Raw genomic sequence first — 71,113 nt, forward strand, 5'->3', positions numbered from 1 at the left:
GACAACGAGGTATGCATTTAATTTTGTCCTTCAAATTTTGAATTTTTTTTGGTGCTTGGTTGGTGGTGGTCTGGATGGAGTTAGGTTTGCTAAGGGTGGGTGGGGTTGCAGATGAGAGAAGGGAGAGTGAGGGTGAAGAAGAGAAAAGGCTCGGGGAAGGTGAGGGTTTGCTGGGTTTCTTGATGGGAGGGGAGGTGAAGAGAGTGGAGGAAAGGGAGGTGGATCAGGGGGGAAGGGTTAAAGGTTTTTGGGTTTGTTTTCGGGGGTGGGGGGTTGCAGAGAGCTAGGTTTCAGCTTTTTTTTTTTTTTAAATTTTTTATTTTTTTTTTAAGATTCAGGTGGTTTTTTTAATTAAAAAATTATTATTTTTGCCACATGGTGTGCCACGTTGGCAGCCACGTCATCATTTAACGGATCAATGGATGGAAAATGTAACAGATATATTATTTAGATATAAAATAGTACTTAAGGTATGAAATTGAAATGTTTTGAAGATGTTGTAAGGAATTGAAATAGACCCCAAACCTGAGGTATGAAAGTGTAATTTGCCCAAAAAAAAAGAAACCCACTACCCCTCCCCCCCCCCCCCCCAGCGACCCACATCCCTATCCCTAACCCAAAACCCAAAAAACATGTTGCAGTAGCAAGAAGAAGAAGAAGAGGGAGGAAGAAGAAGAAGAAAAAAAAAAAACCCCAAACCCAGTTTGTCACCCCCCCCCCCAACACGGCGCCGTGCGACCTTCCCCCTTCCCTGCCCCCCTCGAGTCAGGATCTCGTGATTTTTAGTATGAGTGGGTTTTGAAAATACTTTGAGTTTGAGATGATTTGTGGACTAGTTTTGTGGTAGATCTACCTAATCTCGAGTGGAATTTTTGTGGGTGATGGAGGATTTTTGGGAGGGGTGATGGGGGATGGGAGAAAGGGGTGGCTTGGGTGGGACAAACTGGGGTTTTTTTTTATTTTTTATTTTTTATTTCTCCCTCTTCTTCTTCTTGCAGGTTTTTGGGTTCTGGGTTGGGTCGCTTGGGGGTGGGGCGGGGGAAGGCACTGGTTTCATTTTTTTTTCTTTTTTTGAGAAAATTCAGGTTTTTTAAAAAAAAAATTAATTTTTTTTTATTTGCCATGTGGCAGACATTTTGCAACCACGTGACATATATGTGGCAGTCACGTCAGCATTTAACTGATCAATGGATGGAAAATGTAACGAAGGTATTATTTTGAAATAAAATAGTATTTAAGGTATGAAAGTGAAATGTTTTAAAGATGTTGTGAGGAATTGAAATAGAGCCCAAACCTGAGGTATGAAAGTGTAATTTACCCAAACTAAATTTGAGATGAAGAAGATGAAAGTATTTATGTGGATGCTGAGTTGTAGAGGCGTCATTTTGTTATCTAAAGATTGACGCGAGGAAAAAGAATGATATATTTCTTGAACAAAAAGATGAAATTGTTAATTTCTAAAAAGTTCTGATATGTTGAAAGCTTCCGATATTTCTGAATCCAAACAGACTAAAAATTTCGAAATTTTGAAATGGGTAATGTGAAATAAGTGAATGAACTAGCTACAATAGTCTTTCTATAATTTTTCGAGATCAAGACAAGCAAGTTACAACTACTGGCAAAGTTGACAATTTATTTATTTTAACTGCAAGGTCTTTTTGGTAATTTACATCTTAGCGTTGTGTTATTAGTAGTTCCCTCCCTATCAAAGAGAAGCTGCCGGCAAGAAGTGGGGAGAGTGGGATAGCCAACTCTTCCCGAACAGTTATCCTGAATTCAAATTTTGGGTCTTCTAATTTTTCCACAACCCCATTTATTTATTATTTAATGCCACATGATAAAGTGCCCAACTCACACGAAATGAATGATACTTAGGTACTCATGAATGATAGTGTTAGAGATATCAAATCACTTGATTTACAAAATTGAACTTAGAAATTTGATCTCTCTAACATTACCCGCTCACGAAATAGATAAAATGGTCAATTCACACGTTTCATCTTTTGATTTGGTCAAATGAAAAAGTGAATATAAAATGTGTATTGACAGTTCTCCAAGACCTCGGCCCTTTTGGATCAAAAGACGGCATTGTATTTCATTAAAGGCCAAAAGGATAGCTAGTACAAGGATTGGAACGCTCATCCTCAAGGAGATCCCAAATAACAATAGGAGGTTCATCGAGCCAAGTACATGAACCCCGTGGAGGGCAAAACGAGCAAGCCCATGAGCTATTTTGTTGGCTTGGCTGCGGATGTGGGTAGCAAAGACTTCAGAGATCGGATGCAGCAACGTTTTATCATCTTCTACAATTGGCCGCCAAGTGAGACAAATCCATAGACGGCTCTTTCAATGCTGAAATGGTTTGAAGCGAACCACTCTCAAAAATAACATTTTAGAAAACCCTTTCAACCGCCAGCTCAAGCCTAGCACGGATAGCCAACGCCACAACATGAGCTGGTGAGAAGACATCTGCAAATATTCTTGACGCTACCACAAGATAGCACCCATCCGAATCCCTGATCACGATCCCAGCAACCCCCCCTCTTGGAATTTTGGGTCCACGCACCACCCACACGTTAGTTTTAAGTCTCCCAAATGGAGGTCTAATCCATATAGGCGTGACGATCAGATCATTTGGCACGGAAGGATTAAAAGCAATGCTCAGGTATTCCTGCCCACCGGTGAAAAGTTCGACCTAGATGACAACCCAAAAGATGAGCCAAACCCATAGGATGACCTCGATCCACATGAAGACTCAAGAAGATGACCCCGACCTAGAAGATGACACCGCGACCATATCGGTAGTTCTCCAACTCCTACTATATTTGCTTCCCACAAGGAGAAGAATTATATCAGAAAATTTTCACAAGCATTTGTTTTAACACAAACTATACGTGCCTACTTTGGGATCTTGAGCAACCGAATGTCGGCGGCCGGATTATTTCACTAGGTGATATTCATTTTTACTTTATCAGAAGAGGGATTTCAAGTTCAAATCTCATAAACTGAATTTTGGTGCATGTCCGTATAGATAGCGTTGCCATCAATCGAAGTTGTAATCTTTGAATTAAAGAACATATAACCTCAACTGAGATACTTTCGTTTTCGGTTGGAAAATCCAATGCAAGTGATGTGATTGTTCAGTTTGGAAATATCATTACCGTAAGGCTACTATCAATTGGTTTCAGCAGGTAGATATATATGCACATGTATAATTAATTTAAAGATTTGATGGATTCTATTAGCAACCAACATATCAAGTTACTCTCATTCACCCGAAAAAAGACTGTTGAAACTTGATATCAAGTTTACAAAATATATATATATATATACAAATTCACGAATATTTTTATTTAAAATGTTGGAATTTGAAAACTACCATGCAGAATCACCAAAGGTCAAGATATTCTGCCTATCCTTTGCTACAAATGAACACATACAGTTGAGTGAATAATAAGTTAGGAAAAAAATATTGATATAGATGCAACGAATTATAATGCTATTAAAAGAACAAAGGATGCCCTAGTTATCACGTAGGACCATATATATTTCAGTATTGATGAGAGACTCGGACAAGGTCCAAATCATAGAGTACAATTGAGTCTATGGTATTGAAGATGTTGAAGGCTACATTGCCCTAGAGGGGAAGGACTCTTTGCATCACTGGTTTTTAAGGTGTAGCTCAGTGTATCGTCGACATCCTACCTGCTGCAGGATAGAGGAATGAATGAAACAACCTTCATGGCCAATGCAATCCCATTTTTTTTATTTGTATAAACATCGCGCAGGCAATCAAAGTTATGGACGCAACTAGTCGTCATTAATAAGGTGAATCTTTATCTGATCCTTCATTTGGATATATATAGCCGTTATGGGCGTAGTGCCCTACGAGATAGGTAAATACTGCATGAAAGTTTCAAACATGGTCGTCAAATACATTAACGTTTTTCTTTCTTTCTTTTTATATTTTTTGGCAAAATTATGTCATATATGTTGAGAATGAGTCTCACATTGGTAGGATGAGAGATCTTGCATGAGCTTATAAGAAGTTGGGCTACTCCCTATATTGCTAATTGGTTTTATGATAGAACCTCAACTTTCTTTATGATATCAGAGTAGGTTGTCCCACGTGTGAAGCCCAATGACCACACGCGCTCTACGTCATCCCGTTGTGTTGTCCACGTGTTAGGCTTGAAAATTTTGCCACATGCGAGGGGATGTGTTGAGAATGAGTTACACATTGATGGGAGAAATATAACCTTGCATGGGCTTATATGAGGTTGGACTACTTCTTATATTATCAATTAGTTTTAAGGAAAACTAATGAAAAGGGTTTGAAAACTTTAAGTTTTAACGATAAGGACAAAATAAAGGATAAAGTGAATAGTATTAGGTTTTACTTTTTAGTGTAAAAATGTGAGTTTTCGTTAAATAAACAGTACCGAAAGTTTTTCGTTAAAGTTTCCTTAATTTTATAATGGAACCTCTTTCTTCAATATATATAATGTTGTTTCTTCAACTAGCAGCATCAAATTGCAGTTAGTTTGTCATGGTTGTACGTACGTTTGCTTTCGGTCTAAATGGCAGGTAATGGATAAGATAATCCGAACCTCGTGCTCATGTGCATCCCCTTTCGTATAATCGGGTTGAGAAGTACTCAGAACTCGGAACCTTTCAACATGTGTGCACAGGGCACATCCGCTCTAGCTACTTTTTATGGTCAGACATCTGCTCTACTTAATTTTCTCTTTTTAAGAAATTTCAACTTCTATCATTATATATGGAAAAGGATCCTTGCCGGATCTTTTTTCTGGAAATCCTAAGTATCCTGTGATCACGATCTTCATCGTATATCGTACGATCAGAAATCATTTTAAAATTTAAAATTTAAAATTAAATATAAATAGTACCTAACGAAAATTGACCGCATGATGTACGATGAACGGTCACGATCCGGATCCTTTTCCATTATATATTACTAGCATCGTGCCACACGCATACACGGGTGGCTATTGGTCTTTTATATTATTTTTATTTGAATGACTAATTTATATTTTTAATAAAAAAATTATTAAAAAAAAATGAAGCAAAAACATGAAACCACCCACTAACATGTGTTGAGAGTTGATGATGCGTGGACAATTTGTATCACATCGGTGAGGGATTGGCTTAGCTATGGGCTTTTATATATGGTCTTAAGTTACTCCTCATATTATCAATTGGTCTTATGATGGAATTTCAATTTTATCATGGACATAATAACTACAATGGGCAGAGTGACTCTATTTTCAGGATTAATTCTCAAATTCCTCATTGGCAACAAGCCATGTAAGAGGAGTATGATGCTTTGCATTCTCAAGGTACTTGGACCCTTGTTCCCTTACCTCCAGATAAAAATATTGTTGGTTGTAAATGGGTCTATACACTAAAGAGGAATCCTGATGGCTCTCTCTCTAGACATAAAGCTAGGTTAGTTGCACAGGATTTTAGTCAAGAAAAAGGGTTTGATTACGCAGAGACATTCAGTCCCATAGTACGACATACCATTGTTCGAGTTATTTTAGATTTGGCAACTACAAATAAGTGGTCTCTTAGACAACTTGATGTTACGAATGCATTTTTGCATGGAGAATTACATGAAGAGGTATATACGAAGCAACCTCAAATATTTATCAGTTCTCAATGTCCTAATCATGTTTGTAAACTTGTCAAGTCCTTGTATGGTCTTAAACAAGCACCATGGGCTTGGAATGACAAGTTTACAAGGTTATTTGGCTATGCTTGGATTCAAGACTTCTCTTTCAGACTCTAGCTTGTTTGTCAACACAATTCAAATAGAGGTGGTCATTCTTTTACTCTATGTTGATGATATCATCATCACAGGATCTAATACCATCTATGTTCAATACGTAATTGATGATCTTGCTGTTGTGTTTGATCTAAGGACATGGGGCAATTAACTTACTTCTTAGGTTTACAAATTCATTATAAGCCATCTGAAGGAATTTTTGCAAACCAAGAAAAGTACATCAAAGATGTGATTCATAAGGCAGGGATGGATAATTGTAAGCCTTGTTCTAGAACTTGTGTGCCACATCAATCAATTCTTACTCATGAAGGTGAATTGCTACCTGATGCCACTATATATAGGAGTCTAATTAGAGATGTGCAACATTTGATCTTTACACAACCTGATATTGTATATGATGTCAATAATATGTGCCGGTTTATGAGTTCTCCAACTGATATACATTTCCGTTTGGTTAAAAGAATTATCAGGTTTCTTCATGGCATTATGCAATGTGGTTTGAATTTTTCTCCTGGTATTGGGGTAGAAGTTAGAGCCTATAGTGACTCAGACTGGGCAGTTGATGTCAATACCCGAAGATCCGTTACTGGTTATGTGATTTATCTTGGTGATAATCCTGTTTCCTAGCAATCTAAAAAGCAGAACTCTGTTTCTTGGAGTTCTACTGAGGTTGAATACAAAACTTAGCTAATGCAGCAGTTGATATTTGTTGGATTCGGTTGATATTGAAGGATATGGGTGTGGTTTTACATCAGCCTCCTCTTTTATATTGTGATAATCAGTCTGCTATTGCCTTAAGTCTCAATCCAGTTCAACATTCTAGGATTAAACACTTAGAAACCAACTTTTATTTATTTAGAGAAAGAGTTCAGAGAGGGGATTTTCAAGTCCAGTACATTTTTCACAAAAAAAACCAAGTGGCAGATGTGTTAACTAAAGATTACATGATCCTGACTTCATCAAACATTGTACCAATCTTAAACTAGGAAGTCCTAGTTATGATTGATCGAAGATATTGGCTATAGATGACATGTACACTTGTGCCATATCATTATGTGCCACGTCATTAGAAGCTTACAAGTTAAGTTAAGCGGTTGTAAACAGAATGTATAAAAAGGGATTTTCCCTCTCTTGTAAAGTACTGTTGCTTTTTCTGAGAAATACAAGTTGTCTTCTTCTCTAAGTTTCTTCTTTCCGATCATCTTCATTTCTTCTTTCTACAATATTGATCTTAGTGTTAATAACGTGGAAATACTGGCATAAGCTAAAACCTAAGCTTTTTTTTCCTTCACTTCATAAATACCATATGCTACACATTTTGTGTATATGAACACTTTTTATTTTTGTTTTTAAAATGGGAAGCAAGAGGGAGAAAGAGTGGGAGTGGGAATGAGAGATTTTTGTTTTATTTTTTTCGTTTTTTTTTTAATATTAGATATATCTAACCGCACCTGTAGGTGAGACTTTAAATAACAACCAGTAAAGTTTGGATATGTAAAATTACATTATTGCCCATCATTTTTTTGGTATGATATAAGACTATATAGTCACCCTTTTTTAATTGACAAAAAAGATTCTATTATAGGTAGTTCTATACACACACATGGTTATTTGTTTCTTTATATTTCGCCAGGATGAACTCTCGTAAGGGAAGCAAATTCTTCATTTTTGGCTAATTTCACGAATTCACGCAGTATTGAAATTAATTGAATTATTGGATTTGCTTGATAAACAACGTAGTATTATGTACGTAAATTTGTGTTAGAATACGACCTTATGCAAGTTACGTACGTAGTTTATCATCAATCTGCTTCAAGTCAAAACTTGTTTTTTATTGGTCTCTAATAGTTTTATTATGGTGGTCTTTTTCGCACACTCATTTTACTTCTCACATACGATGTTAATTTCTATCATTTGATATTTTTCAATTCATTTTATCCCATAGCTGGAAAATTAAGAAAAGTGTGGAGAAGGTAGAGACAATTTTATTCACGAAATAATACGAAAATAACTAGTTTCAAGTCAAGGTTTGTTAAATCACATGTTATTGACTCAATCCGTTAAGCACCCATTAAACAACAAGTTAATATAAGTCAACATGCGAGTAACCAGTTTCAACCTATTTATAAATCACAATTGATTCTTTATAATATTTTTGGAATTTTGGTGTGAGATGAAAACAAAAACATGGATAGGAAAAGATTTATGGCAAAGTGGAAACAAAGTTCGAATCACAAACCATGCCACAAATCCCATACGAAAATCCCCACTACCCTCCTCAAAACAACCAAAACCAAATCCCCTCAAATCCAAAGTACCCCAAACAAATCCATGATTTCTGCACAACAAAGCAAAAACCAAATCCTACAAATTGGTCTCTTAAATTCTAAGGAATCACCTCTCTCAACTCTCAAGGATCACCCACGGAGGCGCTTCTCGTGTACACCCGAATTCGTCAAGGCCGTGCTTCTCTTCCGTGCATAGATCATGGGAAGGAATTGCACGCTGAGTCTATCAAGTCTGGAATGAATTCTGATGTCTTGGTTGGCACGTCACTGGTTGACATGTATGCGAAATGCGGGCAAGTTTTCAAGTCCTGAGAAGCATTTGAAAAAAAAAAAATGCAAGCTGAAGGCTTTAAGCCAGATGAATTTACTTTTGTCAGCGTTTTATCTGCCTGTGCTTAGTCTGGGCTGTTGGACCTTGGCAAGGATATACATTCAATGTTAGGCCATAGAAGTATAAAGCTTAGTCAGATAGTTCTGAATGCACTTGTAGACATGTAAGCAATATGTGGTGATTTGATGTAAGCAATAGAAGTAAAAAGGTATTCTGCACATTCAACACAATTTGCCAATGTTCGTAACAACGAACTCATCTATGCTGCAGACACTTTCGTTCTTTTCCCTTTGTGTATATTACCCGTATGAAAACCAAAATGAAGAATTTCATCTGATGCTACCTCATGAGTCGTGTTACAAAAAAAGATCACTTAGACGACACGAAAGGAGTCGGCTATTTTTTTCAAGTCCTTGTAATGCCTCTTCCACTGAAGACCTACAAAACCCAAAGCAAGTGAACGGTTACTTTGTCTTCAGGTATGGCTACTGAATCATTTATTTTTTTCATAAAAAGCAGCAGGTCAAAGTGGAGTAAGTATCCTTACCACTTCCAGTTACGTTAAACAAGTACAGGCGGTTCCCAGCTGCAGTTGCTGTTATCAGAGCATGTGGTGGCTCCAACTCATACTGGTAATATGTTCTTCCAGAGTCTTGTGCAACATTTATGCTCATAACCTTTCCTTCAACATTTTCGCCAATAACTTCCGGTCCAAATGCGTTGATCACCGTCTCTGGACGTCCAATTTTTTCAATTGTGGCATCTCCATCAAGATCTGCGCAACAACCAAAGTTTAGATTTCATGTTTAAGATTGATTCAACTAATAGAACTGCACTTGCGTCTAAGTTTTTAGGTCCTGTTGCTGAAAGAAACTGAGAAATGTTGATTGTTTCAAGACTCACTATCTGCAAATCTCAGAACGGGAGCAACAATGACAGAAATGCGTCCCTCCTTGGGGCTACCAAATCTCAAATCGATCTCTGTACCGCCTAGATCCGCTATTGATACTGGAACCTGATGCATGGAATAGAAGACAAATACGTAAAATTGAGGCAGTTCTCAGACAGAAGGTAAGGGGAGAAGATACAAGACAAGAAAGCTTAAGCTTGAATCTTTCAGTGTTCTTTAGCAACACAAATATCATGTACAACGTAAGCTCTTGGCTTTAACGGATTGGATTATTACCTCTTCCCAGTCTTGAGGAACTGAAAAGAGATAAGGGATGATAGGGCTCCAACCAACGCCGTGCCCTCCGGACTTCTCATCCGGTCTCCGGTATGTCCTCCAACCTGTCTAAGCATATACTTCACAGTGAATGAGACTGCAGGATTTTGTTGCTAACTTGCTATGAGCAGTGTAAGATGAAGGAAAGGATACCAACCTTGCTCATCCGGTTCGGACAGACCGGGAATCCGCCCGGCCAGAAGACCTTGTTTCACCACTGCCAATCCCTCTCTCGGAAAACCAAACACTTGAGAAGAAAGCAAAGAAACTCCTGCGGACAGCAACACTGATCGTCTCTTCAAAATCCCGGAGAATTTATCAGCTTCTCCCTCAACGAAACCATTTTCTGTTGAACTTGAGGCAGCTTTTGTCCTGCAAGTTCCACGTTCAAATGCAGACTGCACAACCAAACTGTGCGAAAATCTGCAACTGGTAAGCAAGGCTGTTGTCATTTCCTCTACCACTTTACTAGCACAAGAAACAAGCGAGAATTTCAGTAAATTTTTCAGCTTGCGACCAGATAAATTTAAGACCAATAGAACCGTGTGGAAGTTGAGGTTCTCGGTGCTTCTGATTTTTTTAGTATTTGTGGTGCACAAATCTTGGATTTTTCCAAAGAATACACGTGGAACTTTATATCATTTGTGATAAATTAATCTTTTTTTTTTTTTTTTTTTTTTAACGAAGAATAGCATTAATATGTCAAATTGTTAGTTATGAGCTGAGAAAGAGATCGATTAAAATTGAACTGACACTAAAATGCATAGACATGATTGTTTTCCGCAACTGCAGTAAAATATCATCTGCAATAAATAAAGCCCATTGGCGATTACATTTTTTTTTATACAAGGAGGGAAATTGAAAAGTATAAACACTTTTAACTATCAATACACAAAATACAATAAATTTAGATATGAAAAAAATGATTTGAATTTTAGAACGACAGAGAAACTATAGAAAGAAGTTGTACAGATGATTCCATGCCATAGTCAAGGCAAAGGCATCGGCGGTCTCCAATCAGAAAATTCTACCAAGTTTCTATTTACAACAGATCCATTGTGCAACCAGAATGTTTCCGTCGACTGGTGAAACAGCCTCACTTTCCTCTGAAGCTCCCAAAGAATCCCATGCATTGCCGAACACGAAGCTGATTCTGAAGCATACGCCCATAAACATCGTACTTGTCTTCCCCGGCTTATCATCCCCTCTATATTTTTATCTGCAGGAGAGGTATAACGAAGAAGCAAAACGTTAAAACAGAAAGAAGAAAGCTTCGATATGCTGAAACAAAATTTAACCCGGTGTAAGATGTGATGGAGTGCTGCATTTGACCTGGTAGTGACTCTAGGTACTGCAAAAGCTCGGGACCTATTAAAGTAGATGGCCATTTAATTGATATCTGGGTGTAGTCTACAACATTTTGGAAGGGCAGTTCCACTTGATCTGATAATATCACAGGGACACACTCCTGCAGCAGCAAGAAAAGCATTAAATCTATGACCAAAAGACTTATAAGTAAAAAGCAGAGAGCAAGAGAGAGATAGAGGGAGAGACCACAAAAAAAGCCTCGTAAAATCGAAGAGTCCATGATGACTCCCCGCGTGGGGCAAGACAGAACTTGGCATTGCGCAGGTGTTCAAAGTAATCTATCCTTCCCAATTTTTCAGGGCCACTGAACTTCAACTCCGGACATTCCAACTGTTTATAATATCAACAAGCATATTTGAATATCTCTCCTTAATAACAGAGTAAAAGCTAAAGTACTAATTTACCAATTAAAGATAATGATGTCCAATGATACAAATCAGGCATTTGAATCAAAAACAAACACAAATTCCACCAAACCAAACAAAACAAATGCCTAAACTAAAGGAGAAGGTCTAGGTCTTTAACATAGCGAAAGTCTAGCGAATCAATTACAGCTCAAAGCCAATGTCCAGAGTCAAATGTTCAGTAAGGTTGGTGAAACATGAAGTTGGTACCTTTTTTGTGCCTTCACAATTTCTTCAATCCACATAAAAATATTTCAAAGATTATACACAAGCTATTTGTATTTAGTGTTCACAAGTTCCAACTAGTTATGTGCTTATCAAGTAAATGCACCAAATGTGCTTTCGTTTGCTAGTTCCACAAACTTTATAAGTGGATAACCAATTAACAGAATCAACAAATATCTGGAGGGTAAGTAGAATCCTACAAATATTTAAACTTCATATTTAAAATGAACACCGCATCAAAGCTGGAAGAACATCACATGCATAAAATTCCACAATTCATGTCATACAAGGAAATACACCTTATCTGGAAATTTCTTTGAAAGCTCTATCAACTTAAGACGGCCAGCCTTTCCTTGCGCACGGCCTAAATAGTTTGCTAGATACTTCCGCTTTGATATAGGCAAGGGGTGGACCAAGGTGGGCCCATTTGTAGTCATTCCATCCTCAACATTTCCAGGAATTATGATATCTTTCCACGTATTAAAGGCACTTGTATCTTTCTTATCAGTCCGATCACCCTGCACAAACATTATATATAACTATCTTTAATGCAATCAAACAAATTACAACTAGCGTAGCAATGCCAATACCAAACTCTTGAAATGTGGAAACAACAGATACCAAAGAAACTTGTACATCCTATATATGAAACATGTTACATGTATGATCTATATATGAAAAACAAAGAAAAAAAAGAGTGACAATGAGACAAGTTGAACTTTATTTTCTTAACGATAACTTATTTTAGGCGGAATCTTCTAATATACAGTCAAATATTGGATATGTAATACCACCGTATATTAAAACCCTCTCAACTTATTCTAAGATAAACAATTCAAACCTGCCCTCTTTTTCACTTAACTTTCATTGGAAATAGCAACAGTAGATTGTGACATTCCAAACACATCTAGCACTAAATTTAATTTTGTTTTGTGCAATAGAACCTATTTATTCATACAAGGTAATGTTTAATATCAAATAGTGATAATACAAAAAGGCATGAGGTTTGACAATCAATGGTTGATAACACCACCACTGTGCCTCTGACATGTACAGATTCCTAACGTGGAAATTGATAACATCACAACTGTGTTTGAGGTCAACTTGATTGATACTAAATAGTTATGTCCATAATGATAATTTTGGCCAATCAGTAGCACTGCAAAATTTGTAGAATACCTTAAGCATAAAAGATAAGCTGGAATACGGAAATACCTCAGGGGTTAGAATAATGGAACGATTTATAAATGTTGCCCAAGATCTAAATAAGTGAGCTCCAGCACCACTGCAGTTGAGAAAGCAAGAAAGTGAGCATCATTGACAGAACAACTTGACAAAGTTTGATATATTATTTTCAGAAGAACAAAATTTTCATAAGCAGTAACTTTTGACAAGTCCATCGCATTGTTATGATAAACTTTAAACAATTTTCTCAAAATTAAATATAGGGAAATATAATAAACTTATCACATTTTCCATGGAATCTTCATGCAATTGAAAGTCCGAAATCTTCATTTCCATAAAAATGACAACAAAAATATAATGTTTAAGATCTGATTTCTTCCTTCTATCCTAGGTCAGATAAAAGGATCTGCAGGATTTAAGCGTCTTACATCCCAAATCACACAAATAGGGCAATACCAGAACCACTCAGTTAATTCATTGTACTGACTGAGCTAAAGACTCATATTAGTTGTTTCTTTTTAGCCTTCTTCCAACATGTGTGCTCAAAATTATGTCCCAAATATTGCTCTGATACATATATACAATAAAAAACAACTACTTGTCTAGTTATGCTTATCCCCCAAATAAAAGATTTAACGCCGGCACAAGGTATGATTTCAGGCCAAAACCAAAACGAAAAATCATTAATGACCATTAGGAAACAAGTTCTCTACCTTGGAAATACAAATATGTGGTCACGGCCACCAGATCGCCTGAAATATGGCATTTGACTTAACACCTGCAAGGAAAATTTTGACGGAATGAGCATCACATAACAGGATTTAAGCTTACGCAAAGATACAAGAAACACGTAGGCTAAAAGTTTTCAAAGGAAATGAAAAAGAATTTACCTTCACATATGTCTGGTTAATCTCCTTATCATTAAGACCCCCCATCATCCGAATGCATTTAGTATACTGTAGGCACAAAAAATAAGGTCTGCTTCATCTTTCTTCCTTGTCCGGAATCTCGAATTTAGCAGTAGCCTGTGTATTTTAACCTACATTTCATAACTAACCACATTCAAGGCCACATTTCTGATCACATACTTGCAATAAGAATTTCAAAAAGTTTCCTTTTTTCATCAATTAGCAAGTTTTTAAGTGACAAAACACAAAATCCGTGACCAATAATTCAACAGAAATTAAATTCTCTTAGAAATTTAAGTTCATTAAACGACTAAAAAATTGAAGAAATTTAAATTTCAAGCAAAGCAAAAAACAGTGGGAAAAAAAGGAAATTACTTGAGTAGCCCCACTGGCCTTTCAAGCAAGCCTTGGGGTCGATGACACCATCGCGACCGCGCATCAATGCCTTGAGGCCGTCGATCTCGCGGTCATCGTAGACGTAGATCTTGAGGTCGAGTTGGGGGCCGTACCCTCGTTGGGGCCACAAGAGATCTCGGCCGCGGTGACATGGACGGAGCTCCAGTGAATTGGGGAGGAGATCTACGGCGGGGAAGTGAGAGGCGCAGGGGCGGAAGGAGCGGTTTAAGAGACTGGTGAAGAAGAAGGTGGCGGCGACCAAGAGGAGGGCTCCGATCTGATGAGTGCGGGTGCAGAGAGGCTGCTGGTGGTGCTGCGCGCTGAATGGTCGGGCTTTGTTGTTTACGCTTCCCATTTTCGGAGTGGGGAAACGATTATCATCAGTGTTGGTCCTGCTGGATGGCAGTGGGGTTCTTCTGCTCATAGGCAAGAACGGAACGAGTTGAACTCTTCTGTCACAGTTTTATCTGTCCCTCCCTGTCCCTGTCCTATTTGGCTGACACCTGTACACATTTTACAAACCGCTTAACCCCGCGAAAAAACTTGCAGTAAGACGTCAGCTGCTGTTAAGCATAAAGACGCATCACCTTCAACGATATTGTTATGCTTGTTAATCGCCATTCAAATTCAACTTTGATAACGACTTGCCAAATTTTAAATTGTATGGATGAAAAATGTATCAAATAATCAATTTTGGAATGCGATCAATAAAATACCATTTTTTATCTCATACCTCTGCATTGTACTTATAAGACAAATTCAAGTATACACTGACAACGTTTTTCTTTTCACGAATGTCATTTTATTAAGGGACCGTTTGGATTATCACTTCCATAGCACCAGTTCAGAAACCAGCAGGAAACCCACCTTTTTCTTGAATCACTCACTGCCACAATCTCCCGAGTGCCTTCATTTTCCCTCAAATTCTTCATGCGTTGAACTATAAACTGGCAAATAGCTTCAGAAGGAAAAGGCTTAGGACATGGCCCTTGTTTCGTAGGGCTTTACTGATTTGAACAGGAACTTCAAAGTGATTGTCAGTCACAATAATGAACCACATTAGGTAGTAGCTGCTTAGACAGAAATGCTTCGGATTAGTAGGATTAACTAATAACTAGCACAGAAAGCTCAATGCAAGAAAAAGCTGAAGTGGGACTGTGGCAATAAGTTGCATATCAAGGATAACTACTATCTTGACCAATCACACTGAAATAAATAGAAAATAAAAAAGACAGCCCTCAAGTCCTAGTAATCAGCTGCTCTCCAAGACACTGTTGCCTATAAACATTGGTCGTAGTTTTGAGTAGCATTATATGGTATGGTCGAGGTCATAAATCAACGAATTCTATGACGTTGCAGTCCTGCAAGGGACGTGCTATTTATTGAACACAGACGACATAAACTAACTAAGAAAAAGATGATTTAAACTTCGTAGTCAGAACGTTTAGAAACTTGACAGTACTCAAGAACTTTCGGTTTAAAGTCAAATAACATATCTCAAAACCAATGTGGTGCCTTCGGTTTAAAATGTCACTTCTCTACAACTCATTTCCTGATGGACCTTCAGTTTAACTAGAGGAAAGTTCAGGTGTAATTGACAAATCTGACCTAGTAATGTGGAACACTTTCTTTTAAGCATTCTCGACCATTGATTCGCTAGCACATGATCAGTCTAATTGTATGCCTAAAAACAAATTTTTTCATTGATATTTTCCATTGCCTTCATATATATAGTTCTTGTATCTTCCCGTCTCTCTCCCATCTACTATTTACATCGGTAATGCATTACCTTTAGGACTATAGCAGGTGTCATGGACGATAATGGCCTTTTTCCTGGCCTGATAAAATTGGTTGGTGCTGGTGGTTGTCTTGTAGAATCATTTCTAGGTATAGAGAAATCCATTTCATTGTTTAAGACTATTCCAGTACTTGACGACAGTACATGTGCACCGAAGTATATCCATTCACGATACTAGTCATGGAGATGGCATTTTCCTGAGGATCTATGACAGACAAATGACTAGCGTCGTGATCATCGATCTGACTCCACCTAGTGTCTCAGCAGATACAGGCTTCCTCAGCTTAACTCTAATTTTACAAATCCTTCATTGTTAGTATTCCTCCAGGCTTCTGAATATCACTAACCAATCTCAACCTAATCGATCAATTATACAAGGCTATGGGACCAAACTTTGAAATTTGACCGAGTGTCTCTGCCAGTTTCATGTTACGGCATGTCTCACCTGTTTTCAAAAGAGTCCCATTTAATGTAAATATATGACGAAGTCCCTCGTCTGCAAAGGTTCCTGATTTCGTCTTAACCATTTGCATGTGGAGGTATGGTGAAATCATAAATCCTAAACGAGCAGACGAGCAGCAGGTTTTACAAGTCTTTCCCACGGAACCCTTCCATCCACGTTTAATGTAAAACACAAACCTCAGAAACAAGCAGGGGGCAGTTTCTCTTATATCAAAGGCTTGTGCTTCACCGCTGGCTAGCCTTACAAGCATGAAAGCTCCGCTCCAAGCCCACTTGATGCTGGCAAAACCTCTAAGCACAGAGCAGCAACTACTGATGCATCAACGGCGTTGCCACCTTCATGAAGCATCCATCCCAATTCTAGAACATTGGCGATCATCAGTGGCGAGGTGCACTGAAATGACCCTCTCGCCTACTTTTGGTGAAACCGCTCGTGGCATCAAAGCTTGAGAGGAACACAAGTAAAATGGTAAGCAACAACAATGGCATCAGATCTGCAAGTAAAGAATCAACAAGAGAAACATAATCTGATCAACAACTTTTGAGTCTCAAGTCTCAACCAAATGAAAATAAATTGGCAACAGGAGCCACATAAACACATTGTCGTGAATTCATGGTAATTAAAGATTCACTTCTCACATTTGACTCCTATTAGGGTAAGGCTTTGATTGTTACTCAAGCTATGATCCATTTATATATCATAGAAAGTCTGGTATTTTTTTTGGCGGTGCTATTCACGTACTTTTTTTTACCTTTTGCACACCCCTTCTTAATTTTCACCCGTTAGATCGAATGAATTGAAAAGAATCAAATAACAGAAATGAAGAGAGATGGGTGTAAGATAAAAAGGGTGTGTGGCCACATTATCCTTTACCAGAGTTTTCCCAATGTAGTTTGTACACAAATGAAACAGTTAAATGATGAAATAGAAAACACATGTACTAGATTGGCTGGCTTTGATGCTTTCTCTTCTTGTATTTTTTTTTTATAGAAAAATGTTGGCAACCTTTGCACTAAATTTTATATTTGGACATTTTCACCTTTTCAAATGATACGCGTAATTTTTTACATAAAAAAGGACCTTTAATGCTTTTCAAATTATATTTTCTATTTTTCATCATTAATTTCTAGTAAAAAACTTTTTGTGGAATAAAATGACATGTGTCATTAGAAAATGTAAAAAGTTAGTACAAAAATTGCTAACACTCTTTTTATACGCTCTTCTTATGTTTAGGTCATAACCATTGCTAAGTTAGCAACCGTTCTCATTCTCACAACGCTTATCATGTATAGAGTATGTGTAGTCGTTAGATTTCATACGTAGACTAACATGTCATGATACCACGAACAAAATTGTAGTTCCACGCTAAAATCAATTGCCATAACTTTATGAGCAAATACAAAATGCTCAAAAACGTAACAAATAAATGCTTCCGACTAGTGAGTGGGCGTAATTCAATCCATAAGCAATTAAGCATCCATTTATTTATCGTAGGACCAAGGACCCGGGATTGATGTCAGTGTATAATCATTGCAGAAGAGGAACACTTATCTCTTGTTCTCCCCATTAATTGGAGGCTACTGCTCTCTCTGCCAAGCCGATGAACCTGATATGAATATGCACACCGAAAACAAGGTGCTCTTAAAAAATTATGTATAATTTTGGATAGAACCGTCAATCAGTATAAATTGGATTGGAATCAGTGTGAATCAAATCGTATGATTTTAATAATAAATTTAAGTAAAATCGTATCGAACCAAACCGTTGATATTTTTCGATTTCAATTCAAAAGTAAAACCAGGCTAAACTGAACTGTGCCCACTCTTAATCGTAAGAGAAGAAAACAAATGATGCAATAATTCATCAATCAACACCCAAATGTCCACGTTTGAATGAAACAAATCATGGAAACATATTTTAAATTACAAAAACTACCTACATGACATTTTTCTTTGATATATTTGATGAAATGTTGAAAATATGTGGAATAGGATGGTTTCTTAGTTGAATTTGGATTTAGTTTTGAGTACTAATGGAAGGGAAAGTCAAACAAATTGAAAAATTTGAAGCGGATACTTATAGATACTATGGTTAGAAGATATAATTATGAAACAGAGGTTCATGACAAAATAAGTACGAAAATATCTAATAAGACTTAGAAAAAAAACTTTAAAGAAAATATATAGAGTACTTTGAGTTAATAAAAAATTTAACGCAAAACTGTGCGCAATAACGTTTTATGATCCATACCACCCACCTCCCATAATAAGATTGGTTTTGTTGTTGGCGGTGTTATAAAATTAATTAGAAGCAAATTAGCCAATGTTCATGTAATTAGATTACTATTTGATTTTGGATGTGGGTTTGGATTTAATGAATTTGATATGAAAGGGATGGTAATATAAACACATTTCTGGTATTCGCGCGATTGGCAACGCCACTCTCTCCTACCAAAACCCTAGACCCCCAAATTTGATCCGAATCCATCACAGCCATGGCTCGTCACAGAGACGAATATGACGACGAGATGGAGGAAGAGGAAGAATACGACCCGGACCAAGCTATAGACGAGGACGACGAGGAGGAAGAGGAGGAACGACGAGGAGGAGGACGGCGGCCCAGTCAGAAGCGGAGGAGATCGGATTTCATAGACGATGTAGCAGAGGAGGACGATGACGAGGAGGAAGAGGAGTACGATGAGGATGACGAGGCTTATGGTGGTGGTGGTGGTGCGAGTCGTAAGAGGAAGAACAAGAGGCCCTCTGGGTCGCAGTTTCTCGACATTGAGGCCGAGGTCGATACCGACGAAGAAGAAGAAGACGAGGAGGGGGATGATGGTACGCTCTACTGTTCCTTTTTCTACTCTTGTTTTGTTTAGTTATTAACCTTTTTGTTGGTATTTTACAGAAATTTTATTGCTTTTTTTTTTGAGATTTAGGGTTATGAATTTGGACTGGGTTGGAATTTAGGTTATAAGCTATTTTGGCATGAATGAATGTTATAGAAATTTTAGTCGACAAATGCTGGTAATGAATTGTAAGTGATTCGGGAACGGTAGTGTATTAGTATTGTGGGAATCCTTTGATTATGGTTGTACTTAGGTTCTTACAAGTTTCAGACTGATCAATGTCTTCTTTTTGTTCTCTTGATATTTCTTATATAAGTTTGAACTACGGTTGTTCCATACGAAAGTGAATTTTGGTGTTAATCACGTCTATTGATAGATTTGTTTTACTGGGATTTGTTTTTCATTCATAGTTCTAGTTTCTTCTTTTTCTTTTGGTTAAGCTTTAAATGTTATATGGGTGTATGTGAAGTCTTTGGGCCTTATAAATAATCATCTGATTTTCCTTGTTCGTTGGATATCCAAGTAAAGGTGCAAAATGGTATCATTATGAGGAGAAATGAGTTTAGTACTATTCATGCCTCCTTTGCTGGAGTTATTTTTCGTGGTCCCTGTAATTGCGGACTTATATCCACTGAATAATCTTTGCGAGTTTTTATGAGTTATGTCTTGTAATATGGTTCTTTTTATAATTAATTGCCATATCGTTTGGGATGCTAAGAGATTTGACCCTCTAGAAGACTGGCTTGTAATGTCACTATCAAAATTATGAAAGATTAGGAATTATGATAAAAGAGGTCTACGAGAAGGACTATGGGAAGAACTCAATTCGTAGGAGGCATGTGAATTCTTCGTCCAATTTCCCTTCCTCTACACCGGGAGCTGAAGTATACACCAGTGGCTCTTAATCTGTTTAGAAACTCGTGTTCTCGATAGAATTAGGTTATAGGCCTTCATTTCAAAAATGTCTAGAGATTAAGTATGGCTAAAGGTCAACTTTGGCCGTTTCTTTAGTTTTTTGTTTTGGGGGGTTTGTTAACTTGGCAAGAAACCATGAGAAAACAAGCTTGTCCTTTTGCTAGGAAGTTCTTAAATAAGCTGTGTGGGGTGGTGACTTTCACTTGAGTAATGGAGGGACAAGTGTCTCATCACAATGAATAATGCTATGTATGTTCCTGTTAGAATTAGAGATAAAATAAGAAAGTGCTGTTGAATTCAACCATTTTTTCTTGTTTTTTTCTTTCAGTTTTAAGTAATTTTCCATGGAATTCTTGTCTTCCGAACAGTTTATGTAGATATCTGTTCAAATTTAAATAATTAAATTATTTTATTAAATTGATTTCAATTGATTCTGTGTATGTTTTTTTTCCCCTTCTAAGTAAGGTTTATAGAACGGCTGTAATTATCTCTTCATGCGTGTGTGCATGATGATTAATTTCCACTTGAGTTTGATGGGGATGTGGAGTAAATAAGAAATCATGATGATTTTCTTTCCATTCCCATGTATTGGTGATGATTGTTAAATTGTCTTTGTGCAGACTTTATTGCTGACAATGCACCTGATCTACCTGAAGAAGAGGATGGTAGAAGGATGCGTCATCGGCCGTTGATGCAAGAAGATGAGCAAGAAGATCTTGAAGAGATTGAGAGAAATCTTCAAGAGCGGTATGGGAAGTCAAGTCATAGGGAGTATGATGAAGACACCACAGATGTGGATCAGCAAGCTCTTTTACCTTCTGTTAGGGACCCAAAGTTGTGGATGGTGAAATGTGCGGTATGATTATTTCTCTTGCATCATAAGGTCATAGTTCCAATTTTTGAGGGAACGCTAATGATTTATTTGCTAATGCTTACCAGATCGGTCGTGAGCGGGAGGTAGCTGTTTGCTTAATGCAAAAGTATATCGATAAACCTGAACTGCAGATCAGATCTGTTATTGCTCTTGACCACCTTAAAAACTATGTATACATTGAAGCGGACAAAGAAGCCCATGTGAGGGAGGTATGCTTTTGTTGGCATATGCATAAATTTGTGATGGTTTATGTATCCACATAAGGCTAAATTTGACATTTGCACCATATGGAAATTCTTATGTCTTTGATTATTGTATTTGTTTTGGTTTCAGGCTTGCAAAGGTCTGCGCAATATATTTGGCCAGAAAATAATGCTTGTTCCAATTAGAGAAATGACTGATGTTCTTTCGGTTGAAAGCAAGGCTATTGATCTTTCTAGGGATACGTGGGTCAGAATGAAGAGTGGGACATATAAAGGAGACCTTGCACAGGTAGGGATGGTATTTTTCTTACAGTGTCCTGTGATACTTTGTCTAACTGCTACACTTATTTTCTATAGGTTGCGGATGTGGACAATGTGCGGCAGAGAGTTACAGTTAAATTAATTCCAAGGATTGATTTACAAGCTCTTGCAAATAAAATGGTAAAGTTCGTCTTATATTTTTTGTTGTGTCTGTCCAAGTCTTCTCTGTGTACATGTGTAATCTGTTTATTTTCATTCCTATTTTATCCATTTATTGAAGTATGCTTTCATCAAATTGATTCTTGGAATTATCATTTTTTGTAATATTTCCGCCTCCCCATAAGCATGTATTATCCAATCACATTGATCAGGGTAATTTGAGATGACTTGTTTATGACACAGGATGGCAGAGAAGTTGTGAGAACAAAAGCATTTGTTCCTCCTCCACGTTTATTAAATATTGAGGAAGCAAGGTAATACTGTAAAACTTTCTTACAATGGTGTCTCCTGTCAATGTATTGTTAGATTAACTTCTTACACTGTCCCTTGTAAACTTTTTTCAGGGAACTGCATATTCTTGGAGATCGTAAACAAGATCGGATGACTGGTGATTATTATCAGACGATTAATGGCATGATGTTTAAAGATGGTTTCCTGTATAAAGCAGTATCAATCAAATCAATTAGTACTCAGAACATACATCCCACGTTTGACGAACTTGAAAAATTTCGGAAGCCCAGCGAGAATGGTGATGGAGATGTTGCAAGTCTGTCAACTTTATTTTCAAACAGAAAGAAGGGACACTTTCTGAAGGGCGATGCAGTTATTGTTGTCAAGGGAGATCTAAAAAATTTGAAAGGATGGGTTGAGAAAGTTGAGGAGGAGACTGTTCATATCAGACCCGAAATGAAAGAACTCCCAGTAAGAAGTACTTATTGTGGTGTTTTTTGATGTGATATCTGAATTAATTTTCAATATTCCTATTGATCTATTGATTTAGTGGTGTGGCTACTTGTTCTTACTGGGATTTGATTTTCCAGAAAACACTTGCCATCAATGAAAAAGAGCTTTGCAAATACTTTGAACCTGGGAATCATGTGAAAGTTGTATCTGGCACTCAGGAAGGTGCAACTGGTATGGTTGTTAAGGTTGAGCAGCATGTTCTCATCATCTTGTCTGATGTAACGAAAGAACATGTGAGTATTGTTTTCCTCTGTCCTTTTAGGAGCAAAGTCATGGACTTCAGGAATAGTTTTCTTGTAAAATAGTAAAGTGGAATTTAAATGATTTTTTTCTTGTTTGAAGATCCGTGTGTTTGCTGATGATGTTGTGGAGAGCTCTGAGGTGACATCTGGTATTACCAGAATTGGGGCATATGAGCTTCATGATCTCGTGCTACTGGAGTGAGTTGCTATTCCATGGTGACCAGTCATCTGTATCATGCTTAATTATTTAACTTTAATTTGTCTTTGATGTGATGCAGTAATAATAGCTTTGGTGTAATCATACGCGTAGAAAGTGAAGCATTCCAGGTATGCACTCAGTTTATTTTTTATTTTTGACAAACATTTCAGGTATTTAATCTCAATATACAGTCTATCTCGTGCTCTTTTGTGCGTTTCATTATTATTACCTGTTTCCAGGTTCTTAAGGGAGTTCCTGATAGACCTGAGGTTGCCCTTGTCAAGTTAAGAGAGGTCAAATGCAAGATTGAGAAGAGTTTTCCTGTGGAAGTTAAGTATAAACACAAGGTATCTGTGAAGGATGTTGTGAGGGTCATTGATGGCCCTTGTGAGGTGAGATGAGATCTATATTGCTTGTTTGGTTTACCTCATTTTTACATTTTGTTCATCTCAGGCTATATATAACCACCACTTTTGGCATGATAGGGGAAACAGGGTCCTGTGCAACACATATACAGAGGAGTCTTGTTCATCTTTGATCGCCATCACCTGGAGCATGCAGGCTTTATCTGTGTTAAGTCTCATAATTGTGCTCTTGTGGGAGGTTCACGTGCTAATGGCGATAGAAATGTAAACCCTGTGTGCTCTTTTTCTGTAGATGTGAACTCTGTATTCTTTTTAGTTAGTTTTGATTCTTGATACTTTTATCCCACTCCTATGATCTACAGGGTAACTCCAATTCACGATATGACCACCTCAGAACTCCTCCTCGTGTTCCTCAGTCCCCGAATAGGTTTTCTAGAGGAGGACCTCCATCTAACTGTATGTTCCAGATGTTCAATGCTCACTGCTCTCCAATTTTTTTTTCATATTATGCTTAAACTCTACTTGTCCTTCTAACGACATTTTCTATATATATTGGGCTATATTTTATTGAAAAAAGTTATTACTTCTATGGTCCAGATGGAGGAAGGAATAGAGGTGGACGAGGGCATGATGGCTTGGTTGGGACTACAGTAAAGATTCGCCAGGGTGCCTATAAGGGTTATCGTGGACGTGTTGTTGAGGTTAAGGGACCAAATGTACGGGTTGAGTTGGAGTCCCAAATGAAGGTTGTTACAGGCAAGTCTAGGATTTCTTGTCTCCTTGGTTATTTGTGTATCTTTCTGGGCCATAACACTTTTGTTATGCTTGCAGTTGATCGTAATTGTATTTCTGATAATGTGGCTGTTACCACACCTTATCGGTAATTATACATTTCACTTTAGTTCTTTTTTCCAGGTATTTAGCATGCTTTTTGTCAACTCTAATATAGCTGTTTTCCAGTGATACATCTCGCTACGGTATGGGAAGTGAGACTCCCATGCATCCTTCTCGAACTCCTCTCCATCCATATATGACTCCCATGAGGGATGCTGCAGGTTTGTTATTTAATTGCTGTGGTTGACATTTTTTTTTATAATTAAAATGTAATCTCTGGTTTGAGTTCTGGTATTTACTTCATTATTTGGACCATATCTTATTTGGCAGTGACATTATTGGACTGATATACTTATTCATCTTATGTACTCCTTGCAGCAACACCTATACATGATGGCATGAGGACTCCTATGCGTGACCGAGCATGGAATCCATATGCACCTATGAGTCCAGCTAGGTTTGCGCCTGAATAACTATTTTTCTTTATTTATTTTGAAATTTAGTTGAAGTAATAAGCACTGCCAAACGTAGTTCATAAGGTTGGGGTAGCAAATAGACAAGACTAGTAAGGAGGAAAACAGAGGAGAATAAAGAAACGGCATGCACTCAATTTCTTTAACCCTCAAAGGCGAAACAGAGAAACTTTATTCATGTTGATTATACACCACTTTATTTCATTAATTAAACTCTATTATCTAGTGCTCATAAGAATCGGATTTGGATTAGGACTCTAAAATGGATAAGTATGTTTCCAACCAACCACTTTTCATTGCATAATCATTATATCTTCAACTACTCAAGTTTTTTTTTTTTTTTATTTTATTTAGTCAACAAGTGCCTTGTGGCCAAGTCTTTGGTTGCCACTGATGTTTCTTTGATATTTGATGGTGAGCAAATCAGGGATAACTGGGAGGAAGGAAACCCTGCATCTTGGGGTGCTAGCCCACAGTATCAGGTCAGTATGAATGCATGTGTTCTCATTTTGGGTAGGGATGTCTGTATCCTTTTTTCTGCTTAAGTAGCTGTAATTTGTTGGATTTCAGCCAGGAAGTCCTCCTTCGCGGGCGTATGAAGCACCAACTCCTGGTTCAGGTTGGGCAAACACTCCTGGTGGAAATTATAGTGAAGCTGGTACACCGAGGGACAGTAGTTCCGCTTATGGTACGTTTAGTTTTCGTTTCTTTGAAACAAATTTTGTTAAGACATGTTTTTCATTGCATAGATCCCTTTACTTTCTCTTATATTTATTCTAAGTGGTTTATTTTATATCCCTCTTGCAGCAAATGCTCCGAGCCCTTACTTGCCATCAACTCCAGGTGGCCAGCCTATGACACCAAATTCGGCATCCTACCTTCCTGGAACCCCTGGAGGGCAGCCAATGACACCAGGCACTGGTGGTCTGGATATGTTGTCTCCTGTTATAGGTTTGAAGCTCAGTTCTTCTATTTTAATTATATTGTAGTGCTGAATTAAACTGTTATTTCCCCTGTTGTGTACTGGTTGCTAAGGTGTAAGCCTAGGTGGTAATGGTATCCCTACAACAATAACGACATCAGAAACTGTCGTTATCTATTTATGGGTACAATCACATGGGGGTTCTGGAGTATTTGGCATCCTAGAGCTCTTTAGGAGGCTGTTGTAGGAGTTGTAACTGTTCATTGGATAATCTGTCTGAAGATTTTATTTAAACTAATAACAAATTGCTTGGCCCTCGTTTGTTTGCTCAAGTTACTCTTTGATCAACTGTCCTTTTTGTCTTAAATCAATCAAAATAATAGATGATAACATGTCACCAGGGATAAATGATTGGGCTTGGCCATTCAGCCATGGTGCTGTGAAAGTGTTTGTTACAGAGGCTATGCCTAGCAATTTCCTAGTTGGACAAGATTGTTAGTGGCTAGGGTGAGGATGACAGGAGAGGGCTGGACAAGTTTGTCGAACTTAGTGCTTAAACGAAACCACATAAATCTGTAGTAAGGAATAGTATTATCATGGTATGTATTACAGTGGAGGAGCTAAAGTAAACAAGAAATAAAATCTTTAGAGAGAGAAACTAAAAACAAAATGTTATCGAACTTGCCCTAAATTTTGATTGCCTGAGAATTTTTAATGCCTAAAACTGTCAAACAGAATGAGGAAGTGGCCTATTTATCGAGCTTGTACAAACGTTGAAAAAAAATTCCTATGTCCTCACATGGTTTGTGAAATGGGTTGTTTGGGAATGTAATTCGCTGATCAATCTTGGGGGACGGGAATGTTTGGGAATATATTTGTCACACACGTGTATATGTATGTTCTTGGCTTTGCTAGAGTTCTATACTCCACATTTGAGTTCTAATCTTACATCTTCTAGCAGGTGGGGACAGTGAAGGACCGTGGTTCCTCCCAGACATATTGGTCAGTGTACACAGTTCTGGAGAGGAAACTACTGGGGTTGTGAGAGAAGTGCTTCCGGTATGTCATTAAACTATGTTCCGAATTTTTGAAATTTTGAAATTTTTGTGATATTTACCAAGTAAAATGATATTTGGACCTGCAAAGGAATGGACATAATGGATTTGGTGAGTTTTACAAATTATAATCTACAAGTAATTGTGCATTCACTTACGACTAGTTGAGGTATGAACTAGGTAGGACAAGAGATAAAGAGTAGGCTATGAAACTGTTTTGGATTTTTGTTTCGGATGCCCTTCGTATGTTATCTATTAACTGCCTGAGTTTTGTCGGAGAATGATCTTGTTCGATGTTTATCATTGAAATAGATACTAAAAGAAATACTGTTTAAGTACCTACGTAATTATTGGAGATACTGAGTACGATGTTTCGTGGTACAGGATGGCTCCTGTAGGGTAGCTATTGGGTCGGGTGGCAACGGGGAAACTATAATAGCACTTCCAAATGAAATGGAGGCGGTGGTACCGAAGAAAAGCGATAAGATAAAGATCATGGGTGGGTCACTACGAGGAGCGACCGGTAAGCTGATTGGTGTTGATGGCACAGACGGAATTGTGAAGGTAGATGACACTCTTGATGTTAAGATTTTGGACTTAGCTATTTTGTCAAAACTAGCCCAATCGTAATTCCGTGGGATCGAATAAAATTTCAATATGTAAATCATCATTGATTTTTTGTAGTATTTTTCTTTTTGGGAAGCAAAAGGCCTTGATTGTTCTGTGTGTGTGTGTGTTAGGTTTGGTTTCTGATGGTTGATTCTATATGTGGTGGGTGTAGATAGTAAACCTCTCAGATAAGAGTATGGATTTAAATAGAAAAAATTATTCAAATTAAGGAAAGATAGAGGTCAAATTAAGGGATGGAAATACTGCATGTAGACGGAGACTAAAATTACTATTTTCATCCAGGAAAATTGATACCTGTTTCTCGGAGTCCAAAATGTTTTAGCCTCGATGTGGTTTATTCCCAAACCTAAAGTCACTTCTCAATTCAATTGTCTAATTTGTCTTTTCCTATTCATGTACTCATTTTTATTGCTTTCTCTTTTCAATTTTTAACCGTCGGATCTAATGAATTCAATGATAAAAAATTTACAATGATTTGTGGGAGCTAAAATTACGTGTTGCTAAATCGTGTATGTAGTGTTCAAATAGAAAAATACTGCAAAATATTTCTTTGTTAGGTTAAACCTCATCCCATTCTGTCATGTCTACGTACCAATAGCTCCCTAAGACCATCTTCATTTCTTGAGTTAAAACCTAAATTTTAGAAATAGTTTTTCTGCTTCAACTTTTTGAGTTAAATTTTTAGTTCGAGATTAGTAAATAATGAATTTAAAATAAATTTTTTTCTTAAAAGTAACTTAAAAAAAAAAAAATTTATGAACCTTTTAACCTAAAAATATTTAGATTTTGATAAATATTGAAAAATTACTAAACAAATACTATGAAACTTGTGGAACACTATCCAAATATATGAAACACATGAATTTTTTTTTTTTTTTTTATAATTATTCTTGCCGTTAGATTTAAATTTAGATTATTAGAACCTTTTTTTTTTTATTTTTTTTTATACTGTTGGATTTTATCATATTTAATCTTAACTATTGGGTTCAATGAATTTATAAATTAGAACTAAAAATATACACATATGATGGGCCATCTCACTAACCCAAGAAGAATTCTAGCCTAAATTTGCTCTAAAAATGAGTTTTTAAGTTAAAACTCATATTGACCCCAAGAGTTGGAACAAGTTGGGATGAGTTTAAAACCTAAAGTTTGAGTTTTACTGCAAGGGTTGGAATGGATCTAAGCCTTGCGTTTTGTTGACTGGCCGTCCCTCCGAACCCGCCTGACTCTGAGTTGCACAACTCAACTCTCTAAATTTTTTGGATTTTGAATGATTTTCAATTGTTGGCATATGTTTCCTTGTAGACGCGCGGGTGTGTGTGTGTGTCGAGTACAACCTACATTTGCAGATACTGAAACAAATCATAGAAACGATAATTCAAAGTACAACTTGTTCAAGCTAATTCAGACAATTACATAGTAAGCAACTCAAACACTTTAAAAAGAAAAGTACATCTCAAAACTGTGTACATATAAAGGATGGAGACCTGTCCTGGCCTGCGCTGCCATCGAAATCAATAAGACGATCTTCCATCACCTTCGGTGATCACATCTTTGAAGGCACCGCCGCTGGGGATCATAGGCAACACATGCTCTTGATGGGGTACTATTACATCCAACAAGTACGGACCAGGAGTGTCCAGCATTTTCTGAATTGCCTCCTTTAGATGTTCCTTCCTCGTCACCCGGGCAGCTGGTATCCCGCAAGCCTCTGCAAACTTCAGCATATTAGGGAATATCTCCGATTCATTTGACGGGTTCCCTAAGTAAGTGTGAGCCCGGTTTGCCTTATAGAACCGATCCTCCCACTGAACCACCATTCCCAAATGCTGATTATTCAACAGCATTATCTTCACTGGCAGATTCTCCACTCTTATGGTTGCCAATTCCTGGACATTCATCATGAAACTTCCATCACCATCAATGTCAACAACAATTTCATCTGGATTTGCAACCGCAGCCCCAATAGCAGCAGGCAATCCAAAACCCATGGCACCTAACCCCGCGGATGTCAACCACTGGCGAGGCCTCTTGTATTTGTAAAACTGAGCCGCCCACATTTGATGCTGCCCAACACCCGTGCTTATAATTGCATTCCCCTCAGTTAATTCGTCGAGAACCTGAATCGCATACTGTGGAGGAATGGCTTCCCCAAAAGTCTTAAAACTCAACGGATACTTCACTTTCTGCTCATTCAGCTCCTCCCTCCACGCCGAGAAATCAAGTTTAAGCTTGCTTCCTTTGTTTTCCAATGTCCGGTTCATCCCTTCCAGTGCCAATTTCACATCCGCACAAACCGAGACATGAGGCTGCTTGTTCTTTCCAATCTCTGCAGAGTCAATGTCAATGTGGACAATCTTTGCTCGGCTAGCAAAAGCTTCGAGCTTGCCCGTGACACGATCATCGAACCTCACCCCAAAGGCAAGCAACAAATCAGACTTATCCACAGAATAATTAGCGCACACAGTGCCGTGCATTCCAAGCATTTGGAGGGACAGTTCGTTGGAGCTCGGAAAGGCACCGAGACCCATCAAAGTACTGGCAACCGGGATCCCGGTAAGCTCCACAAAGCGCCTCAGCTCCTCGCTAGAGTTCAAACAGCCGCCGCCAACATACAAAACGGGCCTCTTGGACTCAGAGACCAACCTAACAATCTGGTCCAGATGGGAGTTGGAGGGGGACTTGGGCAACCTAGACATGTAGCCAGGCAAACTCATGGGTTGGTTCCAATTGGGAACCACAAGCTGTTGCTGTATATCTTTCGGGATGTCTATCAAAACCGGCCCGGGCCGACCCGAGCTGGCCAAGAAAAATGCCTCGCTGACAATCCTTGGGATATCTTCTACATCAAGAACAAGATAATTGTGCTTGGTGATGGATCTCGTTACCTCTACAATCGGGGTCTCTTGAAATGCGTCGGTGCCGATCATGCGGCGGGGGACCTGTCCCGTGATTGCCACCAACGGCACGCTGTCCAGGAGCGCATCGGCGAGGCCACTAACCAAGTTGGTGGCGCCGGGGCCGGAGGTGGCGATGCAGACGCCGGGGAGGCCGGAGGCGCGCGCATATCCCTCGGCAGCAAAGATGCCGCCTTGCTCGTGGCGGGGGAGGACGTTGCGGATGACGGAGGAGCGGGTGAGGGCCTGGTGGATCTCCATGGAAGCTCCTCCAGGATAGGCGAATACATCGGTGACGCCTTGGCGTTCGAGGGCCTCCACGAGGACATCAGCGCCTTTTCTGGGCTCGTCAGGGGCATATCGGGAAGTGAAAGTTTGGGGGTCGGAGGAGGTAGTGGCGGTAGCGGCGGCGGCAGCGGTCGGCTTGGGTGTGGGTTTAGGTTTGAGGGAATTGGAGATGCGGAGAGGGCGGAAGGGAGTGGATCTGTGAGGAATGGAGGAAAAGGGTAGGGTAAATCCGGAAATGGTATTTTGGGAAGAAGGCAAAGGAGGAGGAGAGGGTCTGGAGAAGGAGGAGGAAGGGGATGGAGAGATGGCCGCCATTTTTGACATGATGAGGGAGATTGAATTGAATTGAATAAGAAAGGTTGTCTTCCTCTCTTCCTTTATTGCAAGCCGCCCCGTGAGTGACTTGTTCAAAGACTGGGTTTGTGCCTGTTTGATGGGCTTACAGGCCCATTCGTTGAGCTAGTTTTCCACTTGGTTATTTCTGTTGTTTCCTTGAGGCACTGAGAACCACAAATCGGAGGTAAAATGTCTGTTTTGTGTGGCCTCAAGTTCCTTCAAACTGTCTGCCAGATTTGCAGATTTGTTTGGGGTTGGGGATGGTAAATTCGATCCATAATAATTACTGAAGGAAACTGTTATTAACGTTTTAAAAATTTTATTCTGCACTTTTTAAAAATGTATTTTCTTTTTTCTAATTATAAAAAAGTTTGAAACGTTAAATTAGATTTCTATAGTGCCAATAATAATTCTCTTACTAAACCTCAAAATTAATTGAAACACTGTTCATAAGTACGATATGCTTCATGTTATGCCCTTGCTTAATTTGCGTTATTATAGATCAACCATGTCTCTTCGGTTTAGCGTTTGCTGCTTTAGAGCCCAAACAATAAATACATAAATAAATAACTAAAATACTAACGTAGACAGACCTACCTATCCATTTGCTTAACGAGCCAAACAAATAAGTTATTAACTCACTGTTTTCACGATATGCAAGCAAATTATTCTCGAGAGTGCAATATTACCATCATGCGTCCCATTGGGAAATACACATAAATCATCCAATTAGCGCCTCAATCGCGCTCATGCACTACTCTCTCGGCCGACATCGTCAATAGCTCACAATTTTTGTTACATCACAAACTCAATCTTTCGAATACTTGTTTGCAAAACTCTTCTGTATATCATGTGTTGTGCATAAAATCTCCATGCAACGTCTCGAACGGTGCCAAACTCAAAACCAAAACATGACTGCAGTTGCATACAACTTTAAAAAAAAATAAGTGTCTATCATAACTAGCTAAAACTGTAAAACATACAAAAGAAAAATGTTCTTTAAAGTCCAAGTAGTTCATTCAGACTAGCCGTTAATCTGAGGGTGAAATGTGGTGTTCGACAAATGCTTAGTATGCATAGCCTTCAAGAAGACTTCCCAAAACTTGGTGTCACACCTCGATCCCGACATACATCCAGGATCGACGAGCAATGGTGAACTATAGGGGGATGCTAGGAAATACAAATTGAAATACTGAACATAAATTAGGAATATTTATAGCAACTATGCAACAAAAAGTATAGGGGTAACCTAACACTCCAAGCTCTCTGAACTCTGTTGGCTACCTCAAAGCTTCTCGTATCTACTAAACCTGTACAAATGCCCCTTACACCATGGGAATGGTGCACCAGGCAAACAACAACCAAGATAAGCCGCAAAGCTCATGTGAGTGAAAATAATTCGACATATGTGATAATATTAAAAACTAACCATCGATTTGGCTTATCAACGTTAAATATAAAATCATATTTTATGAAATCATAATTAAGTCATTGAAAATCCCGAAGGAGTCACCTAAACATCCAACGGCTCGTCTAAAAGAAATCACCAAAAGCTCACAACCATAAACTCATACAATACAATGAAGAGTAGGGCTAGAGCGATACAGTTCGACTGAAGCCATCTCTGAAGCTATCTCAATCCAAATTCAATCCAAAGAATCAACAAAGCAATTAATCGGGTTCCGGACTTCTCAACGGACCATAATACCAAACAGGATTATGGACCACTCAACGGAATCCAACCAAGATACGATTCCGAACCACTCAACGGATTCGCAGAGTAGAAGGGATTCCAAAAATCTCAACGGAATTGTGGAGTACAATGGATATCAAACCACTTAACGAAATCCAAGTTGGATACGATTCCAGACAACTCAACCGAATCGCAGAGCATGAGGGATTCCGGACCACTCATAGGAATCCAAACAAAGCAGGAAACCGGACCACTCAATGGAACCCCGGCAAAAACCTAGTTTCGGATTACTCAACGGAACTGAGCGGAAGGCCAACAACCATAATGTACAACGGCTCAAAGAAACGAGACAAGGCACAAGTTACTCAATTTACAAAATTTAGAACGAATTAACGAAGCGGAAAATGAAACAATATCGAAGCAACAAATCCCTATCACAATGGGTTCATGGTCTACTACTAGCCCTCACAATTCATCACAACATGTCAATCATACAAATCAAACCATATTTCAAATATACAGGTCAAATCTCATTTCATAAACATAAATCGATGGCTAAGTATTAAAAATAACAATTCAATAGAAAAAATATTTAAAAAACCAAGTCATATCCACACAGGATCACAATTAAGAAAACAGGGTAATCACCAATATCGCATATTAAGGTCACTCACCTGGAACCCGCAATACAACTCCCTAGCTCGAATGTCGAGGCGTCACGAACGATCATCGCCTAGAACCAATATCAACTCACGTCGCAAAACCCAAGTAATAAACCATATAACTTACATAAAACACATCCCCAAGGACGTTCTAGAATGATTTGGGACCGGTTGACCAAAAGTTAGCCGTCGGTCAAAGGTTAAACGTCGGATCCACAACCTTAGCAATTCAATCCGAGAGATCTGCATACCAGATTTTAGATTCGTAACTTACTAAGGTCCACATTATGCTTCTAGAACAACATACTAAAACCTCATTACGATCCATTGGTTGGATCTTTGCCAATCACAAATTAAGTGGCGGTCAACGTTTGATTGAACAAACTTAGAAATTCAATTCGGGAATATCCGTACGTTGGATTCCCAATCCGTAAGTTCCTAATGTCCTTAACTATTACGTACTCTAACGTCTTAAAGTTTAGTAATGATCCAACGGTCGGATCGTTGATTGGTATAATGTTCAAGTGGCCGACCTTAACGAAAATATGCTCAAACGACAAAATTTCGTTAATAAGATGTCAAATATGGAATCGAGGCATCAAATTTAGCTTAGGATGGTTAGGTGAGGTCTTGGCCCACGCAACGCCGCCATGAACCACCGCACGCAACGCCCGACCACCCTTATTCACCGGAAAATTCAACTTTTTCCAAAAATTACCAAATTTCAAATTTCAAAAAATTCAATGTGTAGAGCAAGTTTTATATATGTGACCAAGTCCAATTTGGCTAGGAAAGGCCCCAAATTGGCTCACACCTGTCAGAAACCCTAGAGTGGGTGAGCTTTGATTCTCCTTCCTCAATGTTTACGCCCCTACAACTGGTTGGGTCTTGTTCCTGGGTCCAAGGGGAGTCAATTAAGGATGGTGGTGGGTGGTGAGACTTGCCAGAATGACGGGTTCACCGTCAAAACTTCATTGGTCACCCACATGGTTTTAAACTTAAAAATCCTCAAATTTGGGCGAATAAGGTAGATGGGGGTTGTGGAAGAGGTTGCAGGTGGTGGATGTGTGAATTTCAACGGAAAAAATGGTAAAAATCATCGGAATCAAATCGAGTTGGCCGCAGGTACACGGGTCGACAAGAATGGAGAGGATATCCCTATCTCCCCTCTCCTGCTTAGCACGCTCTCTCTCTCTCTCTCTCTCTATTATCTGATTGGTCCTTAGTTCCTTTGATCTGATTGGTCCACTTATTTTTGCTAAAATTTGATTGGGCTTCTTCCTTGTGGGAGTTTAATTAATTTAAAATCTATAGTTTAGTAAAACGAATTCAAATGTTCGTAAATATGCCGTTATAATTCGAACTCGCAAATGGCTTTCGCCCATGCGCTCGTGGTTTCGAGATTTATTTGAAAACATTAATTGTGACCTCGAAAGGTCAACGAATTTTAAAGATTAATTATGAAAATTCAAACCCGATAACTATTCAATTTAATTCCTAAAATTTACGAAATTAAAAATTAACTAAAAAAATGTAACACAAAATACGAAATTTAATAATGAAAATACGTAGTCAATAGTGAAATTTCGGGGATTGGATTTCACACTTGGAAGTGAAATGTGCATCATAGGGAGACACATTAGTGACGTGCACACCATGTAGCCGAACAATGTAGTTCACAAGTACCTTAGCGAGTAGATTCATTGTGAATTTCCCTTGGATTTAGCGAAAAACTAAGTCGAGTAGGCTAAAAGAACATTCAAGAATTTGAGGGTCAAAACAGGTTCATCAAATCTAGAATACAAGATAACTGGATTGAACACATAACATCTCGCTATAACGGTGGCTTCTGGAATATTCAATCACCAACGGTAAGGATTCGTTCGGCAGAGTATTTATTGGGTGATTGAGGAATTAATGGTCACAACTTGTCTGGAATGTCTTCCAGCACAAAAGGTGAATATGGAATCGCAATCAACGTAGATGTTGATCGAAACGCTAGAAAAATATGATAAATTCGAGTATGAGTAATTTTACCAAATGGTCTAAAATGTAGTCCTCCCAGGAATTGAGTTAACTTGTCAAGTCGGTTGATAATCGCCGAAACATATCATAATACTCACATGTACAAAATACCTTGTACCGAGAGTTTATGGCAAAATTTATAAACGGCCCTTCTATAAGATGGTTTTTCTTTCTTTTTTTTTTAAATAAAAAAAAAGTAGGACAATTTATTAATATTTAAAAACAGTAACTTAAGTTAAAACATACTTTAGGATTGACTGGTTGTAATTCAATTTAGGCCTTTTAGCTAAAATGGTTATGAGATTTGTATAACTTCTTACTTTGGTCTTTGAGATTTGAGATAAATATAAGTGGTTCCTGAGTTTGTCCATCATCAATCATTTTGGCAATTCCGTAAAAAATAATGTTAAATAAAGACCAAAATGATAAAAATACCCTCACTTTAATAAACAATGATTCAAAATGATTTGACAAAAATTTAAGGGTATTTTTGTTCTTTCCATGAAGCACAGACAGTTGGAGGGAAATGAGAACCACAAATTGGAGGTAAAATGTCTGTTTCGTGTGGCCTCAAGTTCCTTCGAACTGTCGGCCAGATTTGCACATTTGCTTACGGTTAGGAATGGTAATGGTATCCTCCGTCAAAACTGTAGGGATTCAGAAGATGGATGCATATTGAATCTATACTAAAACCCAAAACCAACTGAAACATTGTTTATAAGCACAGTGTGCTTCATGCTTTGCCCTTTGCTTAATTTGTGTTATTACAGGTCGACTATGTCTTTTTGGTTTAGTATGCGTGTTGCTACTTTAGACCAACTTCAATATTTGGACCCAACCCAAATATTTAGGTTCACTGAAAGACAGAATTTAACTTTATGAATAGTGAATGTCACCCAACCATCCAGACCTAAGTTGCACGACCTAAAATGTATTAATTGTTGTGGAGTGGTTTTAACTTAATTATTTCTTTGGTAAGGATTGTTATTATAACTTTAAGTTATGTTATCTCAGTTTAATTTTACGAATGTTTTAACCAACCAAACTTCAATATACATACCAACCAAACTTTAAAACACATTCCAACCAAACTTCAATATCTACTGGTCGAAGCTACCTAACAATCACCAAACAACAATAAAATTTCATTCCTCCCTTTCCCTATATAAGGAAAATTTAAACACAAATCACAAAACATATTATATTTCATATCTATTCAGAGTGATATGTTTTCTCATTTCAACGGCTTCAAGACGTAGTTTGGTGATAAAAATGTTGCAACAACCTCAATGTTGGATGATCAAGCTAACAGACCTGATATATCAGAGTTCGGACATTGGTCATAATCCACAAACTGAAGTTACAATTTTATATTCACTTATATTCTTTATTTATTGATATGTATGTTCATAGAAACTGTCCAATAGAAGCAAACAGATTCATATTGATTACATGCAGATCAAACTTAGAGAAAACAAAGAAAACCGAAAGACGAAATCGAAAATTTAGGATTTAAGAATACAGAACATCAAAAGATGAAGCTTTTTCAGTTTTCATTCCTCCATGTGTATTAGGCAACGAAGACCTTCCCCTTTAAGCATGTACTCAAAAGCCTTGTTGATTTCTGAGAAGGGGACTTCGTGGGTGATGAATTTTTCTAGCTCCAGTTCCTGCAACATTAATTTAATTATCGAGCGTTCACTTAAAACATTAATTTAATTATCAAGTGTTCACTTAAAATTTGGGAAAAAGATGGAAACAAAGCATGAATCGAAATTAGCCTTTTACCTTGTTCATGTACTTCTCCACAACAGAGGGAATGTCCGTTCGAGGCTTGTAGTTTCCGTAGAATGTACCCTTGAGAGTCCTCTCGGTCAGAAAGTTAACTGGATGCGTCTTGAAGACGGCTTCTTTGTGTGGTACTCCCACAAGAACAGCAACACCCCAACCCTAAAATTAATAGCAGTTTAATTATGAATTTACTTGTTAATAATAAGATCACGCTGAAATTTGAAAGAGAGAATTTAGAAAATGGAGGCAGAGAAGAAGCTATAGTATTACATCATGGACACATTCAAATGCAGATATCATGGCTTCGACACTTCCTGTACATTCAATGCTTCTGTCCACTCCTCCATTTGTCAGCTCAGCAATCACCTCTTGAACTGGTTTTTTGTGCTCTTTTGGGTTCACGAATTCTGTCACACCAAACTTTTTTGCTGCAAACGACCAAGTTCAAACGAGAGAGGTCTTGAGAATATTTGTCAATGCAAAAAAATGATAAATGAGAGATTATAGAATTGTGTATTTTACCTTCTTCAAATTTGCTCGAATTCAAATCAACACCGATAATTCTTGAAGCACCAGACAACCTGGCTCCTTCGGCAGCCTAAAAACAGAAGGATCGACTTAGACAAGCATGTTTCATCATACATATACAAGTGAGCAAGCAAGTGAAAGTGATTAAGAGACTTACTGCAAGGCCTACAGCTCCCAATCCGAAAACAGCCACGGTTGATCCCCTTTTCGGTTTTGCAACATTTAGAGTAGCTCCGAGACCTAAACAACACACATTCAAAAAATAGATAAGAAAATGATGTCAGTTACACAACTTGTATCTGTTTGAACAATTTGGCTCTATGCTAATAAACAATTTACCTGTGGAGATTCCACAACTGAGGAGACAGACTTTGTCTAGAGGCGCCGAGGGATTGATTTTGGCAACGCAGCCAACATGAACAACAGTGTACTCACTAAAGGTGGATGTCCCAACAAAGTGGTAGATAGGCTTGCCTTTGATTGAAAATCTTGATTTTCCATCACCGAGCATCACTCCCCTGTCAGTGTTTATCCGGAGGAGGTCACACATGTTGCTCTCTTCTGATTTGCAGTGAGCGCAGTCCTTGCATTCCCCCATGAATACCGGCAGGACATGGTCGCCGGCTTTCAGATCCGTCACGCCCTCACCAACACTCTCCACAATCCTAAAAGTATTAACCAGCAATCCGCATAAATTTTAATTCACGATCAATGATTCAGTTGCACATCATTTGCCTATATGTTCTATTAATTTAGTAACAAGATGATAGAAATGTACATACCCTCCTGCCTCATGACCATAAATTCTAGGAAATAAAGGGTTTTGTCCCTGCAATATAGAAAATCCATTTTAGATTAGGTGTTGTAAATATGTGAATCTTGAATCAATAAAATGAAATATGCTTAAGAGTTAGGAAAAAAAAAAAGAGCAATGGACCATTTTTCAAATCCAATTTACTGAAATGATCAGTTTTTGTCATATTGCCTATATTTGATTTTGATTAGTTCAATAACTGAAATTCAGAAACAATTATTCTGACAAATTTCTCAAAACAATATCATACCTTGGCTTCCCAGAAGTAGACATCAGTGTGGCACAAAGACGTAAAAAGGATCTTCAAGCGAACTTCATTTGCTTGTGGTGGTGCCACCTCAACTTCTTCAACCACCAGTGGCTTCCCTGCTTCCCAAGCTACAGCAGCTACAGATACCAGATAATAATAGAATTAAGGATAAATTAGAATTAGATATCTTATTTTAGATTTTTCTAAATTAAACATCTGTTACTTTTCAACTTTTAATTAAAGTGCTTTTACTTTTAATTAAACTTTATATTTCAGGTATATTCTTAATTTAAGTATTTTATAAATTCTTTTAAATCCATTTCTATGTAAAAAAAATGCACTCAATAATATTCATTAATTTATTGCTATTTTTATGGAATCTCATCCCTTCCTCAATTTAAGGATTCAATTATATCTACTGGGGTTCAAGATTAATTGGATGAAATATAGTTTTTCCAATTTCCAACTCAACATTTTATATAGATTATAAAAAAAACAAGATTCATTTATAATTAAAATTGAGTTTTTTGGGTTACACAACTTACACATAACGTACCATAAGTTTTGTACGTACCAAAATAAGGATAATACAACGTACTAATAACTTGGTACGTACTAAATAAAGAATTGCATAACGTACCAAAAGCTTTTATAACGTAACCCAGATTAAATTTATATAACGTACCAATAACGCACCAAATGATTGGTACGTTATATTTAATATATCTGTTTGGTACGTTATATTTAATATACGTGCATGTTATATTTCATAATTGTATGTTAATAGGATGTTTATGTGTTTTTAGAATTTAAAACAACAAATTATTTGAATAAGAAAAATTCATTTTGAACGAATTGTGATAAGATAAGATAAGAGAGGATGTTTGTGGTGATTTTAGAATATTTGTGATATTATTTTCTGAACTAGTTGGTTAATTAAATGCAATAAAATCATAATTTTTAATTAAAAATTAGTAAAAAAAGTTTGATCAAAAGTTTAAAAGTTATAGATGTTTGATTAAAAAAATTCAAATTTAAGGCATCTATATCTAAATGCCCCTAGAATTAATAAACCAAAAATTAATGAAGGAATTTACTTAATAAACAATCTCAGAAACAAAAAGGAAATTTACCTCTGCAGCGTATGACCTGACCGGCAGTATCACACATTCTTCCTTTGAATCCAATAAACACTTGATGAAACTGAAACTCTTCAAGCTCTTTATAACAACAGTTTGAAGTGTTTAATTTTTTTGGGTGGTGAGAAATAAAAGTCAACTTGTACGGATATTTCCATATGGATAAGTGCAAGTGGGGAGCGGGAGAAACCAAAACCATTCCTTGATTTCAATTGATAGGAGTTTAGTCCCTGGTTCTACATGCTGCAGCTTGCTACTAGGTACTGTTGGCCAATATTTGGTATAAGACTATACTCTCCAATTAATTCATTTTCTTTTCTGGCCGTTTTTTGAGAATTTGCGGGTTTTTGCGCAAAATTTATAAACGGCCCTTCCATAAGAGGGTTTAAAAAAAAAAAAAAAGTAGGACAATTTGTTAATGGTAAAAAACAACTTAAGTCAAAATACACTTTAGGACTCACAGGTTGTAATTCAATTTAGGCTTTTTAGCCAAAATGATCATGAAATTTGTACAACTCATCACTTTGATTTTTGAGATTTGAAACAAATATAAGTGGTTCCTGAGTTTGTCCACCATCAATCATTTTGGGCATTCCGTGAAAAATTCTATTAAATCAAGACCAAAATGATAAAAATACCCTCACTTTAATAAACAATGGTCTAAAATGATTTGACAAAAATTTGAGGGTATTTTTGTCATTATTCTTATTTAATGGAGATTTTTCATAGAATGACCAAAATGATTGATGGTGGACAAACTTAATGACCACTTCTATCGATTTCAAATCTCAAGGACCAAAAAGTGAGGAGTTATGTCAATTTCAGAGACCATTTTGGCTAAAAACTCTTAATTTTACAAATGTTATTAAATATTAATCATAAAGAGATACAAACATAACATTCACTATATAATCAAAAGCAATTCAATTTTAAACAACCAAACAAGTAAAAAAAAAAGGGTACAAAAACTCTAAATTTAAAATATCACTTGAATATATAGCATTATTATGTAAATAAATTGAAAAAAAATTATTTTTTAGGATGTTGTTATTGACACTCCATGTGACAGCCCGTCCCGGAAATGTCTAACGTATGCGTGAAAAGACTATTTTGCCCCTACCTTGTTTTCTTTACGTTTGTTGGTTGTTTGAGTTGGTTGGCATGTTTGGAGCCACACACACACACTCCCACACTGCACTCCCTTCTTTCCCTTTTCCTGTGACTGTCCCGAGTCCCCAGTTCCCTTCCCATTTCCTTCGAACGTACGGACACACACCCAAAACCCATCAAACGTCCACAGATCAAGGGAACCAAGACCATATTCGAGCTCGTGAGGCTCGTACGAGTCCAACCGTACCATTTCCAGGTAAGAACTCCATCGTTTTCACGTCAATTCAACGATGTCCGATTTGAGGTACTATTCATGCACACGTGATTTCTCACGTTTTAGGAAATTCCAAGCTTGTACGAAGCTTGGTGAGGTCCCAAGGAGGCTCGGAGTAGTTCGTTTGAAGGAATTGGACGTCGGGATCGTTGGTTTCGAAGTTGGCCGGAGTTGGATTGATTTTTCAGGTGAGATTTCGTAGTTTTTAACCCTTGAATGTGGTATGATTGTGTTCCTCTAGTTCTAAGCTTCATTTTGGTACCAAAATCGTGAAAATTGGATGAAAAACAAAGAAGATATCGAAGTTTAAAGTTTTCGCGATCGCCGGCGCCGGAGGTTCGCCGGGGAAGAAGACGGAATATTCCGTCAAGTCTGACGGAATATTCCTGACGCCGTTGACGGAATCTGTCAAAACTGACGGAATATTCCCTACGGCGTCAGTTGACGCCGTCAGCGTGCCAGGCACGTGCCTACGCGTGGCCGGCGCGTGGGAGCGCGTGCGGCGGTGAAAAATTATTTTAAAAATTTGGGGATGTTTGTGAGGTTGAGTAGATCACGTTGGTGTATTCATACACCCCATTTGAGCAATGTATGAGAAGTTATTTCGAAAGTTTGGTTATGTGCTTTAAAATTAACGTTTTTATAGTTATTTCGCATATAGGTGAGACATATCCCGAGGACGAGCATGGTCACTCGAGGCAGGGGGGCTACGACCCTTCCACTTATCAGTGAGTGGGCTTTTGGTTTTCCGTATATACCTATATACTTATATTTTCCCAGAAATTGATTTAAATGTTTATTTGTTATATGCCATGCATTATATTATCGTCATTTATGCATCATTAGTTGCATTATTGGGCGTATATATATTTATATACATATGCATATTTGGTGTTGTGGACGCACAGGTAAGTGTCAGGTAAGTGTTATTCACGTTTATATTCAGTAGTGATTCGAGATGCTTAGAGAGCTCATAACCTGCACCCCCGGTGTTAGTGCTCCCGCCCAGAGTAGGGCACAGTCCTTCACGTGTTGTTCACCTCCCGCACCATACGCTCAGCTTGGATCCAAGTTAGGTGCACAGTCCTGTCATACAGACCACTTTAGGTGGTTCCGACTCGTAGGTGACCCGCGATTATTCGCACAGCCTTCACGTGATCGTAGCACTAGAGCGTTTATATGTATTACACCCAGGCCTGTCGTACAGACCACTTTAGGTGGTTCCGACTCGTGGGCAGGTTTAGTTATTGTGATTGAGATCTGAGCTCTAGATACAGCCGTACAGGTCACGTTAGGTGACTCCGGCTGCCAAATTATATGTTATTGATATGATTTATACCTGAGCACTTGCATTTCATTCTGAGGTTCCGATATGGCATATATTTGAGCATGATTGGCATTTTTATATCTACGTACATATGTTTATTTTCTGGGAAGTATACAGGTTTTACGGCGAGGGGTTAAAATATTGTTTTTGAAATGGTTTTCGAAAAGCTTTGTTCTTGCCCACTCACGCTTTTGTTTTGCGCCCCTCCAGGTTCTAGCTGTTCAGTTGGTTTGGTGGTTTCCTAGAGGGCTTTCCCGGCATTTCTGACAGACGATCACCAGCGTAGGGCCACCTTCGGGTGTACTGTTGCAGTGTCATTTTAGTTTGGACTACTTTAGGCTTTCTGCTCTGAACTTATGTCTCACTTACGCTAGCACTTATTACTTTTACCTTATGTATGCTAGTTTTTATTTATTCGTACTTTCATGTTGCTACTTTTTAGCTTCTGCACTGTGCACATGGCTACGTCACTTCTACGTGACGGCCAGCACGCCCTGATCTCGTTCGGGGTGTGTCAGTTTGGTATCAGAGCCTAGGTTTGACAGTCCTGTACTTTTGTGAGTATTTTAATGGTTTTGGTGTCTTCTGTCAGAACTATGCCGCCTCGTCGGGAACCACGTCGCTCTGCTGAGCCTAGTTTCCCCAATATTGTTAAGCTGGGGGAAGCTATTGCTACAGCTATTCAGTCGGCGATCCGCCCTCCCCAGAGGACTCCTCTGGAGACTATGTATAATTTGAAGTTGGATAAGTTTGAAGGTAATGAAGGTCATGAGGGGGTAGAGCGATGGTTAGAGCACATTGAGAAGACTTTTCGTGTTCTGAACAATCAGGGTAATCTCCCTGTCGAGAAGTGGGTAGAGACGACCTCGTGGTTTCTGGGTTCGGAGTTTGCAGCCTGGTGGGAGCAGGAACTTCGTCGTTTGACTTCAGCTGAGAAGACTGATTGAGATGTTTTCATTAATTTATTCAAGAAAAGGTTTGTGCCACCTGAGTACATTGATCGTAAGAAGCAGGAATTTACTGAGTTGAAACAGAGGAAGCTGACAGCGAATGAGTACTATCGGAAGTTCACTGATTTATCTCGCTATCATCCTGAGATTGCTGGTAATCTGGCGGAGATGCTTCGTCGTTTTCGCTTAGGCACTAAGAAGAAATGGCGTTCGATGGCGACCACTACTCATTGTAATACTTACCAGGACTTATATGAGATTCTGCTGAGAGTTGAGGACTCAGAAAACATGTCGAGTGAGAGTGATGAGGAAGAGAAGAACGGTAATCAGAAGAAAGATGATAAGGGTAAAGGTCAAGCGTCGCTCGGGCCTCGTCGGACTCAGAATTTCAAGAGATGTGGTACTAGTTCTAGCTCTTCTAGTGGTGGTTTCAGCGCCACTGGTTAGGGACGTGGAGGTAGGTTTGCTGGTGGTGCTAGAGGCCAGAGACAGGGTGATGGTGGCCGAGGTAGGGCCCCACTTTGCCGCAGGTGTAATAATCGGCACTTTGGTGAGTGTAGGCGTGGCAGCAGTGGTTGTTTTACGTGTGGGCAGATGGGACATCGGGCTGCGAATTGTCCCCAGAGTCAGCAGCAGAAGCCGCAGCAGACTTTATTGCCGCCACTTGCGCCGATTCAGCAGATTCAGGGTCCGGGTAGTTATGGACAGGCAGGTCGAGGTGGTGCCTATCACTATCAGGGTGATGTTGTTCCTTATGCCCCGGGACAGTATCAGTATCCCCATGACCCATATTCTCAGGGTGGTTATCCTCCGTATTCTGGTGGCTATATGCCGTATCCTCCAGCTCCTGCAGGTGGTTCTCAGTGGTTTCAGGGAGGACAGTTTCAGCAGGGAGATATTGCTTCGAGTAGTGCGGGGTCTTCGAGGCAGTCTGGTCAGCCCAGTCAGGGGCGTGGTACTCAGAGTCGTGGTGGTCAGACGAGCAGAGGTCGCGGTGGACGACAGCAGACCCAGGGGCGTATTCATAATATTTCGCTGCAGGATGCTCAGAACAATCCGGATTTGATCATAGGTACGTTAAATATACTTGGTTATTTTGCTAGAGTATTAGTTGATTGTGGTGCTACACATTCTGTGATTTCTCATACATTTGGTCAAGTGACGCAACCTCGCCCCACACCTCTAGGGTATGATTTAGAGTTCGCTATGCCTAGAGGGGAGAGATGTATTGTAGATCGTGTGTACCCAGGGTGTCCAGTGATAGTGGAGAACGTTGTTATGCCAGCTGATCTTATCCCGTTAGATATTGTTGACTTTGATGTGATTTTGGGCACAGATTGGTTGCATTTTTATCATGCCAATATTGATTGCTACGGGAAAATAGTTACATTCCATCGTCCTGGACTACCTGTGGTTACTTTCGTGGGTGAGCAGAGTGGGGTGAGACATGGTGTTGTCTCTGCTGTGCGAGCAACAAGATTGTTAGCTAAAGGTTGCCAGGGGTACTTAGCTCATGTGGTGTTGGATGAGACTCCTCCTAGTAGAGTTGAGGATGTGAGGGTCGTCAGACACTTTCTCGATGTTTTCCTCGAGGATTTACCTGGTTTACCACCAGATCGAGACATGGAGTTTACTATTGAGTTGCTTCCAGGTACGAATCCTATTTCCTTGACTTCATATCGTATGGCACCCGCTGAGTTAAGGGAATTGAAAGTTCAGTTGCAGGAATTAGTGGATAAGGGTTTTGTTCAGCCTAGTACTTCACCGTGGGGAGCTCCAGTATTGTCTGTGAGGAAGAAGGACGGAACTTTGAGGCTATGTATTGATTACAGGCAATTGAATCGGGTGACGATTAAAAACCGTTATCCGTTGCCCCGTATCAATGATTTGTTTGATCAGCTTCGAGGTGCTTGTGTATTCTCCAAGATTGACTTGAGGTCTGGATATTATCAGCTGAAGATTAGTAGGGATGATGTTCCTAAGACGGCGTTTAGGACTCGTTATGGTCATTACGAGTTTCTGGTTATGCCATTTGGGTTGACGAATGCACCAGCTGCTTTCATGGACTTGATGAACCGGGTATTCCAGCCATATTTGGATAGGTTTGTTATTGTTTTCATCGATGACATTTTGGTGTACTCTAAGTCTAAGGCGGAGCATGTTCGACATCTTACTTTGGTGTTGAAGAGGTTGAGGAAACACCAATTGTATGCTAAGTTTAGCAAGTGCCAGTTTTGGTTAGACCAAGTTGCATTTTTGGGGCACGTCATTTCTGCTCAGGGTATTTTGGTGGACCTTCAGAAGGTGGCAGCTGTGGAGAATTGGGAGCAACGGCGAACCGTCACTGAGGTGAGGAGTTTCCTTGGTTTAGCAGGTTATTATCGGCGGTTTGTTAAGGATTTTTCGGTGATTGCTTTACCATTGACGAGATTAACGAGGAAGGATGTTAGATTTGAGTGGGACGATAAGTGTGAGCAGAGTTTCCAGCAGTTGAAGTATTGTCTCACTCATGCACCAGTTTTGGCACTCCCGGACGATAGTGGTGATTTCGAGGTTTATAGTGATGCTTCTTTGAATGGTCTGGAATGTGTGTTAATGCAACATGGTAGGGTGATTGCTTATGCTTCACGACAGTTGAAACCGCATGAGTTGAATTACCCTACACATGATTTGGAGTTGGCTGCTATTATCTTTGCGTTAAAGTTGTGGAGACACTACCTTTATGGAGAGAAATGTAGGATCTTTACAGATCACAAGAGTCTTCAGTATCTTTTTACTCAGAAGGAACTTAATCTTCGTCAACGGAGGTGGATGGAGTTGCTCAGCGATTACGACTGTACGATTGATTATCACCCTGGTCGTGCAAATGTAGTTGCTGATGCACTTAGCAGGAAGTCTCAGGGCCGCATTAATGCGTTGTATGCGAGTCGTATTCCTCTTTTGGCGAACTTGCGTTCTACGGGAGTGAGGTTAGAAGCAGAAGTTAGAGATGTGGCTTTACTTGCTAATTTTCAAGTTAGGCCAATTTTAGTTGATCGGGTACGTGAAGCCCAGGTGGCTGATAGGGAGACTCAGGAATTAGTTCAAGCTCGAGATCGAGGGAGGAGGAGAGACCTCAGAGTTCATGATTCGGATGGCATGTTGATGCAGGAGGGTAGGATGTTCGTGCCTAAAAATTTAGATTTAAAGAAAGAAATTCTCGATGCAGCACATATCTTGGCTTATGCCATGCATCCAGGAGCTACTAAAATGTATCATACCATTCGACCATTTTATTATTGGCCGGGTATGAAGAGGGAGATAGCTGAGTATGTGAGGTGCGCTGTTTGTCAGCAAGTTAAAGCAGAAAGGAAGAAGCCGTTTGGGTTGTTGCAGCCGCTTCCCATTCCAGAGTGGAAATGGGAAAATATTACCATGGATTTTGTGTACAAGCTCCCGCGTACACATAATGGTTTTGATGGCATTTGGGTGATCGTTGATCGGCTCACTAAGTCGGCACATTTCATTCCAGTGAGGGAGAAGTATTCTTTGGGCCGATTAGCGGAGTTGTTCGTCTCAAAGATTGTGAAATACCATGGTGTCCCTGTGAGTATTGTCTCAGATCGTGATCCACGATTTACATCTAAGTTTTGGGTGGCTTTTCAGGAAGCTTTGGGTACGAGGTTACTTTATAGTACGGCTTATCATCCTCAGACAGACGGACAGTCAGAGAGAACTATTCAGACTTTGGAAGATATGTTGCGAACTTCGGTGTTGCAGTTTGGTGATGCATGGTCACAGAGCGAGTTGGTGAGGTAGCTTACAGGTTGGAGTTGCCTCCGGAGTTGGCTAGAGTGCATAACGTGTTTCACGTGTCCATGCTTCGACATTATGTTGCTGATCCATCTCATGTGATACCTCCACAGCCCTTGGAAATTAATCCAGACTTGACTTATGATGAGGAACCAGTGACGATACTAGATTGGAAGGAAAAGGTTCTGAGGAACAAAAAGTTGAACTTGGTGAAAGTTTTGTGGAGGAATCATTCCGTCGAAGAAGCTACATGGGAGACAGAAGATAGGATGAGGGATTTGTATCCTAGATTGTTCTTTGATCACTAGGGGTTGTGTTTGGTTGTTTTGAATTTCGGGACGAAATTCGAATAAGGTGGGTAGGTTGTGACAACCCGTCCCGGAAATGTCTAACGTACTCGTGAAAAGACTATTTTGCCCCTACCTTGTTTTCTTTACGTTTGTTGGTTGTTTGAGTTGGTTGGCATGTTTGGAGCAACACACACACACACTCCCACACTGCACTCCCTTCTTTCCCTTTTCCTGTGACTGTCCCGAGTCCCCAGTTCCCTTCCCATTTCCTTCGAACGTACGGACACACACCCAAAACCCATCAAACGTCCACAGATCGAGGGAACCAAGACCATATTCGAGCTCGTGATGCTCGTACGAGTCCAACCGTACCATTTCCAGGTAAGAACTCCATCGTTTTCACGTCGAATCAACGATGTCCGATTTGAGGTACTATTCATGCACACGTGATTTCTCACGTTTTAGGAAATTCCAAGCTTGTAGGAAGCTTGGTGAAGTCCCAAGGAGGCTCGGAGTAGTTCGTTTGAAGGAATTGGACGTCGGGATCGTTGGTTTCGAAGTTGGCTGGAGTTGGATTGATTTTTCAGGTGAGATTTCGTAGTTTTTAACCCTTGAATGTGGTATGATTGTGTTCCTCTAGTTCTAAGCTTCATTTTGGTACCAAAATCGTGAAAATTGGATGAAAAACGAAGAAGATATCGAAGTTTAAAGTTTTCGCGATTTTCCGGCGTCGGCGACGGCGCCGGATGTTCGCCGGGGAAGAAGACGGAATATTCCGTCAAGTCTGACGGAATATTCCTGACACCGTTGACGGAATCTGTCAAAACTGACGGAATATTCCCTACGGCGTCAGTTGACGCCGTCAGCGTGCCAGACACGTGCCTGCGCGTGGCCGGCGCGTGTGGCTGTGCCTTGGCCGGCGCGTGGGGGCGCGTGCGGCGGTGAAAAATTATTTTAAAAATTTAGGGATGTTTGTGAGGTTGAGTAGATCACGTTGGTGTATTCATACACCCCATTTGAGCAATGTATGAGAAGTTATTTCGAAAGTTTGGTTATGTGCTTTAAAATTAACGTTTTTATAGTTATTTCGCATATAGGTGAGACATATCCCGAGGACGAGCGTGGTCACTCGAGGCAGGGGGGCTACGACCCTTCCACTTATCAGTGAGTGGGCTTTTGGTTTTCCGTATATACCTATATACTTATATTTTCCCAGAAATTGATTTAAATGTTTATTTGTTATATGCCATGCATTATATTATCGTCATTTATGCATCATTAGTTGCATTATTGGGCGTATATATATTTATATACATATGCATATTTGGTGTTGTGGACGCACAGGTAAGTGTCAGGTAAGTGTTATTCACGTTTATATTCAGTAGTGATTCGAGATGCTTAGAGAGCTCATAACCTGCACCCCCGGTGTTAGTGCTCCCGCCCAGAGTAGGGCACAGTCCTTCACGTGTTGTTCACCTCCCGCACCATACGCTCAGCTTGGATCCAAGTTAGGTGCACAGTCCTGTTGTACAGACCATTTTAGGTGGTTCCGACTCGTAGGTGACCCGCGATTATTCGCACAGCCTTCACGTGATCGTAGCACTAGAGCGTTTATATGTATTACACCCAGGCCTGTCGTACAGACCACTTTAGGTGGTTCCGACTCGTGGGCAGGTTTAGTTATTGTGATTGAGATCTGAGCTCTAGATACAGCCGTACAGGTCACGTTAGGTGACTCCGGCTGCCAGATTATATGTTATTGATATGATTTATACCTGAGCACTTGCATTTCATTCTGAGGTTCCGATATGGCATATATTTGAGCATGATTGGCATTTTTATATCTACGTACATATGTTTATTTTCTGGGAAGTATACAGGTTTTACGGCGAGGGGTTAAAATATTGTTTTTGAAATGGTTTTCGAAAAGCTTTGTTCTTGCCCACTCACGCTTTTGTTTTGCGCCCCTCCAGGTTCTAGCTGTTCAGTTGGTTTGGTGGTTTCCTAGAGGGCTTTCCCGGCATTTCTGACAGACGATCACCAGCGTAGGGCCACCTTCGGGTGTACTATTGTAGTGTCATTTTAGTTTGGACTGCTTTAGGCTTTCTGCTCTGAACTTATGTCTCACTTACGCTAGCACTTATTACTTTTACCCTATGTATGCTAGTTTTTATTTATTCGTACTTTCATGTTGCTACTTTTTAGCTTCCGCACTGTGCACATGGCTACGTCACTTCCACGTGACGGCCAGCACGCCCTGATCTCGTTCGGGGTGTGTCACTCCAAAATCTTATTATGCACTCCAAATTTTTATATTTACATTGAAAATTATTCAACTTATTCCAAATTTTTATATTTACATTGAAAATTATTCAACTTATAAGGAATGCACAATGAGATTTTATAGTGCTAATAAAAGCAATTTTTTTAGGGAATTCTTTTGCAATGTTATAAGAACTTCTACACATTTTTCAATTTGTTATATGAACTAACATTTTAAGCGATTTGTCATTCCAACTTTCCGAAGTTATTAATTTGCCTAATCATAACTTCGTTAAGTTTTCCGTCCAAAATAAATCACTTGCTTTGCAATGACTTGTGTTTGGGTTATTTCAGACATTTCAACATAAAAAAATATCATCCTAACTTTATCCTAGATTGGAGGGTTCCCAATGACTCTATATTTTTTAGTCATCTTCACTTCGAACACAGAGAAGCGAGTGCATGTCGTTCTCCTTTTCCGAACAACAAATTCTCAGATCCTCATATATCAAATCAACCCATTTTTTTTTGCATTTTTTGAGAAATCCTAGAATTATTTTTGTCGAGTGCAACTTATTAGAATGGGGTGAGATGTTGATATATTTGAAATAATCCTAGACATGGGTTATATGCCTTGCACATGATTATGATTCTATTATAGGTTCATAAAATATTAATATTAACATGCATTCAGTTATAATACGTGAATTAGTAACATCGCAATTTGCAGTGCCAAGTATAACCGTGGCTCAAATTGTTTTCGCTTTTTACTTGCACATGGAAGTACCTTTCTTGATTTTAATTGGTGTTAGAGAATTACCTATTACATATGGCTGTTCTAATTTTTCAAAACACTACAAATTAAACAGACAGTCTATGAAATACAAGGCCAAAGAGGTTTAAAACTGCATATATTTTGCAGAAACAGAAACAGATTGAATTGTGTTCTTTATTTATTGATATAAATGTCCATAGAAACTGTCCAACAGAAGCAAACAGATTCTCATATGCATTATAAGTAGATCAAACTTGGACGAAATCGAAAACAGAACATCAAAGATGAAGCCTTTTCAGTTCTCATTCCTCCATGTGGATTATGCAACGAAGACCTTCCCCTTTAAGCATGTACTCAAATGCCTTGTTGATTTCTGAGAATGGGACTTTGTGGGTGATGAATTTTTCTAGCTGCAGTTCCTGCAACATTAATTTAATTATTCAGTGATCACTTAATTAACTAATAAATTAAAATTTGGGAAAACGTGGAAACAAAACATGAATCAAAGTTAGCCTTCTACCTTGTTCATGTACTTCTCCACGACAGAGGGAATGTCCGTTCGAGGCTTGTAGTTTCCGAAGAATGTACCCTTGAGAGTCCTCTCGTTCAGAAAGTTAACCGGATGCGTCTTGAAGACGGCTTCTTTGTGTGGTACTCCCACAAGAACAGCAACACCCCAACCCTGAAATAGCAGTTTAATTATGTGTTTACTTGTTAATAAATAAGATCCCGTTGAAATTTGAAAGAGAGATTTTTTTAGAAAATGGAGGCAGAGAAGAAGCTATAGTATTACATCATGGACACATTCAAATGCAGATATCATGAATTCAACGCTTCCTGTACATTCAATGCTTCTGTCCACTCCTCCATTCGTCAACTCAGCAATCACCTCTTGAACTGGTTTTTTGTGCTCTTTTGGGTTCACGAATTCTGTCACGCCAAACTTTTTTGCTGCAAACAACCAAGTTAAAATTAAGAGAAGTCTCGAGAATATTTGTCAACTCAAAAAAATGATTAATGAACTGAAGAAAAACATATTCCTCCCCATTGTTCTATTTTTGAGAGATTATAGGAATTGTGTATGTTACCTTCTTCAAATCTGCCCGAATGCAAATCAACACCGATAATTCTTGAAGCACCAGACAACCTGGCTCCTTCAGCAGCCTAAAAACAGTAGGATCGACTTAGACACGCATTTTTCATCATACATGTACAAGTGAGCAAGCAAGTGAAAGTGACTAAAAGACTCACTGCAAGGCCTACAGCTCCCAATCCGAAAACAGCCACAGTTGATCCCTTTTTCGGTTTTGCAACATTTAGAGTAGCTCCGAGACCTAAACAACACACATTCAAAAAAACAAATAAGAAAATGATATCAATTACACAACTTGTATCCTTGAACAATTTGGCTCTATAGTAATAAACAATTTACCTGTGGAGATTCCACAACTGAGGAGACAGACTTTGTCTAGAGGCGCCAAGGGATTGATCTTGGCAAGGCAGCCAACGTGAACAACAGTGTACTCGCTGAAGGTGGAAGTCCCAACAAAATGGTAGATAGGCTTGCCTTGATTGAAAATCTTGATTTTCCATCACTGAGCATCACTCCCCTGTCAGTGTTTATCCTGAGGAGGTCACACATGTTGCTCTCTTCTGATTTGCAGTGAGCGCAGTCCTTGCATTCCCCTGTGAACACCGGCAGGACATGATCGCCGGCCTTCAGATCTGTCACGCCCTCACCAATACTCTCCACAATCCTAAAAGTATTCACCAGCAATCCACATAAGTTATAATTCATGATCAATGATTCAATTGTACATAGTCTGCCTATGTGTTTTATTAATTTGGTAACAAGATTATAGAAATGTACATACCCTCCTGCCTCATGACCATAAATTCTAGGAAACAAAGGGTTTTGTCCCTGCAATATAGAAAACCCATTTTAGATTTGGTGTTGTAAATATGTGAATCTTGAATCAATAAAATGAAATATGCTTGGGAGTAAAATGAAAAGCAATGATCATTTTTCAAATCCAAATTACTTAAATCATCGGTTATGTCATCGATATTCGACCATACTATATCGTTAATATTTGATTTTGATTAGTTCTTAATCGAAATTCAAAAATGTTTATTCCCATGAATTTCTCAAAACAATGCCATACCTTGGCTTCCCAGAAGTAGACATCAGTGTGGCACAAAGAGGTAAAAAGGATCTTTATGCGAACTTCATTTGCCTGTGGTGGTGCCACCTCAACTTCTTCAATCACCAGTGGCTTCCCTGCTTCCCAAGCTACAGCAGCTACACAAACCAGAAATAATAATAGAATTAAGGGGTTTTTAAACTTTAATCCTAGAAGAAGACTAAAATTTAATAAAAACCTAGTGTTAGATTGGATATTGATTTTAGTCCTTTAATGTGTACTTAATTCAAATTCATATTATATTTTTATTTTAATATTTAATAGATATCTTATTTAATGTCATTACATTAAATTTTAAATTTATTATTATACACATTTTAATTCATTAATTTTATTCAACTTCTTCTAATTAGTGTACCTAAACATCCATATCATAATATATTTTATTAAATTAGTATACCGAAATGTCCGTACCTAAATATAGTGTAGTACCTAAATACATTGTTGTGAATTAGTGGCACATAAGAAAATATGCAAAAACATAAGTGTACCAAAAATTCCGTACCTAAATATATGATACTAAACTAGTGTATTGAAATGTCCGTACCTAAATATATTATACTAAACTAGTGTACCGAAATGTTCGTACCTAAATATATTATACTAAACTAGTGTACTAAAATGTTCGTACCTAAACATATTATCTAAACTAGTGTACCAAAATGTTCGTACCTAAATATATTACAATGAATTAGTACAACATAAGACAATATGCAAAAATATAAATGTACCGAAAAATCTCTACGAAAATATTTTCTTATATGAGATATTTACTATAATGAGAATTAAAATTTATAATATAATCTTAAAATTTTATTTACGAACATCATAAAATTATAAATAAAAAAAGATACATTAAATACATATCCTGACATTAAATAGAGTCTAGGGACTAAAATCAATTTTTAATCTTGTATAAGACATTTTTTAAACTTCATCTTATTTAAGGATTAAAATCCAGTTTTTATAGAATAATTAATAACCAAAAATTAAATAAGAAACCCTTCAATTAATAAATAATCTCAGAAACAAAACGGAAATTTACCTCTGCAGCGTATGACCTGACCAGCAGTATTAGACATTCTTGCTTTGAATCCAGTAAAAACTTGATGAAATTGAAATCTTAAAGGCTTTTTGTAAGAACAGTTTGAATTGTTTAATTTTTTGTGGTGAGAAATAAAGGCACCTTGTGTGGGTATTTATATATGCATAAGGGCAAGTGGAGGCCGAATTACTTTATTAAATAACTGTTGATTATCCCAGATTACACTTTTTAATTTGCAACTACATTATATGATATACCAGACGCAAAACCAAAACCATTCCCTGGTTTTACGTGCTGCAGCTTGATACCAGGTACTGTTGGCCAATACTGGGTACAAGACTATACTTCCCTGGCCAATACTTGGTATAAGACTATACTCCCCAATTAATTCATTTTCTTTAATTCTTTGGTTAAATATATACTATAGCTTCATGATAACTGCTAATATTAAGAAGAAACACTTTAAAATCGAATTACAAAAACAATAAAAGAAAAGCTAGTGTACTAGCAATGTTAATAATAATTTGATCAATGAGTTTTTCTTCTCCTCAAAACGGTCCTTTAAATGTATTCGACAAAAAAAAAAAAAAGAAAAAAAAAAGAGTTTTGAGGAACATTCCTTGAATAAATCTTGTATGTGTTTTGCTTTGAAGCTCAAATTAATTTATAAAATATTATTATTTTCTTTCCACATAAATGTTTCAATATTCTAAACACTCATGTTTCTTCTTTTGGTTCTCTCGTAATCTTTCTTAATCAAAAGAGAAGATATAAAGATAAAATTACCATTAATACAAGAGGAGGACGGCATTTGTCATCATTCTTTATTAATAAAATAACCTTGAAACATAGTTATCGACCAAAAACTAGGAGAAATTTTTTAACACATATATCCCACCATTTGTGTAATGACAAGTGATGTAACATTCTGTATACCGATCACACTAAAAAATCTCTCAAAAACTAGAAGGATTAGTGGTATTGGACCACAATCCCGGGTTTGGCAGGAAATATCAAAAGAAATTGAACAATCAATAAAAAGGGAGATTATACTCCAATGCTCGTAGCGTGATCTGGATTCACAAAACTCCAAGACAAAAATAATCCAACTAAATTAGGTGAGTCGTATCATGGAAGAATTTTCCCGAAAAATGCTTAATTATTATGCTAGCTAGCTCCAACTTGGCTTCACTTGTATGTGTTTCTCTCCTGAGCATGGCCCCATGTGCATGGTTTTTTCAAATGAATATCTGCCTTTCAGTTTTTTTTTTTTTTTTTTTTTAATATAAATTAAAACGAGTGGTTATGATGAATTTTCAGAAAAATAGCTGCAGCAAAGAATGAAGCAACCAAAAGGAAATGAAAAAAAGATGTATGATTTGAGGATTTTGCTACAAGGTCTGCTTGCGTTCTTCATGGCCAGGTGTCAATAACAGGCACAAGAGAATAAAGCTATTGGATTATCTGCTATCTGGGAGCACAGAAAGAATGAAGAAGAAGAAGAATGGAACAATCACACGCAGAGAACGTAACTCTGCTAGATTCTCAGATCCCGGTGAGAAATCGATGGGATTTTTATGCATCTCATCTAGTGGCGAAGCCAGAAATTGTTGAGAGAAGGGGTGAAATATAAAAGGGTAAAAAATTTTAGAATAATGTTAATGACCCTATTTTTTAATAATAGACAGTATTAATATCGTTCGTAGTTTATTAATACAAACAAGTTATGATTGTTGTCATCAATGTTTCATCACTTTTATGTTATGAAAACGTAATGTACAATTCTCATTGCTAATAAAAATATAAAACATCTCTCCTAATATAAATAATCATGCTAGTCATTCAATTATTAATTCTCATTTCGATAATACAGTGGTGTTTGACAATTCATAACGAAAAACACAAAAAATAACTTAGTCAAACATCACTATTTGTGATACAAATCCAAAGAAAATAAAAAAGAAATTTGATGGGTGTGAGTGCTAGATGAAGACACCTAGCGGCTAATTTATTTGATATACTACATGGTAGTCAAGTGTCAAACGTGCAATCTCTCTTTACTTGTTTTTTAATGAGTTAATGCAAAACGCTCAATGTATTAATTGGTACATTCACTCCCTCTTGTTTCACACATTTTCTTAATATGTCCATCTTTTCTAATGGGTAATGACTTCCATCACCTTTGAATTCATCTTTAAAAACCAACCTTTCCTCAAAATCCATGGTGATGACACAATTAAACGGCGAGCATGACTCCCCTGTCAGTGTTTATCCTGAGGAGGTCACACATGTTGCTCTCTTCTGATTTGCGGTGAGCTCAGTCCTTGCATTCCCCCATGAATACAACTTCGGGTTAGTGGATACCCATGTGATGATTTAAAGATATGACACATTGCTATTTGTCCAGAGTGTCCCAAACGATCATGCCAAAGTGTAATTTCGTGCGCGCACTACAAGAAAACATGGCTAAGGTAGCGACAGACATTCGTCACATAAACATGAAAATTCGTGACATTTGATCATATGTGACAAAATTCCAGCGTCACTGCTTGCGTCATTTATAGTATAGTGACGAATTCTACATTCGCCACATATTTTTAGTATTAGTGACGCCGCATTCGTCACTTAATAACTTTACGTGTGACAAAATAGGCGTCATAAAAAACAAAATTCAATGACCTATAAGTTCGTCACATATCAAATGGATAAATGAGGAATTTATCATCACCCAATCTGATCCTAGAATGTTATGGTTGAGCATAAATGAGAATGAAAGTGTCACATATTCTTTTGATATGTGGCGCAACTTGCGTCATATGTAAAAATCATATAACCATGAGGAACAATGTGTGACGAACCAATTACCAAATATTCCCTGTTTTGCATCTAAAATTAGAATTCATAACAAATAGGAGGAATGCTTTGGCGAAACACATTTTCATTAATCAATGATTTAGGTAACATCCAGTAAATATACCAAGTGCACATCCCAAAAGCTAACATAACCATCCTTACACCTCTAGACATACAGAGATGCTAACTAGAGTTTAAGACATTGTGTTGGTAACAAAACAGGTATACCATGTGCATGTTTGAAACCAACGACATATGTCGTCATCCATATCATGGTCTTCCAGTTTAGCACAAGTATTGTGGTCATCTGAAAGATCACCATCACTACCTCAAGTGCTTCTTGAATACTTCTCCTTTAACTTCATCCTTCTTTTTCTTCATTACTTTGTGAGCCTTCCTAGCATGAATGGTTGCCCTCCCTTGTGGTGATGCTTTTGTTTCTTATGATTATATGAATTTTGTTGAAAGTATCCTGCATTAACATAAGCTACTTATTCACTGAAATTTTAAAGCATTCAACTTTTATAAAGATCGAATTGATGTAACATAAGCTACTTATTCACTGTAATTTTAAAGCATTCAACTTTTATAAAGATCGAATTGATGTCACCACTAAGGAAGGCCAAATTGATATCACTACCTCTAGAGAAGCTAAGTTGATTGGGTACCTTACTAAGCCTTAAAACCTCGAAATCACGTCAGGATTGTGACAGAGAAAACTTCACCTCGCCGGAGGTTATGGTTTCTCAAGTTCTCGTGATCTGTTCTTCAAACTAAGGGTATGGTTAGGTTCCTAAGCTTGCAAGGAACACGAATGTGGTCTTCAAAAGCTCGATCCATGAGAGTTGATGATGGTTGGGTGTATGTGTGCTACGGTGAATGGACGAGGAAAGGTCGAGAAAGTGAGGGAGAGAAGAAGGATGCGTACATGTGTGGGTGTATGTGTGTGTGTGCACACGGGATTGGTCAGAAGAAAATGATCACAATACCTGATTAGGCTGCTGTGAGGAAAAGAGAGAAAGAGAGTTAGGTTCTAGTTGGCCCAAGGAAAACAAAACAATCCAAATCTAATTGGCTCAAGAATATAGGGACTAAAATGATTGGTGAATAAGTGATAGGCAACCCAAAATTATATTTCTACCCAATCTCGATCTTTAATCGCCGTAACATTTTCGTTAAAAATCCAATTCGACCCTAACTCGCAGTCGATGCGCTCATGAAGTCAAGTACGATTTAATTACAATGGTAGAAATAATAATTTAAAACTACATATTCACATCCACGTCACTAAGCCAAAGAGGGCATATTCGACACTTGGGAAGAAAAATATATAATAATTTGGGACAGGGGTCGTCACAATTTATCTTTTTATTTTATTTTAATGTATTGATTACATCTAAATTTAATTTTTATTTCATTCATCATAATATATTTTAATGTCTACATTTAGGCAACTAATTTTTTATAATATATATTCTGATAACAATTTTGTATGTTCTTCATTTAGGTACATTAATACATTTGAATATTTTGGTATATCCATCAATACAAACATATAGGTACATTAATTCAATACAATGCATTTCGGTACGTATATTTTGGTACACACATTTGAGAATTGACTTTTAGGTACATTAATTCAATATACTATATTTCGGTACATACATTTTGGTATTGACATTTAGGTAAATTAATTCAATATAATACATTTTGGTACATATATTAAGGTTCATTATAATATATTTTGGTACAATCATGTAGGTAAAAAATATTTCGGTACAAAAAAGTCAATTTTATATATTTCGACACAGTCATTTCTTTACACTTATGTATTTATATATTTTTGTATCACAAATTTCTTTTAATATTTTCTCATTTATGTTCATTTATAATTAAATAACTAAATATGTGTGTATTAATAAAATTAAAATTTAATGTGGAGATATTAAATAAAAATACACATTAAATAACAAAAATTGAATATAAATTTTGATAAAAGCACACTTCATGGGATTAAATTGAATATGTAATCTAGCACCTAGGTTTTTATTTTATTTTAATCTTTTACAAGGACTAATGTTCAAAAACCCCTAATAATAATTTGATCAATGAGTTTTTTTTCCCTCAAAACAGTTCTTTAAATGTATTCGGTAAAAAAAAAAAAAAAAAAAAAAAGAGTTTTGAGGAACATTCCTTGAATAAATCTTGTATGTGTTTTGCTTTGAAGCTCAAATTAATTTATAAAGTATTATTATTTTCTTTCCACATACATGTTTCAATATTCTAAACACTCATGTTTCTTCTTTTGGTTCTCTCGTAATCTTTCTTAATCAAAAGAGAAGATATAAAGATAAAATTACCATTAATACAAGAGGACTGTTGGAATTTGTCATCATTCTTTATAAATAAAATAACTTTGAAACATAGTTACCGACTACAAATCAGGAGAAATTTTTTATTCTGATGGGAACACAAGTAGTACATCATGTGTTTTAATAGAAGTGGTGAGAAATTTAATTTTTTAAGTTATTAACTTTTTAACACACATATCTCACCATTTATATAATGACACGTAGAATACCATACTGTATACCAATCACACTAAAAAATCTCTCAAAAACCAGTAGGATTAGTGGTATTGGACCACAATCCCGGGTTTGGCAGGAAATATCAAAAGAAATTGAACAACCAATAAAAAGGGAGATTTTACTCCAATGCTCGTAGCGTGATCTGGATTCACAAAACTCCAAGAGAAAAATAATCCATTTAAATTAGGTGAGTCGTATCATGGAAGAATTTTCCCGAAAAATGCTTAATTATTATGCTAGCTAGCTCCAACTTGGCTTCACTTGTATGTGTTTCTCTCCTGAGCATGGCCCCATGCGCATGGTTTTTTCAAATGAATATCTGCCTTTCAGTTTTTTTTTTTTTTAATATAAATTAAAACGAGTGGTTATGATGAATTTTCAGAAAAATAGCTGCAGCAAAGAATGAATATCTGCCTAATAGACGTTGTGAATATAAATTAGAATTACCATGTTTATTACTCATAATCCAAGTATGGAATTATATAAAGTTCCTGGTTAAATTTGTGAAATGATATGTTATTGCATTGATTGATTAACGTAATTAAATGCTAAGATCGTGCATCTTTGATTCATGAATTGATTAATTGACGGGATTGTAGAATGACGCTGGATATGATTGTTATTAGTATGATTGTTTTAGTTGATCAATGTGGCTAGAAAATAATATTGCGCTTTGTTGATTTTTAATATGTTTCATGCTATGTATTGTGATTTTATGTGGAGAAACATGATGATTTAGGCGATGGATGAAGTGGAAATAGTAATGGTCATGTGGGATTGTTATGTAACCCTGAACCTAGAAATTCCTAGCATGTCAAGTTCTATTAATTGATCGATGAGTGCTATGATTTTCCGCTTAAAAGTACTGTGATAAAAGTTGAGGATAATATTCGGATGAACTACAAATGGCTTGATCCCTATTGAGGGTACGTAGGCAGTCTAACGGGAAGTTAGATGCAACCATAAAGTGTATGAAAAATTACTACGCAATCCGAGGCTTAGGATGTGCTTGGTACATATTCCAGAGGCAGGTATGTTAGATATATGGTTATTTGATGATGTCACGTGTTGATCTTGGATGTATGTTGGGATCGAGACGTGACACCACATGTTTAGTCAATGCTCAAAAGCGTGATGAATGGCGAACATCAAAGTTTGGATCATGGAGAAACGTTCAGTCATGTGATAATTCACTTAGTTTAGTTTGTTGCAGTTCATTTTTCATGGCCATGGCATCAAGGGCGAAGCTAGAATAACGTTTATGGTGGGCAACTAAGCAATGACAGATGTAGGTCATCATAGAATTCCAAAAGGAGTGCTTGCAATGCCAAATGTTTTTTCAATTTTAAGTGAGACATTTTGTTGAGCACTTAGCTAACTCATACTCACTATGTTTCTTAGTGTACATCCTCACCCTTTCTGCCATTTTAATTGTATCTTTATGGTCAATATTGTTGTAATGAACATTAATAGATAAGTTATATATGCATAGGGCTGGAAGGTCAAATTTATTAGACGTATGAGATGAGGGAATTCTTCTTTGTGAGCTGCTAGAATCAACTCTACAACTAAACTTTGTATCCGCCTTCTGGTGGTTTTGAATGGGGAGTGAGTAATATAATTTGTGGTGATGCTGAGTTGAATATCATTTGCCGTAGTGTAATTCGACTTCATAATGAGCGACGAAGACGTGTGATTTAAGACAAGGCTGATTCCTGCTCAAACTACCACTTTTAAGGCCGAAAGCTTGAGGGGAACGTGCCCCCTCTGGCCCTTAATATAATTCGCCACTGCATGACACAATTAAACTTGCAAAGCTTTCACTTAAAATTTTAATGGATGAAGTTTATATGAAGCAAAGCATCCACAGGGTTTATTAACCCCCAACGCCAATCATATATTTTCAAGCCTTGCCGCTTACCTTAGGCTTACACACAAAAACGTCGGGTTAATTTGGTTCCCATACTTTTCTAATCACCTCGAGCATTTGGGCTTTGAGGCTTCTAGAGTAATTATTCTCTATTTACATTTCAAACTCCGCATTTGTCTGCTTATTTATATCGATGATATACGTATTACTTGCAATAGTGTTCTAACATCATCAACAAGTTAATTCAGGAAATAGCCCTTTATTTTCGATAATGATTTTCGAACTTTACTTTTTGGGCATGAAGGTCAAAACATATTGTTATGAATGAGCTCCCCCTTGTCTCAATCCAAATACATATTGGACCTTTTGTAAAAGACAAATGATGGATTGCAAGGACCAGTTTCTACTATCTTCCAGTGTACGAAAAAGCCAAGTTTTTAATTATGGAGAAATGCCAAAAGAATTCTTATAAATGGAACTCTCAGACTTTCTGACACCTCATAATTTAACGGTAATTGATCTGTTAACATTACAAAATATTTTGTAAAAAATATGAGATGACAGATAGGCTCCTTTAGCATTTCTTAGGGTGAATTGTACGTTGCCAGATATTACTATGTGTTGAAATGTTGTTGGAGTCCTTTCTCAATCAAGTACGACAATTCATACATAAGGCTGCCATCACACATTGGATTGATGTCAGTCGTGTTCCACGCTAATAAAAATCAAACTCATGACCATGGTCTTGAAAATAAACATAGTCCCTCCATACAATTTATATGTTGATGCAGATTGTGCGGGTGATCCAAATGATGGATGTTTTATTGGTGAGGCCACAGTACTTGGTTTAGATTTTGAGGGTAATCTGGATGATAAACACTTACACTTGCATGTAAAGAGCCAAATAATTAAAAACTGTAGTGAGGTATTGTGAATAATGTGAAATTACATCCCCGAATTTCACTATTTAAAATTATGTCTTTTATATTCGTATTCGTAGTTTCAACGCTTATATATTTGTGGCGTATAAATTTTTCTATAAGTAAAATGACTGAAAACACCCTTAGGTATCGTTTGGTATGCAGACGGGACGGAACGGAACGGAACGGGACGGGACGGGACAGGATGGAATGGAACGGAGCGGGAGCAAAGATGCCCTCGGATGGAAACAAGGAGGAAGAAGAAGGAGACGGAGAGGTTATAATTTTGTGTTCCACGGAGGTGGAACGAGTCGTTCTAGCGGGTGAGGTGGAACGAAAATTCACCCAAAACTCGTCCCGTAGAACAGCTCGTTCCACCCATTTTAGGCGCACCAAACGTAGGACGGAACGCCTTGTCCCACTCTGTTCCGTCCCGTCCCACGTACCAAACAGTACCTTAATGAACTAAACGGAATTTTCGTGGACGTATTTGATCCTTTCATAATTTTTCAGATTTCTTTACATATTTGGTTAGTAAATGTCGATACAAATGCGTGACCACAAACGGATTGCAATTTGGAGCTATAACGAAAAAGTTATTAACATTTAAAGTTGTGAGCATTTTAGTAAATTTAACCTTCATTTCTAGAAGGCTCTATCAAAATCTGAAGCAGCGAGGAAGTGTGAGATGGAAAGAAAAAAAAGAGAAAGGTAAGAGGAAGGAACTGCTTCCAATCGGGCCTGGAAGCTTCTGATTTTTTTCTCTTCTGACCTCCCCGAGTAGGGGAATGGGGGGAAGGCTTTCTGATGGGTGTTCTCTATTGGATTGACCACTCTGCTCTCTAGCATAGAGTACTTCAACTGCTAGTATATCAATCCACAAGTCTGTTTAACTCATTTGCTCTCAGTAGGGATTACGCCTAAAAAATTTCGAATCACTGGTCTCCCGATTATCGATTCTTATAAACACCCAGTCTTGTGAATTCTTCTGGATTAGTGTTCACTCATGTCGATCTTCATGGTAAGCCTTCAATCTTCACCTGTTAGTTGTAAATATATCAGTTTTCATGGAATTATAATAGGATGTGTGGCTGGCCAATTAATATTCTTTCTTGTAATGATATGTTGGACCGCTGATGTTGTTGAAACTCATTCAGTATTATAATTTCTCATTTATATTTTGGAAAGGATGAATGGTCATATGTGCTTTTGACGAATTGGCATGTGTGCATATATCTGTATTTATATGCTTTAATTTGTACTATTTACTTGGATGAAAAATATATGTAAGACTTTGGCTATTTTCTGGATTTAGTTTTGTGTATATATACAAGGTTTTGAACATTACAAGGCTAAAGTAGTAATTGAAATTCTTATTACTTTCAATTCTTTTATGGGTGTGTTGATCAAATATCACGTCCTTGGGTTTGGGTTAAAAGATCAATTCTTGCTAATTGTTGAGTAGGATATAAATAGAGGTTAGAAACATGATTTATGGATTGTTTGGAAGTGTTTTGAAGTTGCAAATTGAATTAAATGAGTATTGGTTCTAAAATTGCATAAAACTTAACTATGTTTTCAAGTAGCTTACTTTAGCTCTTGTTTTCCCGGGCTTTGTGATTCTGTTTGGTCCAATTTTACGTATTTTAAAACTAGGCATGTCCATGATTAAACTCATCTGATTTCACTAAATTCCATTGAGTTTTGAATCTTTTGATTGATCAAAACCAAGTCCAAAGTTGAGTTGCAGAGCTGCCAGACAGCAGCAAGTTCTGCATTTCCAGTTTTGGGACCCCACTTTATATCTGGCATAAGTTTCAATTTAGAGCTCTGTTTCCTACAAATCTTTAAAGTACATAAAACGAGCTTCAAAACTCTATTAAGTTTGTACCATTTGGTCTAGTTTTGAGTGTTTAAAAGTGAGCGTTAACTTGGTGATCAAAATAGTTGTTTCTACAGCTTTTGTGGAGAGGTGAGTATTGTTTCTACCTTACTCAACTCTTCCGCAAATTTCTTTTAAATTACTATTGCCTTATATCAGTGTTGATATTTGAATTATAAGTTGTACTAAAATAATGTCTCTGCTAGGCATGTTTATAATTTGTAATTAGTCACTTCATTGCTTAGTAATATTCATGATTGTTGTGTGTTACTATTCGTTCATGCTTTTATAAATTGGATTGGGTTCGGTTGTTCCTAGAAACTTTGGAGGGTGTGAGTTAACAAAACTAGTTGATACGTGGAACCGGAATATATGTGCTTATGTTGTAAGCCATAGGGGTTGAAGTAGGGGTAGGTTGTGTGTTGGTCTAACTACACCATGTAGTAGTGGTACATTGATGGTCCTGCTTGGAGAATCCGCGATAGGGGACCATATGTATTTCAAGGTGATCATGCTTGGTATATCCGTGATGGGTGATCATTGCCTGCACAATTAGACTATGTTGTTCTGCTTGGTTTATCCACAATGGGGGATCACACGCATTCTAGGAGTAATCATGTTTGGTACATCCTCGATAGGTGATCACTACCTAGAGTTAGGATGTGGTCTTGCTTAGTATATCCGCGATGGGAGGACCATACGTATTGAGGGTTGATCATGCTTAGTATTTCCGTGATAGGTGATCACTGCCTGCACAACGAGATTATGCTTATGGTTCTACTTGGTATACCTGCAATGGGGGGACCATACGCATTCTAGAGGTGATGAGGATTAGTTGTACTTGGTACATTTCAATAGGCGATCATATTTTAGTTGGATATCATTTGATTATATAATGTGAATCTATTGAAATGTGATTAGTGATCTATGTTTATTAGTCGTGATTTGACTTGTGTATTGATGATACTTGTGAAATGTGATTTGAAGTGCTTGTTGAATTGTTGGATGAAAAGTAATTTGATGCGCATATTTGAAATGAGATTTGATTTGCATGATTGGTATGATATTATGGAATGTGAGGGCTAGTAGTGGACCGTTAATCCATTGTCATGGGGTTTGTTGCTTCGAAGCTTATTTCATAACCCATTTCATTGTTTCATTCCTCGCTTCGTTGACCCGTTCTAAATTTAGTACTTGTACTTTGTTTCATTTCGTTGGGCCTTTGCAAATGGAGCACTTGGTTCATGTTTTGTTTCTTCGAGCTGTTGATATGCTCCTTGGCCTTCCGCTCGGTTCCGTTGAGTGATCTGGAACTGGGTATCTACTGGGGTTCCGTTGATGTCTGGATTCCGTTAAGAGTTCTGGAATCCCTCATACTCCGCGATTTTGTTGAGTGATTCGGAATCGTATCATGTCTTGTATTTCATTGAGTGGTCCGATCCATTGTACTCGGCTATTCCGTTGAGTGGTCCGAAATCATATCCACTCGAATTCTATTGAGAGGTCTGGAATCCCTTATACTTTGCGATTTCGTTGAGTGGTCCAGAATTGTATCCTGGTTTGGATTCTGTTGAGTGGTCCAAAATCCCATTTGGTATTTTGGTTCGGTTTAGTGGTTTAGAACTTGATGTTGTTGGATTTCGCTGAGTGGTTCGAAATCCCATTCTCCAAAGATATAGGCTTCCGTCAAACTGTGTCGCTCTAGCCCTGCATTTTGGTGCATTGTAAATGTTATTGATTGATATGATAGTGGAATAGTGTTGGAAAGCATATGTGTGTGAATGGCATACTTGTGTGCGTTGCAAGATCACAATTGTTGTTTGGCTTATGGTTGATGTATAGTGTGGTACTTTATATTTTCTGCTATAAGTGTTTTTACAGAAAGTTTAGAGTTCATAAATGACAAACTACGAATGGCTTGATCCCTGTTTAGGGTACGTAGGCAGTCTAACGAGGATGTTAGATGTAACCATAAAGCATATGAAAAATTACTATGTGATTCGATTCTTGAGTTGTGTTTTGCCTATATCTCGGAGGCAGGGTATGTTAGATATAGATTTTTGAAGATGTCACGTGTTGATTCTAGACGTATGTCGGGATCGGGGCGTGATAAGTAAGGAGGGTGTAGTCAATTTGGGTTTCATAGGATTTTAATGGATTATTTTAAGTGGCAGATTTTAAAGGATTTTAATGGACTTTATAATTCTGTATGAATCTTGGAAGATTTGTACGGATTTACATTATAAATTTCTATGGATTTGTATGAATTTTTTTCAGGGATTTCATAGGATTTTTATTTGACTTCTACAACATAAAATGAATTTCTTTCTCATTACACAATCTAAAACATATATGATATCAAAATACAAACCAATACAATATATTTTTACTTTTCTCATTTGAATTATAATTTTTTTTTGAAATTTTTAACAAACCAAAACATAGATCATTGATGGTTTCAGATGACATCTAGATCAAGCTAATTCCAACTAATCGAACCCAACCCAAGCATATAAAATTAAATCTTTGCTCCAGTAGCTAACAATTCCAAGTACAAGGCAAAAATACTATTGAATCCTAAGGCTCATCTTTTTGTTGTTGTGGCTTCCAAAACTGAAAAACTCGCAACCCAATTCACCATTTTTCACTTCAGCACCCAAGTTACTCAAAACCCCAACATCCCATACTCCAATCCCTCCAACCCTTCCATTTTCCCACAGTTTCCGACATTTTCTAGGTTACCAAACAGAGTTAAAACACACAACTAAACAAATAGCGAAAAAAAAAAAGATAGGGAAGTAATATACACATAGCAGACTAGGGAATGGAGATTTTTTTGGGGGTTGAATTTGTGGTGACATTTCGGATTTGGTGGATGCATAAGAAATAAAGGAACTTTGTATGTCGTCTTCTTTTCTTGAGAGATGATTCGTCCACTTCTTTTTCTGAGAGATGGTTCGTCTTCCTCTCCAGAGAGAAGAAAAGAAATCCTAGGGGTGGAGGTTGGATTGTTTAAGGTGTTTGGTATTTATACCATCCACTCTCATATCCATCAAAATCCTAGTTCATTAAAATCCTTGAAAATCTTTGATATTTTCACTGCACTTAGATTCTTGTGGACATTTTAAAATCTTAATCGACTACCAATAGATTTGGATATATTCTTTAAAATCCTAATTTGACTACACCATGATTTCAAAATCTTTTAAAATCCTCCTTTAAAATCCAATTGACTACACCCAGATTTTAAAATCCATTAAAATACTATCAAGTCCTATCAAATCCTAATTTAACTACACCCTTCTAAATTGCATGTATTTTTAAACTGAAGCATGTAGGTGATGTAGCTGTAGAAAATAAAATGATTGATTTTTCGTTTTTATTGTCTGGGAACGAAATTTTTTTGTTACTTTATGAAAAATGTTTTTGCGTGCATAGACTATCTTCTCGGTACTCTCTCTCATACTCAATTCGTCCAAAAAAGAAAACTGAGTCAATTGGTGATGTTAGAGCACGGGGTCAAGCAAAGAGCCAAACTGAGAAAAACAGGAGCCGGTGCAGACGGAGCATGCTCAGGTAGGTGCTTGCCTTTTGGAGAGAGCCCACATCCGGCCATTAGTCATTTCATTGTCAGGTCTGAAACAACCAAATGCGACAAAACCATTGCCGCCTATTTACAGACACTGCAAGCCCCCTCACTAGGCCTGGCAAACGGGTCGTGTCTGTCGTGTTCGTGTAACACCTGTTATCTTAACGGGTCGTGTCGTGTCACACCCGTTATCTTAACGGGTCCTTAACAGGTCGTGTCACTTTACCCAACGGGTAAAGTGACCCGACCCGTTATGACCCGTTATGACCCGTTAAGAAAAAAATATATTTTTTTACAATTTGCACATACCACACATTACGACATAAATATTACTTGAAAACATTAAAACATTTCTCGTTCAAGTACTATATCTACACTCGAAAATGAAAGTCTAATAAAAAAAATAATACATACTACTAATCTATTACAAATATTAAATGTGCAAGGATAAAGAGTTTTTGTTTTTAAGATTGTAAGTCTTTCTTAAAAGTTTACACCTCCATTTACAAAATCTTCAATTTACATCGAACGTCATGAAATTATATTGGAACTTTGGCTTGATCTATTGCCTTCAAGAGTTATGTTGAAGATGTTTTCAGTAAGATTTTTCACGTCAGAACTCTCTTCCGCATAAACTAAGTATAGAAAAAGCAAACATTAAAAATCATTCAATTATGAAAAGTTAAACAAAATAATTATGAAAAGAAATAAAATAATAATACTATACCATATAAAAATATATTACCTCCTTTTCCAAATAGCCAATCCCGTGTGCACAACAAAGCTTGAACTGTTTCTGGTAATAATGAACTACGATACTGATCTAGTACTCTACCCCCAATACTAAATGCAGATTCTGATGCAACAGTTGAAATGGGAATCGTTAACACATCTCGTGCTAACTGAGAAAGTATCGGATAATGAAAACGCTCCATTTGCCACCAAGAAAGAACATATATGTCTACTTTTCTATCTATTCTTTTATCCTCCAAATACTTCTGCAATTCATTTTTTTCAATCGAACTTGAACCATCATAATTATTATCAAAATCCTACATCATAAAAAAGCATGCATCATGTCAATTTCAAATATAATTTCAACACTTATTATAGTACTAATACTACAATCTACAAATATATAAAGTAAATAAAAACAAACTTAGGTTACCTCAAAGATAACATCCACAGATTCTCTTTGATGAATAGGCACTGAATTCACTGCAGTATTTGAATTATCAAGATGTGAAAGTTTTTCCAAGTACACACCAAAGAGATCATTCAATTTGTCATCAACCTTTGCAAATTCAACCGAATTCACACCATGAAGCTTTGTGTAAGCCCAATCCACAAAATGCAATTTATAACGAGGGTCTAAGATGATTGCAATTGCCAAAATCAAACTATACTCAGACCAATACTTCTCAAACTTCATGTACATGTAAGTCCCCATCTTCTTCATGAAGCTTTCAGAGTCATTCATGGCTGCCTTAATTTGAAGTTGGATTACAAAGACCTTAGGGAAGAACAAATTTGATGTGGGGTACTTTGTCCCAGAGAATAAGCAAGTAACCTCGTAAAAGTACCCCAAAAACTTGGAAATCTTCATTATTTTATCCCACTCTTCAGAAGATGGACAACTAGTAAAATTGGAATCACTCAACCCTAAATGAATCAAAGCATATCGATAGAAAATTGCACTATCTAGCATAATATAGGTTGAGTTCCATCTAGTAGGGACATCTTGCCTCAACCCTCTCCTACTATCCAATATCCCTACTTGTCTAACACATTCACAAAACTTTAGTTTCCTAGCCTCAGAGCCCTTTATATACTTGATGCATTCACGAATTTTTATCACCGAAGAATCAATTTCTTTAAGTCCATCTTGAACTATCAAATTCAAGACATGAGCACAACAACGCACATGAAAGAAGTCACCATTCATCACGAGAAGACTTCTAAGATTCAATTGATTCTTCAAAATGCTAACAAAAGAAATATTTGAAGAAGCATTATCCAAAGTAATAGAAAATAACTTCTTCTCAATCCCCCACTCAGTCACCAATGCATTAATTTTCTCAGATAATGCAACACCATTATGAGGAGGAGGCATGTGACAAAAACTTAAAATTCTCTTATGCAATTTCCAATCTTTGTCTACAAAGTGAGCAGTAAGAGCAAGATACCCATCAGTGCATTGCGAGGTCCACAAGTCTGATGTCAAACAAATTCTACCTTCAACCGAGGCTAACAAATTATGAAGCCTTTGTTTTTCATTTTTGAACATCCTCAACGCACAAGCTTTAATTGTATTTCTACATGGTAATTTAATATCAGGAGATATATATGCAAACAAAGCCCTAATTCCCTCGTACTCAGAAAAACTAAAGGGAAGATTATGCTTGATTATGGCCTCTACCAATAACCCACGGAATACCACAGGATCAAAGTTTTGGGAACAAAACTCAGACACTGACAATACTCCACTAGTCTGTCCAGGGCATGTTTTCAAATGTCTATTCATATTACCCGTCCCATGATGACTATCATCTATTACTAGTTTCTTACAATCTTTGCATTGAGCTCGACTTTTACCATCTTCAAAAACAGTAGTCAATTTGTTGAAAGTTTTCCAAACAGGAGACCTGAGTGTTCGCTTACCTAATTTGATCACTCTAGCCTTTTTCTTTGCCGGACTTGTATTTGTATCTTCTGTATTTTCACTTCCATGATCAGGTTGCATTCCCATTGTCACTTCCACTGACCCTCCATCACTAAGATTCGTAAAATCTTGCTCTACAACATCCATTGCTTCAACCTTCAAGAAAGAAAAACAAAATTTTAAAATCTTGCTCATACCAATTTCATATCATATCCATTTCAAATTCACATATCCATTTCAATTTCACATATATAAATTAAAACTGCACATATATAAGTTATAACTGCACTGTGCAGTGTGCACATATACTGCACTATGCAGTGTGCACATATACTGCACAGTTTCATATCGTACGCATTTTGCTTTTCAAAGCAAAGAATTCACCCTTTTAAAAGCACATATATTCACATTCTCCCCACCCTAAGAAAAATTACTGCACTTTTGCCCAAGGAAAAAAAAACTCACTTCACATATTCAGAGAACAAACTCCACAGAAACAGAGTAATCAATGGATATTCTATAAAAGTATAAAACCCAGACAGCAATTAGCAGGGAGATCCCCGTTCACATTAGACAAACAGAGGGCGAAACAAATAGTCTGCACTCAGCACCTTCAAAACGGCAGGCTTCTCAGACAAACAGAGGGCGAAACATGCATTAATTCAGAGTGACTGAGGGCGAAACATGCATTAATTCAGAAACATGCATTCAACTAGTAAGCAAACAGAGGGCGAAACAAATAGTCTGCACTCAGCACCTTCAAAACGGCAGGCTTCTCAGACAAACAGAGGGCGAAACATGCATTAATTCAGAAACATGCATTCAACTAGTAAGCAAACAGAGGGCGAAACAAATAGTCTGCACTCAAACAGAGGGCGAAACATGCATTCAAATAGTCTGCACTCAAATAGTAAGCAAACAGAGGGCGAAACATGCATTAATTCAGAAACATGAATTTCAAAATCCCTAATTCAGAAACATGAATTTCAGAAATTTCGAATTCCAAAAGCCCTAATTCAGAGTCCCTATTCATAAATCCCTAATTCATAAACTTCAATTTCAGAAATTCCTAATTCCAAAAGCCCCAATTTAGAAACCCTAATTTAAGAA

At 37.6% G+C, this 71,113-nt stretch overlaps 6 protein-coding genes, 1 long non-coding RNA gene and 1 pseudogene across 9 annotated transcripts; 1 reads left to right on the forward strand and 7 right to left on the reverse strand.

Annotated features, from left to right (window-relative positions):
• Positions 1 to 7,931: 7,931 nt before the first annotated feature.
• On the reverse strand, positions 7,932 to 10,306 carry LOC103933062 (psbP domain-containing protein 4, chloroplastic). Of its 2 annotated transcripts, XM_048580787.1 has the most exons (6): positions 9,811 to 10,306; positions 9,615 to 9,718; positions 9,332 to 9,443; positions 8,976 to 9,203; positions 8,772 to 8,866; positions 7,932 to 8,511 (listed from the first exon to the last, which is right to left on the reverse strand). In XM_048580787.1, the coding sequence occupies exons 1-5, from the start codon at positions 10,103 to 10,105 to the stop codon at positions 8,802 to 8,804; spliced, it is 804 nt and encodes a 267-aa protein (XP_048436744.1). In that variant the 5' UTR covers positions 10,106 to 10,306; the 3' UTR covers positions 7,932 to 8,511; positions 8,772 to 8,801. The 2 variants fall into 2 exon arrangements, with proteins under 2 accessions (XP_048436744.1, XP_009340985.1); XM_009342710.3 differs by lacking the exon at positions 7,932 to 8,511 and having other exon boundaries at positions 8,630 to 8,866.
• A 134-nt stretch (positions 10,307 to 10,440) lies between these two features.
• LOC103933063 (probable glucuronosyltransferase Os01g0926700) lies at positions 10,441 to 14,567 on the reverse strand. The gene is given in 10 exon segments (XM_009342711.3): positions 10,441 to 10,872; positions 10,986 to 11,121; positions 11,208 to 11,351; positions 11,950 to 12,168; positions 12,866 to 12,935; positions 13,549 to 13,613; positions 13,726 to 13,794; positions 13,797 to 13,874; positions 14,119 to 14,124; positions 14,126 to 14,567. Coding segments are annotated over 10 exon segments (1,455 nt in total). The 5' UTR covers positions 14,564 to 14,567; the 3' UTR covers positions 10,441 to 10,642.
• Positions 14,568 to 16,142: 1,575 nt separating this feature from the next.
• Positions 16,143 to 16,839, reverse strand: LOC125475822 (annotated as a pseudogene).
• Positions 16,840 to 18,768: 1,929 nt separating this feature from the next.
• LOC103951138 (putative transcription elongation factor SPT5 homolog 1) lies at positions 18,769 to 27,276 on the forward strand. 2 transcript variants are annotated; one of them, XM_009362444.3, is made up of 22 exons: positions 18,769 to 19,237; positions 20,784 to 21,019; positions 21,103 to 21,246; positions 21,371 to 21,529; positions 21,598 to 21,681; positions 21,904 to 21,974; positions 22,065 to 22,422; positions 22,542 to 22,697; positions 22,807 to 22,904; positions 22,985 to 23,033; positions 23,145 to 23,297; positions 23,391 to 23,534; positions 23,633 to 23,726; positions 23,868 to 24,026; positions 24,102 to 24,150; positions 24,231 to 24,325; positions 24,483 to 24,561; positions 25,005 to 25,059; positions 25,148 to 25,265; positions 25,385 to 25,528; positions 26,458 to 26,558; positions 26,939 to 27,276. In XM_009362444.3, exons 1-22 carry the CDS (start codon positions 18,895 to 18,897, stop codon positions 27,182 to 27,184), a joined length of 3,135 nt encoding a protein of 1,044 aa, XP_009360719.2. In that variant the 5' UTR covers positions 18,769 to 18,894; the 3' UTR covers positions 27,185 to 27,276. The 2 variants fall into 2 exon arrangements, with proteins under 2 accessions (XP_009360719.2, XP_009360720.2); XM_009362445.3 differs by having other exon boundaries at positions 18,772 to 19,237; positions 26,461 to 26,558.
• Positions 27,277 to 28,537: 1,261 nt separating this feature from the next.
• On the reverse strand, positions 28,538 to 30,711 carry LOC103951139 (acetolactate synthase 1, chloroplastic-like). Its single transcript, XM_009362447.3, has one exon. The coding sequence runs from the start codon at positions 30,694 to 30,696 to the stop codon at positions 28,702 to 28,704; it is 1,995 nt and encodes a 664-aa protein (XP_009360722.2). The 5' UTR covers positions 30,697 to 30,711; the 3' UTR covers positions 28,538 to 28,701.
• A 5,720-nt stretch (positions 30,712 to 36,431) lies between these two features.
• On the reverse strand, positions 36,432 to 39,852 carry LOC103951140 (alcohol dehydrogenase). Its single transcript, XM_009362448.3, has 9 exons — positions 39,605 to 39,852; positions 38,472 to 38,608; positions 38,190 to 38,236; positions 37,747 to 38,072; positions 37,565 to 37,647; positions 37,402 to 37,477; positions 37,150 to 37,307; positions 36,877 to 37,038; positions 36,432 to 36,758 (listed from the first exon to the last, which is right to left on the reverse strand). Exons 1-9 carry the CDS (start codon positions 39,807 to 39,809, stop codon positions 36,642 to 36,644), a joined length of 1,311 nt encoding a protein of 436 aa, XP_009360723.2. The 5' UTR covers positions 39,810 to 39,852; the 3' UTR covers positions 36,432 to 36,641.
• A 10,696-nt stretch (positions 39,853 to 50,548) lies between these two features.
• On the reverse strand, positions 50,549 to 53,797 carry LOC103951141 (alcohol dehydrogenase). The gene is given in 10 exon segments (XM_009362449.2): positions 50,549 to 50,809; positions 50,911 to 51,072; positions 51,184 to 51,341; positions 51,479 to 51,554; positions 51,642 to 51,724; positions 51,823 to 51,960; positions 51,963 to 52,147; positions 52,265 to 52,311; positions 52,556 to 52,692; positions 53,640 to 53,797. Coding segments are annotated over 10 exon segments (1,140 nt in total). The 5' UTR covers positions 53,677 to 53,797; the 3' UTR covers positions 50,549 to 50,692.
• Positions 53,798 to 56,560: 2,763 nt separating this feature from the next.
• LOC125475673 lies at positions 56,561 to 57,529 on the reverse strand. Its single transcript, XR_007257028.1, has 2 exons — positions 57,161 to 57,529; positions 56,561 to 56,964 (listed from the first exon to the last, which is right to left on the reverse strand). It is a non-coding gene; the product is annotated as an uncharacterized LOC125475673 (long non-coding RNA).
• Between the last annotated feature and the right edge of the window lie 13,584 nt (positions 57,530 to 71,113).

The sequence above is a fragment of a genome, unplaced genomic scaffold (genome assembly GCF_019419815.1).
Source record: "Pyrus x bretschneideri cultivar Hongxiangsu unplaced genomic scaffold, Pyrus_bretschneideri_v1 Contig16, whole genome shotgun sequence".
In the NCBI taxonomy this organism is placed as follows: Eukaryota; Viridiplantae; Streptophyta; class Magnoliopsida; order Rosales; family Rosaceae; genus Pyrus; species Pyrus x bretschneideri.

What these genes read in the sequence shown, in the direction of transcription:
- LOC103933062 (XM_048580787.1), bottom strand. Translation starts at nt 10,105, where the DNA reads ATGACAACAGCCTTGCTTACCAGTTGCAGATTTTCGCACAGTTTGGTT. An exon ending in GTCCGAACCGGATGAGCAAG is followed by an intron (nt 9,719 to 9,810) that starts GTTGGTATCCTT and finishes ATGCTTAGACAG; the next exon opens with GTTGGAGGACATACCGGAGA. An exon ending in CGTTCTGAGATTTGCAGATA is followed by an intron (nt 9,204 to 9,331) that starts GTGAGTCTTGAA and finishes GTTGTTGCGCAG; the next exon opens with ATCTTGATGGAGATGCCACA.
- LOC103951138 (XM_009362444.3), top strand. Translation starts at nt 18,895, where the DNA reads ATGGCTCGTCACAGAGACGAATATGACGACGAGATGGAGGAAGAGGAA. An exon ending in AAGCTCTTGCAAATAAAATG is followed by an intron (nt 21,682 to 21,903) that starts GTAAAGTTCGTC and finishes TTTATGACACAG; the next exon opens with GATGGCAGAGAAGTTGTGAG. An exon ending in CCAAATGAAGGTTGTTACAG is followed by an intron (nt 24,027 to 24,101) that starts GCAAGTCTAGGA and finishes TTATGCTTGCAG; the next exon opens with TTGATCGTAATTGTATTTCT.
- LOC103951139 (XM_009362447.3), bottom strand. Translation starts at nt 30,696, where the DNA reads ATGTCAAAAATGGCGGCCATCTCTCCATCCCCTTCCTCCTCCTTCTCC.
- LOC103951140 (XM_009362448.3), bottom strand. Translation starts at nt 39,809, where the DNA reads ATGGTTTTGGTTTCTCCCGCTCCCCACTTGCACTTATCCATATGGAAA. An exon ending in TATGGTCATGAGGCAGGAGG is followed by an intron (nt 38,073 to 38,189) that starts GTATGTACATTT and finishes TAATACTTTTAG; the next exon opens with GATTGTGGAGAGTGTTGGTG. An exon ending in TGGGAGCTGTAGGCCTTGCA is followed by an intron (nt 37,478 to 37,564) that starts GTAAGTCTCTTA and finishes TTCTGTTTTTAG; the next exon opens with GCTGCCGAAGGAGCCAGGTT.